Below are 71,316 nucleotides of genomic sequence, written 5' to 3' on the forward strand. Positions count from 1 at the left end.
TCCACGTAAGGAAGGCACCATGACTGCTCTGTGACTCTACCACCTGCTTCCTCCTCCTGAAGTTGCAGATACCCCAGAGAAGGTGCCTGGGACTCCTCACTGGTGCATCCTGATGGACACAAGAGCCGATCGCTCGCTCTGCTCTGCTCGGTACCTGTTTACTCAGCATGTCTGATAAAAACCCAAAGCAGTTAAAAAAAGGTCCAAGAAAATGTTTGCAGAAGGAAATATTTCTGGTTTTTCTATCAAAGACTTACGGTTCATCAGTTTTACTGAAATGTGTTTATTCTATAGCAAGATAAAAGCATTTATTTTAGATAAGCAAAATACAAACAACTTAATTGCTGCTATCATAACTCATAAAAAAGTATAAAACAGCATAAAAACACAATAAGCAATGTAGCAATTAATAAATCATGTTACCAGTGTTTACATTAAAGCCTCATTTATGAAAACTTTACAACACATGATATGAAAACTTACAACTTTTAAAGAAAATATTTACATTGATTATTCGGTTGTGGAGTTTCATTTAAATATTCTACTGGTTTTACAGCGTATTAATAACTCTTGCATTTCTTGTCTTAGCTTTCTGAAATAACAGTTTTATTTAAGTGCATTTCCCTTTTAAAAATACAGTGTATTAAATCTGAAACTCATCACTTCGACACAGAATATAATATTCACATTTGTTCTGTAATTCAATTAACATAAGAGGGTAAATGTCAATATATATTTTCTTACAAACTATGGCAGGTTTATTTGGAGAAATGAAGTGAAAGGTTGGGTCAAACATTTAAGTCCACTTACTTGCATCTGTTGTTCTGAAGACATTTAGAAGAGAAAAAAATTAAGAGCTTTGGCAAAAATCTGTGATTTACTCTATTTTTTCATGACAAAAAATGCCATCAACTAACTCATGTCATACAAGTACGATTGTATGAAATCCAATCATCATTTTACAGGTAGTTACAACTGTGCTTTAAGGGCTTCATGAGTTCATACTGCCTTGAAGTGCATTATTCACTTTTAGAGAAACAAGGGTTATAGCATATAACTCTGAAAGGCCATTTTGCAGTCATAAGGTCCAGGTATTTATTAGGCCAGTTGATTCACATATTGTAGGTAAAGCTTAAATAAATTAAAAAGGCATCACATGAAAAACAGCTTTTCTTTTTTAAACAAAATGATTTATAGTCAGCTAAAAGATGATACACAGCTACATTGTAGTTCTTTATTGCCTATCTAATAGACACTTTAGAGGATCATTTGATCTGTTATGCATCCCTGCATAACTACCATCAACAATTTACAGTTTTCAGCCAAATATGGTTTACCCCTACCCCCTCCATCAACACAAAGCCATGTTGCAAGACCATTTCTCTTCAGAAAATACTGACCTGCGATAATACTTGAGTCTGTGTCTGAGATTGTATTTGTGACTGGTGCTGCTGAGGTGCTGGCTGAGGGCTCCCAATGGCCGGGATGGGAGAAGTGATCTGCGAGGCTCCGGGAGAGTGCTGCTGAGGAGAAGGCTGCGACTGGTGTTGCATATGCTGCATTTGCTGCTGCTGCATTTGCTGAAGCTGTATGTGCTGCAGCTGCTGTTGCATTTGCTGTTGATTAATCTGCTGCTGAAGATGCTGCTGCTGCTGCAAATGTTGCTGCATGTGGTGCTGAAAATGCTGCTGCTGCATTTGCTGTTGTATTTGCTGATGCATTTGATGCTGATGTAGTTGCTGCTGCTGCATGTGCTGCATCTGTTGCTGCTGGAGCTGCTGTAAATGTTGCTGCTGGCTTTGCATCGAGGGACTGACTTGAGATGAGGACGGCGTTGCCACCATGTTTGTTCCCATAGAGCTCATCAGGGGAGCTGCAATGTTTGTTGGCATGTTCGGTGCAACGGTAACAGAAGCTACAATCTGGTTCATTGGCAGTCTCATGGTCAAGGGTTTTGGAGCAATTGCTCTAGGAAGGGGTTGTTGAAGAGTTTGAGGAGACACCGATACCGTCGCGTGTTGAGAAAGAGAAGTATTCAGAATAAGGGAGGAAGACAAATTTGTGGATGCCAGCGTTTGCTGAACAGAACGAATTGTCTGGGCCTCAGCAGATTCTGCAGCAGCCTGTGTTTGGAAAAGAAAATAATTGTCTTTTCAACAGAAAAAAACACTGTTACTGTTTACATGGAAATAAAAGTGACAGCTTCTCTGGGAGACTTCATCATGTTTTGTTTTCTATCAGAACAGATCAATATACAGTCTGAAAATGATCACTGATCCACTGATTCATTACATCACCTCTTTATCTGTCTCCCTATATGGTACCTCCAGTTCTTACTTGGACAAAAAACTAACTTGTGCCCTTTCAACACCAGGAAGTCACAGATGGCCCATACATTTTGTTGCTGAAATTTAGAAACGGCACAACACTTTCTATATTTAGGTGTTTTAAAAAAACCCCTCAAAACCCATTCTTTGGGAGACAGCAGCATACCCCCCACACCAGTTATCATGGTAGTTTACAACTACCAAGAATTTAACTGACATGTTTTAGACATTTACCTTAGAATGTGACAAATTGTGCTGCATCCCTACTCTAAGCAATCATCTCAAATGAAAAAGCTACAGCAAGGATGTTTTAAGTTAGAGATGAGATAAATACTGGACTTTAGGTGTATTTCCACCTGCAGTCTTCCCACAAGTTACTGGGCAGACCAGGTCCCAGGGTTTTGGGGAGCAAATATTTCTGATGGTTTTGAAAAGGGAACTTAGGACTGGGAAAATAAAGTCCCTCAAAGATATTGAGAATTCCTATTGCCATTGAACTTAGCATTGTGATAGCAAATGCTTTTAGAATATTATCTAAGTCCCAGAAGAAAGAGAAAAACACAGCTTCTTAACACAAGCAGAAGAAATCTTTCAGCTTTCAAAAACACGTGTGTATAATTTCTGCTGTTGTATTTTTATTCATTAACTAAAATACACAGCAACTTTCTGTATGATTTACTAATGCTCTGCAGTTGTACATTCAAAGAAATAATCTCAGGAGTTAGACATCATCAGCCTCTGTTGTTTTCTTGTGACTGAATATGTTTTGGTAATTGATCTTCATGAAATATTATTAGAGAAATAACCACCTTGGCAATTTTTACCCGTATTTTAGATGTCTATAAGCATCTTTTCATTTACAATATTCAGATGCAACAGATCTACAACCCAGATAGTGCTGCCAGCTAGAAAGGTAAATTCTCAAATAAGACAGCAGAGCTTTGTTTTCTTCACAAGTTTTATTTTAACTCAGGATCCACTAAAATACTCCATGTGGCTCACTGCCAGTCTGTTTGTAAGTACTCTCCAAATTCAGAGCCACCACGCATTTTTTACCCCTCACCTGCAAGAAATGTTTAAGCTTTGCCACACAACAACTGCTCTCCAGCTCCACGCAAAGCAAGCCTGTCTTTTGAGAAGCAGCACTTGAGGAAAAACAAACCTCTGCAAATAGCTTGCAAACGTTAACGTGAGGAGGTCAGTAGATTTTTCATGACTGAATTTTTGAAGTGCATTACTTTGCCTCCACAGCTCAAGGAGGATGTACATTTAGAAAGGTCTTTTTCGGTAATTGTTAATATGCACGTAGAAAGACGAAATTATTTTTGGAGAGACTAAGCAGGGTTCAAGCAGCAGCACAACATCTTGTAGAGCTGTATGACAGGAATCCTAGGATGCTACTTTCGTTTTGCACAACATTTCCCCCCCTCACCACCAAATTTTTAAATGCCATTGCCAAAAGCTCACTTGCATTACACGGAAGGCATTATTAGGCTTACCTTAGAAACAAGGCTTGCTCTATAGGCAGCAAGTGCCTTTAGGTACTCTTTTTTGGCAGCTTCAGTTTTTCTTTTATATACCTATTAAAAAGAGACCACAATTTCACCAACTTCAACTATTAAGATGTTTTTGCCAGAATCCTCTCAAAATCACTTGCAAAGAAACAAAAAACACAGACCAAAACCCCTGGAAACACTCTACTGTTAGATGTGCTTTTCCTTCCTTGAAAGTTCTAAATATTCTTGCAGGTGGCTACAAGATTTCAGCTCTACTTTCAGGACTTGCACTACAGTTTATGTCAATTATCATGAATAACAAAAAGCTGCTGTCTGATATCAGTCTGAGCAATCAACTGTTTTACAAGACTAGCTATGCACACTTAACCTCCCCAGAAAATGGTATTTCAATGACACTAAGTAACAGGGATATTAGAACACTGAGTATTTCAGATGCCAAAATGTATCAGCAGTAGTACACAATGCCTATGTATTTTTTTTCCCCAAACAAATATCTGACCTACATGTAAAAACATCTGTATATGTTTAGAAAAGGGGATTCAAAGAGTTTGGACTTGCCCCATGCCCAGCATGAGAGAATCATACTGAGTTAAACAAGAACGAATAAATCTTTATTTTCAATCATCAATAAATTTAACGTCCACCTTTAAATGATGTTCCTTATTATCTGCTACATCATACCAAAAGTTTCCAAATGTATTTCAGAAACAAGTACCCTTCATCTCTTGCCAAAAGGTATCCTATATGGGAAGCTACTCTTCCACTGAAGTTTTTATTAACTGTTACTGTTGAATGGAATAGCAACAGGCAAACGAAGGATATCTTTTTTAACCTCCTTCAATCTGTGTGCAGAAGTTACATGTGTATAAGAAGAAAAACCCTCAAGGAAGTACAAAATTCATCACTCTGTACCAAGTTTGAGTTGGAGATAGCATTTCACACACAAACATTGTAATGAGACACAGAGGATTGCCTTCAAAGGTTGGAAATCAACACGCTTTGTAACAAATTCGTAAGGCAGATCAAAGGAAAATGGTAAATATGCTGTACCTTCTTCTTTTCTAACTTATTAATAGCAAACAAGAGCTTTGAAATAGGAATCATCAAAAGATGGTCTTAAGAGGAGTCTAGGACACTATCACCTGAGCTCTTTTACAAACTGCTCTCTAAAATTTAAAGACAAATACAGTCACTTAACACTACCTACTGGGTCTTACAGTGTAGCCCTACAGAGGCAGTAGTCTACATCAGCAAATAGCATGGTCTACTCAGAGTAGAGGTTAAGAGGACTTTTTTACAAGGATTACAATATTCCTTCCTGTGAGACAACCCCAAAACAATTTTTTACCTGTTTTTGTTCTTCTCCTAAACTGTCCCACATAGATGCCACTATTTTTGAAACATCTCCAAATGTAGCATTCGGGTTCTGCCCTTTAATTGCAGCTTGTGTATCCCTGAAGAAAAGGGCATATGCTGACACTGGCTTTTGTGGCTCATTGGGGTCTTTCTTTTTCTTCTTCTTTGGAGTCTTGGGCTTTTTGCCAGAATCTGGGGCAGCTCTTTTTTCTCCAGTAGCCTAAGAAACAGTAAGAACAATAACAGTCAATATATGCATTAAGTCACATTAATTACAAAAAATTATTGACAGTCAGCCTTAATAATATATGGAGAAAGCTACTGTGTATGCAATTTGCAAGAGTCCTGTTGTGCAAGCCATTCTCCTACCAAATAGTTCTTAGTCCCAGCTTAATCTCATTGGATCTACTGGAACTAAACGCATGAATATTTACTATTCATTTTAAGTATGGTTCAGAGAGTCAAATCCTATGAGCTTGACCTGAAAAAGTACACCCCAATGCTAATTTGTATTAAAAAATTACTGCTTAATTCATAGTAAATTTTGAATAGGCCATCTATGTTTTTCCATTAAGATGTAATTTCAGCAGCAGAGACTCCAAAAGACAAGAGCTTGGAGGCATTTCCCAGTTCCAAGACTTAGACTATCAACTTAGACACAGGTCAGGGATTAAAAAACCCACCTTTCAGGCAAAATGCAGCAGCAACTTGGCAGTTTCTATGCACCTGCAGTGAGCACTGGCTGTGTCCCCCCCACACCCTGGTGCTGGAGGCTCCATGCTATGGCCAGGCACTCCACCAACAGCCCCCTCTTCCCTCTGGGACAAGGAGCTCACCAGCAGCACACTCAGGGTTACAGCAACTGCTATAACAACATTTGTACTTCATTTGTTGATAAAATTTTCCTTTTATAACAGATTTATTTAAAGCAAAGTGTAAGTTAATTAAGCTTTCAGTTAGAAGAATGCTTTTTTTATTTCTGTCCAAAAGCATCTATGTTTTACATGACTCCAGAGAACACCAAAATGACAAAACAGTCCAAAGTTGATGAGTGAAGAGATTCACCAGATCTGAAAACCTGAAGTAAATTAGACCAAATATATATATATATGTGTGTGTGTGTATAAGCCTATTCTTATGTTTATTATTATTATGAAGTATGAAAACTTCTTAAGTAAAGAAGCTAACCAGCAAGTTAATCATATTCCACTATACTGTAACATTTGTACTTTATATGAGTGCATTGCAGCTGAGCTGATACCACCACGTCCATGAAAATACAGCACACAGAAGTGTGAAGCTTGCTCACTATGGCACATGGAATAACTTACTCTATTTGATTCATCTGCATCTTCTTCATTGATAGAGCTGGATGGGGAAGGAGTGGCTGATTTACTTGCAGGAGGGGAGGGAGAAGTGTGTGGCAAATTAGTGCCTCCTAAATTTAGCCCCAGCTGTGCACTGAGCTGAGACTGGTTAATAGTGGTGAGCTGAGACGGAGGCATAATTCCGGAATGAGCAGAATCAGTCATATGGACAATAGATCTCATAATCAGAGAGTGATCCTGGCGGTACTGGGAAACTTGTGTGTGACTCTGATCCTAAAAGAGATTAAAATGTTATTTAGTCATTAGCAGTCACCATACAGCAGTATTGAGTAAAGTTATTTTCATGGCCTTATAAACCAACATTGTCAACATACAGTTTGCTTCCTTTATTTTTAATGAATTAAATGCAGCAACAGTTATGACAATTGCCCCAGAATTCCCTTTTCCTCCACTTGTGAGTGTTGGGGTTTTTATGGTTTTTGTTTGTTTGTGGAACAAGAACTTCCCTATTTTTAAAACATTTCTTCTCTTGATGCAGTAAGAAGTACCCACATAGGCAACAGGGAAACAGGCTGACTGACGATTCAGGGAAAACATTGCAACTGAGGAGACACAAACTGCTGTCAAATGCAGAAAGTAAACAAAACCAGCACTGGGTGAGGGGATACACATAGAGAGAAAAGCATCTTTCTTTACTGACATTCAATAATTCTTAGCTCTTACAAGTAACAATAGTAGCAGGTATAAAACAATCCTGTCTGAGTGGGATTTTTAAGCTGTTTTGAACACAGAACCAGTGTGCAGACACTGGAGTGCAGACACTGCAGCACGCTGGAGAACCGGCCCAGGAACCCTAAACACTCCAAAAGATCCTTGTTTACAAGTACCACATGAAACCACACATTTTTACCTTTAATCAAAGAATCAAACATGTGAGGAAGCAGCACGGGACGTACAAACCACCGACTTTATTTTTCTTGTACTCTGTGTGTCAGAAACACAAGTGCTTGTGTGGTTTGGTTTCTACTGTTTCTTGAGGGCACAAACTGCGTGTCCTACATCTGTGCAGCATTTACCACATTTGTAAAGAAAAAGAAGCAAGACCCTGAAGGTAAAGTCAGCTGGAATCTTCCTATGAAAAACTCTTTTTTTTTTAACCACACACAGATCAATACACAATGAAGGAACATTTAAACAGAAAAGAAGACTTTTTTTTTTCAAAGTTAATAAGAGAATAAATAGCTCACAAATTGATTCAGCAACCTGATTAATCCACAGTCATTGTTTGAACAGCCAGAAACATGAGAAATAAATTAGATTTTGAAAACTCTTTCATTATTAATAACCTACACTGCAATTAGTAGCAGGTGCAATGCTCCTTAATGAAATGACACAGAACAAAACAGCAATTGTGGGAGCCCGGAGTACAGCCCACTGGACTTCCACAACAGAGCCTGACCTTCCTGGTGCTCTCTTATTAAGTATGGATAAGCCCAAACCAGTTTTCAAAAATCTGTGTCAGCATGGAGGTAAGTTTAATTCCAGTGACTTTCCTCTTACTTTTTACAATTCTGCCCTCAACAGAGGCAGTGGTTCTGTGCTCCTGGAAGCCTTTCCTTGCCTGGGACATACAAGGAAGCCATACACATGTTAGAGAAGGTGCACACCCCGCCTCATCCATCTTTACATACAACTGCTGCAGCACACTGCTTCCCTAGAGCAATAAATCATATTAATTCTGAATTTGACATTCATGTGTCTTTCTGCTGAAGCCTATACAGAAAAAAAAAAAATCCTTCTTTAGTATAAAAGTACACTTAGTGTTGCACCTGGATCCAGTACAGATAAAGTTAACCTCACAAACTCATGATCCTGATCCTAAGCACTAGGGCTCACCCTCATTTTCCCCATGCTTTCCAAGCCATTGCCAGCTTGGCTCATAATTCATGCCATACCACACCACACTGCTTTTCCTACTTCTTGAATTCTTTTAATATTTTCAGTGAAGGACTGTAGTTCCTTAGAGATGAGTGTGTGTGCCAAAAGTAGAGTACTCGATACGGAAAGATCAAAACATCAGACTTATTGGCTGAAATACACATTTGCTTCAGGGCACCTTTCTGTGAAAATTTACTACCGTTAACTACAGGGTCATTTTGACTGTGACTTGTATTGGCAGTGGCATCTGGAAGTTATTCAAAGTCTTTTGTAAAACGATATCACTCTCTGCCCATTACTCCGATCATTTTATTTTACAGACATGAGTTTATGGCAGTAATTCTGATGGTTTTTTCAGCAAAGCTGAAGATCATCAGAATAACCTTCTCTCATAAAAATTAACTTTCTTCATTATTGTGCAGACAGTACTTCCTTGGAGGTGTTCTACCCTAAAAGGCTGGCTTTTGTTCTCCTTCTATTGCTACACAATACAGGCCTTTCTGGCCTCTACACCGAGGCAACAAAATGTGATGACATGGGTTACAAACCATTTACTCCACGTCTTGTCATTTTGGTTGCATCTATGATTTTATTGAGACTAAATTCTCTTGACTTGCACTGACCCAGAATCTAATTTTATACACAAGCCCATGAATTCTTAACTGTCCCTTTTTCTGATACTATTTGATGCTTCTGTGGTTTTTTACATCCACTTATTTAATTTCAGTTTTTCTTTTCTGTATTTTTTCCTAATTTCTTGAGCAATTTTTTTTAATCTTAAAAACTTCAGAAAAAGCTAGAAGTGGCAACAACAATATTTTTAAACTCTATTTAGCATCAAACTGATAAGACATATTATATAAAAGAAAATGTTTCATAAAATTTCCAATCCCTTATAATTTACATTATATGTGCATATGAAAACAATTAACATTGTATTTCCTGCACTTTAAAAAAAAAAGAAATGAATGGGAATTTCATTTTACTTGGGAATACAGTGTTGTGGGCCTCAACAACCTATGGTACCTATGGAAGAGCTTTCAGACAAGGAAGTATAAACCATTTTTTCTGTTTGTACAGTGGTTTGGCAAGTAGCAAGAAGGCAGCAAGAAGCTAGTGGATATATTTTTATATAGCTCCTGAGCAAACAAAAATTTTCTAAAGAGGGACCTATAATCAAAACCTCAAAATTTCCATCAATTATCTTAACTCTTATTTTTTCCCTGATAGTACCAAACACCAATAACAAACTGAAAGGATCACTGGCATTTCATCATGCTCGAAATGTTTATCAAAGAAACGTTTAACAACAAAAATCATCCTATATCAGAAGCATGCATGGAAATGCAAGTGCACTGAAGCATCCACATGACATCTTAATTATGTTACTATATGGAATTGAAAAACTCATGTCTCCAAAAATAATCCACTGAGAATCCTGGGAGAATTTTAGAGAATATCACAAGCTCTTTTACATAAACTTAACCAGAAGTAAAAGTGATATGCCAGTATTATGAGCATTCAGGATTTTTGGTAACATTAAGCAAAAATGACAGATTAGTTCTGACAAAAATTCATGAACTTCTCAAGCAGACACTATCAAGTTTTGACTAAGCCTGATCTGCTTTACAGTCTTAGATTGAAGTTACACAAAACCTGGTGATCTTAACACAAGTCAGGCAAAGCTCAACCACTGGTTTACTCAGCATGACAATCAAACAAGGATATAATGTGTGAAACCAAAAACCAAAGAGAAATAACTTGTGTAATTCTCTGCAGACTGGAATGACTTTGACTCAGACCTTTCTGTTGTCATCCTATGAGTGCTACAAAAAAATTAAGGTATAGAGACATTTTATTGAGGGGAACTTCAGAAACAGTCACCTCTCTGGCCTCTTCAGCTACAGGGCAAGGGGTTAATGACTCCTAAATGAAAGTGAGTAGGGTTGGATTAGATATTTGGAAGAAATTATTTAATGTGAGGGTGGTGAGGCACTGGAACTGGTTGCCCAGAAGAGCTCAAGACCAGTCTGGATGGAGCTTGGTCTAGAGGAAGGTTTCCTGCTGGAATTAGATGAGCTTTAAGATTCCTTCCAACCCTAATCATTTTACAATTCTATGATTCTAATTATATACATGGATTAGAAAAAAAGCAAAATATGGTCCAAAATGTTTTCCCTTCTCAAAACATGTTTATGGTAATTGTATCTAGGCTCACTCTCTTGCACAGCTCTTACCAGCCTGGCACACATTATAAAGACATTCAGCATTTGGTGCATAGAAGGCCTCATCAAAGGAACCTTAAGGATATCTGTACATCAAACTATCCTACTTTAAACTGTTCTAATCTATTTAGACCATCATGCCAGAGAAGTCATATTTAGTCAAGAGGACACGTTTCATGGCATATGACAAATATATAGCTTGTTTTACTTTGATTTGTAAAAAAATAACTAATTTAAAATTGATAAAATATCCATTCATCAACAGACACTGGAAAGCAAACAACAGAGCAAAGAGACTTAAGAAAAGGAATGTGTAAACTCCCACACTTGATACAGTATTATCAAAGGTGTTTTTCAACATACCCTTGAGTACCAAGGGAAAAAATTACGGTAATAAAAGATACGTTCATTCTTCTGTTAGCAACTCATTAAGCGTCCAGTACTTAGGAAACTTTGTAAACAGTTAGTATTTATTTTGACAGATAAATGTATCCAGCCATTACATTGAGAGATGCCCTAATTTCCACTTAACTACTCTGTATTTTAAGAATCATTTCCATACTATAGTTTTATCCTGAATTTCTACCCTGATATAATTTTAATCTCTGGGAACATTCAACAAGATAATTAAAAATATAACTAGGAAATTACTTTTTAGAACATTTTGAGCAATACTGAAGTCTTAACTAAAATCAATGTCTACAGCCTTCCATCATTTAAATAGGCAACACCTCCAGGAAGATTCTAGCTGTATCAGGACTGAGCCCATGGAAGTGCCTACAGGAGAAAGTAGGGCTGGGATCTGACCCTACACTGCATGAGCTAGTTTAAGGGAAGTGAGAAATCTGCCAACCAAAATAACTAAGCAATAACTAAGCAAAACCCAGCATTTATGGTTATGCTCACTGTGCCCTGGTTTCAGAAGTTGACTTAAGCCATTATATATTCTATTGCCTGAGGAATTCATCACTGTCAATATAACATAAGCTGATGTAATATTTTAAAGGATATATTTAAGTTGAAGTGAATGCACTGCAATGTAAAGAGTGAAATCCTCTGTTGTCCCTGACTGTAAATTACTCTTTTTACTTTTAGGCAAGTCAGCATATCTCTAGAAGAAATCCTCAATACTCTTTTTCTCCACAAGTAAAGTATAGATAAAAGAATCCATTAATCTAAATTTTTACAGGATTGGAATTCACTGCCAATCAAAACAAATCAAACTAACAGGATGCTTTTCTCCGTCAGAGATTAAAGCCTTACTTAATACAAAACAGTTGCACTTGATACTGCCACCACTGAAGAACTGTCCTTCCTCTCCCCTCCACAGATATCGCCATCACTAATAGATCTGTCAAAATGTAGTTATCAAAAGATCCTACAAGCAGCAGCTTCTTTTCCTGGCAATGAGAAAACTCCAATGTTCTACTTCATGTCTCTGCAGAAAAGTAAACCTTACCTTATTTGGTTCCCAAATAAAGTCTACAACAAACAGTACATGTTGATTCCTAAAAAAAAACAAATGTCTCCAGATCTAAGAGATGGGTTGGTGACAGGACGCTCACACACATTCTGCTGCCTGAAGAACATGAAGAATATGCATCTTCTTGGTCTCTGGGCTCCCTCAGTTGTACTACTCTCTTCTGTTCACACATAAGCCTCAGAAGGGATATGAAGAGAAAAAAAGACAAACCAAAAACCAAAACTAACAAACATGAGTGGCCACTGACTGGTTCCTCAAAACTGAGGAACTATCTTTTGTTCTGGCACCCTCAGGTGTCTCTAGATATTAATTTCCTTCTTATGTGATGGAATGCCCTCATACAGCTGCAATCTCCAGGTTAATTTAACATGTTTTGTTGGAATCTTTCTGATTTACTGTCCCTTCCTTTTCTTTGTGGTCTGGTCTGCAACCAGGCTTGAAGGGCCCCCTTGAATGGCCAGTGTTCCTCATCCTCCACTGTGCAGCACAGTCCTCCCTTCCAAGCAGACAGCCTGACACCTGCTCAGATTCCACAGATGTTAAATAAAGTCCTCTGCCCAAATTAAGGTGCAAATAAGACCAGATGCCAACTTTATTTTGCAAAATTAATTGTATAGGGTAAAGAGAGAGAGGAACAAGGAGAGAGATAGTGCAAGTAGAATATAGTTACTGCTGTCCAGTTGGTCCTTCAGTGCCCAGGGCACTTGGTGGTGGGTACCACCCTCTTCACTCTCTGAGTCACTTTGTACAGTCCCTTATTTGCATGGGAAGCAAAGGTGGGAGTGACTTTCACTCCCTCGTTAGCATGGGAGAGGAGAACAGACGTGGTTTTGCCATCGTGTATGCTCAGGTCTTACTTTGATGGTTGTTGGAGGCCTGTTCTGTGGGTTGTACGAGGCAAGTACCCCCAAAATCAAGCATCCTATTTGTGACCCCACTTCTTGCGCTTGCCCAGGTATTCACTTGTTCCATAATGGGCCACAATAGCGTTGCAGTGAAAAGTATCAGTTTTTTCCTGCCTGCCAAGGCTAGAACTGAAATTTTGTCCCTTTGTGCTTTGTGCACAGGCACTGGTGTTTTCTGCAACAATTTTCACCACTGAGGGCTTGTTTAAGGCATATTTCATTAACCCTTTCCTTACACCACTTATGGGGGTAGTAGGTGTGATGTGAGACTATCAAACCACAAGTGAAAACAGCTTCTTCTATGGAAGCACATCCAGGGATTAAGCAGTAGGAGCACACTGCCATCAGGCAGTGCAACACCATCTCAGAGATGTGATTCCAAACTGGAAGGTGCCCCACCACCCTAGCATGGAGTGTTTTCTCTTTGGGAACTGTGTTCCCTTTTACTTTTCTGTGACCCCACAGATTCCTCACTCGATCCCCAAACCAGGCTGAAGAGGTGACACTTTTTGGCTGCCTCAGTTGCTACCGAGTCCTTCTGTTCTTGCAGACAACCACAGTCAGGCTGGTGATAGCCCTCCACCCATCCACAGTGGCTGCTGCCAACCTAATTGATTACTTTATAGTTTAATCTTTGCACCATTTTATAGAAGCATTTAAGAACAGATTCTCCACTCTTTTCTTCCCAAACATCTACCATACTTTAAAGCATATTGAATCACACTCCTTTTGGACAAGGTACCCAACAGCATGATCACAATACATGTGTGACTCAGATCACAGATCTGGGCTCTGATCTGATGAGTCTCTTGGCATGAGGAGCTTCTCTCCAAATTAGCAGTACAAGCTTAGGTCTGCTGTATGCAAACAGTGAAGACACATTGCAAACAAATCCTGGATAGTTGAAATTAAGCCCCAGAATGTCAGATAAATGCTGTTAGCAGTTTTGTTACAACCTCTGCAACTTCAGGTGCTTCAGCTCCCAAATCAAAGGCAGACTTCAAAGGTCCTTATTATGCAGTAACATGGGGAGAGACTGCAAGGGAGCATGACAACTAACAAAGATTATCAAAGGTAACAAGAATTGTGCAAGGAATTGCGGGGGGACAGACTTGGGGGCTACATGGCATTTGTATGTTTAAAAATTGCTGCAAGTGTTGGTAGTTATGTTCAGGGGCACTTTGTGTTTGGGGGGATTTTTCTTTTCTATGCATTTTCTTTGCCTGTTGTTTGTTTCTAAAGCAAATCAGAAAAGTAGGTCTCATTATGTTTTGTATTACCAGACTCAGGTATGTTTTTCTTCCTGCTACTTGACAACAAAGAATAATTTAAAACTCTAAAGAGACTTCACATTTCTTCATCACTTGAGAACTTGAAGTGGAAGCTGAGTATTGGGTAAGCTGTCCAAGGGGAAACATGGGTGGTAACAGCAGAGAATGGCAGGAATTTCAAAGGAAGTTTTCAAATTTCACAAGAGCAGGAGTGGCTGGACCCAACAAAGCCTTTGGCCAGGTACAACATATTCAGACCAGCTGCAGCATCTGCCTCATTTGTCTGGCTTAAGAAAGCAGCACCTGATTTGAGAGTTTAAACTCAGGAGGAATAGCTTAAAGCCACGGCCCTGGCTTAATGCACAGCTGGTGTCCACAGTCATATACATCCAAGGTCCTTCTGAGCTCAGCTCTCAGGAATATCAGAGACTCAGCTTCCGCTCCAATTCAGCTTTTCCCATTTCCTCCATATTCATATGGCACCTCACAATATTTTCTGGAGCTGATGGGTCTTGATTTAGGTACTTCTTAATATAAAATAGTTACAGTCTTTTTCCCCAGACTGTTCTGCCAATGTTACACTGCTTTTCTTCTTTCATGCAGATGTCCCTCATGTATCTATATAGGCAATAACCTACCTGCTCCATTTTTTTATTATTATATTTTTAGTTGCAGCAGTGCCTGCTATTCAGACAGGTGTCTTTGGTAACTGCTGCCACTTTGCTATGGACAGGTCCTTTCTAGCAGTTACTATGAGTTGCCTACTTCTAAGAACAGCAGAATACATTTCCCTTTCCAACCACAGCAGCTCATTAACAGATGGTCGATCACGTCTGTACCAATAAGCAAGGAGGGAAGAGCACATCTTTCAGAAAAGCAAATATATTATCCACACTGAGTATTACAATGCCACTGAGGGTATGAAAATCTTCACACTGTTACTTAGTACATGATCAGGCTAACACCATCTTCATGTCAGGTCAAAGTCAGAACATGGAGCCCCTGTGCCAAAGCCACTGCTGCCTCCAGGGCTCTCAGCCATCGTCCACCTGCCCCCAAGGCCCCTTCAGCTGGGCACACACATGCTCTGAAAGGTAACTACAAAATGCACAACTACATCATCAGGTGTAAAATAAAACAGTTTATTACACACCAAACCAAACCAAACCAAACAAAAAAGCCCCAAACCTACTCTGTAAAGACTCCAAGTTCAAAAGCAAAGCTCCAACCTATGTGACAGCTCAGCTCAGTTGGAGCTCCCGAGTCCTAAAAGTCTCATTTTAGAGTGTCCAGCTTGTTCTGTATATGCCCAAATGTCACTGATCTGAGCCACCAGACCATCCTTTAATTGAGTGTTACTTGAGATGCATTTTTCCTGGTACCACAAGTTATTAAAACTAGCAGTGATAACAGCTGCCATTTGTGCTGGAAAGGCCAATACAAACCAGACTAACACTGTTGATTTAAAGCCTGAACTTAGCAATACACCACAGCAATCAAAGAAAAAATAGAAATAAGAAAACACTAAGAGAATCTCTTTTTTTAGTAAGACTAGTTGCTCCTCCTATAAATTAATGACTATAAACTTCTGAAATTTGTTCTATATTTTTTATCAAAGATGAAAATAAACACGTTCATAACAATAACAAGGGATTGTTTTAATAGACCATTCCAGGCGTTAAACACATTAATGACCCATGAAATAACCGGTTCATCTACAACACATTAAACAATGTTGTTATAACATTTTATTAATGGAAACCTACTCCATTCTCTCTAGATAGGAGACTACTGACTAAGTATTAAAAGAGAGATGTAGAAATAAGTTTCTTTGTAAAGGAAAATAAAACATATAAATGAGAGACACCCAGTCAGGTGAGTAGTCAAATAACTATCTTTTTCCAATTTTAAAGCAACCCTTTTAGCTTTTAGTCTGGTAATTTCCTGTTAATCTATTAAAGTTAATTAGTAAACTGGGAATATAAACTACTAAAAATACTTAGAGCTGTAAGTAAAAGATACCACTTTTCTGAAACAATAATATTTATTTTGTATGCAGCCTTTAATAAGCTCAAATTTACAACTCATCTCTTTGAAGTCACGTTGCTGAGATGTTTATTTAAAAAGTCTCTTCTTTAAATAAAAGCAATAGTTACCATCATGTCTTTGATTTGAGCACAGTGCCACTCCTAAGGAGTAATGTAATTAAAGATGAGCATATTCCACTATGAATTAGCCTTATTTGAGCAAAATCCTGACTGCAACTGGCAGTACTGCAACAATTATAAAATATAAACAGGCTCAAATCTTCATCAAATAGGAAACATATTTTCTCTAGCAGCATAAGTAATGTAGGAAGCAATATATATAAAACTATCAGTCTGGTTTTGTAACATCTGTACGTTTTTGAATAAAAGAAAAAAAATCAGACTGAAAAGAGACAATTATTTTACTGTCTGTTTCTTAGATATCAGAAAGAGAATTTTGAAATTCATCAAAGCTAACCTTCTGTTATGTACAACAGGCTAAGCTGAAAAGAATGTTAACAAGTTCAATTTTCATTCAATCAGCACTACTGCTCTCTGAAATGTTTCATTGCAGGAAAGAAATAAAAATAATCTATATGGTAATTATGAGGATGAATCCCCCAGTAACTTTCAGCTACATGAAAGGTCAGTTCTATTCAAGATATTTTATCAGTCCCCTGCACATACTCCTGTCCTGTCATTTTAAATCTGAACAGCATTTTATTTTCCCATTTACAGCTACCTGCAGAATTAAGTACTTAAGCCAAATAAGAAAAAAAAAAAAAAGAAATGTTGAATGCTGGCAAAGGCTATAATAGCATGGAGATAAATCGTTCAGCTGCTCTCCCTCAAGCCTCTGGGGCTGCAGATTTTTCTTCTCCTGGTGCACTGTGGGTATTCAAAACTTGTTCAACATGATTTCATTTCATTTCAGGCACTGCCTGAGAAAACTAAATTACAGAATCAATCATACAGAAGGTCAGAGTGAGACTTCATTACAAGTATTGCATGCTTGCATGAATATCTTTCATTTATGACTGACCCAATATGTCACAATAGCTGTCTAGTAAAAATAATCCACTTTCTGAAATTGATGTACTACTGATGTCAATGCTACTCAGCAGGCTGGGCAGATTAGAGAGAGGTGTTAAAAAAAGGAACCCTCAGGAGCACAACTTGTAGTTTTATAGAATTGCCACAGTTTCCAGATTAAAATAATTTTTCTATGGGCAGCTCAGCAGAAAAGAGAGCATTAATATAAAATATTGGGGGTTGATTTTTAATGAGGATATAGCTGTTGATTTCTGCTTATTTATATTCAAGTATTTATAGGGATAATATTTGCATCATGTAAATCCATGCATTCTTTGAAGTCAAATGTACACCAACACTCCATTTTTCAGTGACTCCTTTTTGAACATTAGAATTTTATTTGCATATTATTAAAATATTAAAATTAATCAAAATGCCTCCGGTTTATCTCCTCTTTTTGTTGCTGTTGCCTGTTTTTAAACGTTAAAAAATGCTGTAAAGATAATTGTATTGTGTTTGTTGCCAATAATAATGAAGTTAGTCAGCATTGTGACAAATTGTCATTCTTTCCATAATATGTATACCTTAATAGTAGAAACAATGGTTAACTCACCAATAAAATCTTCAGTAATTGCTAGGTCACATTTATGCTGAGAATAAATATTTTTCTTGCCCCATGAATGATATTTTCAATATAATAATACACAAAGAATATGTTAAAAAAAGAATGACTTTTTTTTCTTTTCCTTTTTTTGGTCTTCCTGTGGGAAATATGTGAGATACTTGCAGAGGCATTATGAGGTAGCTAGCCAACTCCATACCCTAAGGGAGACATAGGAAAACCTTGACATAACCTATTTTTAACCATGCCTCTGGCGATTCTGCATTCAAGTTTATAGGTGAACATGTCAGGTAGTACATAGAAAAAAGCCAAAGACACACAGTATTAATCATAATTCTGTCTGAGCCCATTTTATTTTTTCAACGTTTCTGATTTAAAATCTCGTGACATTTCTTCAAGGTGAAATTCTTCTACCAGGCTTCGCAACAGGGTAAGACTACATTTACCTAAATTAAATATTGCTTACAGTAAAGCTCTCTAATGGTTCACAAGATATGCAATAAACTCAACGCAGTTACTATTAAAATAATTTAAGTTTGTATTCAGCTCAAGAAGCTTTAGTGATTAGCAATACACTATTAATACAGCACTTAAATAAGACTATCCTGGTATCGCTGGATAAGAACATTGTTCTGTAAGTGTATACGAACATCATAATTATTTTACAACCCTATCTTTACTTCTTTCAGATATAGTAAATTCAATTGACCATGAAATGAAATTTCATAGTCAAAATGCCTCCTTTACATTTTTTTATTGCTGCTATAAAGTTTTTATAGCTCCAAGGCAAGGTAATTCACGAAATGTCTAATTTAAAGATGAATTCTAATATTATTAATAAATATTTAGCATTTTAATAAACTGCATATTTTTCACATAAAATATGATATCATGTTTTCGTTTTTTATTTTTTAAATACAGATTAATTGCTGGAAAATCTGAGTACTAACGAGAGCTATGTGAGTTCAGGGGAAACCTAGGCAAGGACCCTCTGTTAATATGTTTAAACTTCATGAAGCTACCCAGCATTTATGAGCAGACTACGAAAAGACTACTAACTAGAATACAGTGGCAGGGGCCACTCCATCTCACAGTATGAAACAAATCAAGCAGTCGTGGGGAAGTGTCTGACACATAAACCTCCCTATGTGGCTCCTCCATATCAAATCACACAATTTCTCATCAATTCTCTGCAGCAAAACTGCACACACGTTCCCAATCCACAGCTTTGAACTGGCAATCACCCTAAAATATACCACTGGACTACTGGGGTAAGAAGGCAGAGCTCCTCAACCTATATGGGAACAAATCCTTACCAATGGAGTCAGTGTAAATTATGCCATTAATTTCTACATTGCACAGTTGAGGAAAAAGGCAAAGATGTAAAGCCTCCCATTCGGTGCAAGAAGAGGTGAGCAAGGAGATATCTAACCAGGAGGCCTCCTCTGGTTGGAACTGTTAAGGTGACATCATTTACTCATGGAAGAATCACATTCAGTGAAAGGATGCAAAATCAACAGGGCAAAACTGGGTCAGGTTACAAACCACTTGGTAACACTGAGAGGATACTCGTACACGTAACACAACACCGATCCAGCCCACAATATTTATTATACATTTCTGAGCAACTTTCATTGTCTTCAGGGTACACACACTCCATTACTTTCATTTTCAGGCACAACATTCCTGACCCTCAGGTTTTGTTAATCCGATCACCAGCAGTCACCCTACATGTCCAGTGCAAACAGAATCCCATGGAAAATGGGATCTAAAACAAGTACCATGTCCTTCAAGGCCTGTTTTAGGGAGACCCTGTTTTGGATCCACGGAACGATGGAATTCTGTACCTCCTCAGGAGTGGGCAGTTTGTGCTTTACTCTGCATTAGTGCTAGCTACCCTGCATGACCTCCAAAGAAATATTAAAATTGGCAATGAAGTCATCAGCCTGTAGAATTACAGAGAAATATTTGCTGCGTGTTGGTTTGTAAATCTTTAACTAATTTTCACTTGCCAGAAAAATAAAAAAGAAGATTTACATGAAATCACAACATAACAACACGACCTTTATTACAGTCCAGCTGTAAATAATGTGTTTTCACTACACCAAGTTTAGCAAAAGGTCCTATGTAAAATAGCTAATCAGAAAAAAATATGGTTGATGTAAAATATCTGTTCAAGCTAAACATTCATTCACTCTTCAAGATGCAATACAGAAGCTAATTCTAATTGTAACCACTGAGTCTAAAATGCTGAGTAGGATAAACTGGCTCACAGCTGTGTCTCATCACTGGGAGTGTGAATGCTACTGCACAAAGCCCTCAGAAACCCACGATGGGAGATCCCCCAAAGCTGAAAGGGAAACACAGCAAGAAAGTGGAAACTGCTCCATGTACCCTCTCATGGAGATCATAGCCCTACAGTGTATGTAGGTTCTGGAGGAAACTTCATACATTCCTGGTTTTGATTGCTCTGATTAACACTGGAATAAGCCTAACAATCACTGTCACTCAGCCCTTCACACCCAGATCATCCCTCCCCATTCTGGAGGGTCCAGAAACAGCCCAGGAACAGAATACCACCCTGCCCCAGCCTCTATGGCCAACAAGAGCCCTGGACAGAACAGTCTTTTTATGGCCCTGTATTTCTGAGTATGATCAGGGTAATACATCCCTATCATTTCTGAGTTAAAAAAAAAATAAAAATCAATTTTCATTTATAAAGATTTAGTGGATAGAATATAGGGAAATACATGTTTTTTTCCTGCTGGTTGGATCTGTGTCCCAATCTTGTTCTGAGCTACTCTCAATACCGCACTTTCAAGATTTAATGTTGGTGCTCAGATGTGGGTCCTACACTTCAAATACAGACAAGCAACTCATTCTAAATGCTGCAGTTCACCCTGGCCAACCCAATGGCCTTTCAATCCTTGATGCAAGTGTCAACTGTATAGCACATTTTCGAATTTTAGGAGCACTTAGGATGCACATGGGGTGTCAATGGTGCCCAAAATGAAAATTCTGTGTTTGTAAACCCTGATTGCTTCTTCACAGGAGATCTGTTCACTCACAGTATAGTACTGCACTGCATATTAACAACTACGTTCATCTTGCTGAATCCACCAATATTAAACCCTTAACCATTTGCCAACTGCCTTAGGGAACTGAGTAATAGTATATCATTGTTTGCCGTGTACCACTGACAACACGTGTCATCGTTCATACACAACACGCCTGCACATGATACAGAGCGCTGGCAAAGGCTTGGTCAGGCTCCCCAGAAATCATACACATCTTCTGAGAGGACAGTGAAAACTGAGAGATGACACTAATCTACATTTGACAGACAATATTAGGCAACGGGAACACACAAAGAACCACACCTACCATGTGCAATCCATTGCTGTGGATGACACCGTCTTGCTCCACGAGATTTCGGGATATTGTAATAGAGGGAAGATCCAAGCTCTGGGGGGGGAACTGAGGTGTAAATTCATTTCCTTGTGCAGGCAGCTGGTCACCAAGGCCCTGAAAGGGCAGCAGTATATCTGCCATCCCCAGTGCAGGGTCTGACTCAGGCGGGGGGGTAATGGGTGGGATTTCAAACTCCTCGTCCCCAAGGCTCGGCGTATGGAACGTCTGCTAGAAAAGGACAGGACAAGGCAAACCACGTTAGGGCACACTGAGCTCAGCAATCACCTCCACACCCACAGTCCAAATCTTGGTTTGTTTTCAAATGCAAATTCTATAAGCAACAAAACTTTTAAGTTTAATATGCTGAAGGGGTTTGTGGATCATTCCAATTAAAGATTTAAGTCTCATTATCATATGGTTTTAATGCAGTATCAGTATTAACAGTTTTTTAATGTGTATTTAATTAGCAACATCTGTCTGTTGTTAGTCCAAATATCAGCTACACTGGATTTGGCTGTATAACAAACTGCCACTTTACTGATATGTTAGTAAAATAGCACAAACAGCTTACATTACTCTCATGCTTCATAAAACACCGACAATTTTGTAGCACACACAGAATTCAGCACTGACCATTTCACATCTTTTGTCTCCTTTTACCCACTAACAAACATGAAATATTATCATTCTGGTCTTCATTTCTTTTCCATTCCCAAAATACAATAAACCCTTTTGAACACGGGTTGTAATTTGGAGGAGAAAAGTATAAAAGCGTGAGGGTGATTACAGCAGCTTCCAGTGCTTTCTGAAGCAAGCCAGCTTTGTTTGAACAGTAGGTTTGTTATGAACTAAACACCTGTTAAGATGCCTTGAGCAAAACATTTACTGCCAGTTATCTTCAGGGTTTGTGCATGTTTGTACTTGTGCATGTGTCTGTCAAAGATAATCTTTATTCAAGTAGAGTCTGTATCTGGCTTCAACATTGCTGACTTTTATTTGGGAAACAAATGAGCTACGCTTATTCAAATTTTTTGAGAGTTAAATGAACTTTCATATATTATTTCAGGTCCACTGCTACTTAATAATAGAAATTCAGTGCTTGAAATTAGGCCATTTTAAATGTACTGAAATCAGGACTGTCTTGATGAAATTGGGCAGTTGGCAATCCTAAAATAGGCACTCTTGTCTTGTTCTGGACATGCAAGGCTGCTCTGGGATTTGTTTGTTTGCATTAGTTCACGATTCAAGTTGGGGGGGGAAGAATTGTTTTATGTATTAATTACATTGTCTGAAAGAGTGACTTAATGCCAGTTAATTTAAAAATGATAAGTTCAGTGAAAGATCTCATTAACTGCTGCAAATTGTCATCCTTCAAACTGTTAATGATGATATAAATTAATAACCGCTTGAGAGAAGATGGAAACTGAAACACAAGAAAAACCTTTGCTTGCATATAGAACCTGTCAGCTGTCATTATTGGTCTCACACCAGAAATGATGAGGTCCCAGATTGCTGCAGTCTGCAGCACCATCAGAGTCTGCTGAGACTCTGCCCATTTCACTCCAACTGCAAGGCTGTAACTTAATTCTGGATGTGAAGGCTGGGCCTGGATTAGGGAGACGTTTGACTTCCCCGCTGCTATATTACAAAAGGTGTGAATTTTTCTTCCCATGGACAAACACAAAGGATGGATTGGCCAGGAGAAGTGGTTGGCTAATGAACATAACCCTATGGCTGCATTTGCAGTTATTTTGGCACTAATGTGGTCTAGTAACAGATGCAACTGTAATTTGTGACTCATTTGCTACCCCATTACTGCTTAATGAAATCTAACATATCACATTAACAATACGGATAAACACTCATTCTTGATATGTGGCATTTGGCTGTTTTCATTACCACTGTAATTAACACTTGAAATATTATTTCAATAAATATTTAAGGTGCTTTAAAATGAGTCGTAGTAATCATGACATAGAGACAGAAAACACAAAGCAAATGTGTGGCTTCTAAGCCTGAATGTGCTCTAGGATTACACTCTTAAGGCATTATTTACAGGAATAAAATGGGCTTCCTAGCTCAGCAGTGCTCAGGCCCAAAATAATACTGAGAAAGCTACATTCATGTAATGTAAAACCACTATAATTAAATACATTGTAATGTGGTAATTGCAAAGTTAGGTTGATGCTTTAATGTGAACAGTAACACTTAATCATATTTTTATTCCTTGTTCAAGCAAAAGGGTTCAGTGAAATCAGTATTATTATAGTACATTTGAACCTCTCTTTACTTGACATATCTATGAGATATTAGTAATTATAAGGACTGGATCTTTTTTTTCCCATCTAACAGAATAACTCTAGGACAGCTGTATAAATATAGAACACAGCTAGATAATATTACAATATTTTACTCAGAAAAGTAGCATTCATCTTAGTACTTATAGCTTACTACAAATGGGAGAGTAAATTGATGAATACGTTAACATTTTTAAATGTGAATTTAATTTTAACTCTATAACTTGTCCAAATATGTGTGTATATATATACATATTTTAAACATATAATGGACCTAAGAGTGAGGATAAAATAGATGTAATCTAAGAAGAAAGCAAGCCTCTTAGCAAAACAGTCTTAAATCCAAATCACTGGGCTATTCAGTCTGTAAAAAGAGCCTGAATAGTGTGCAATTTGGGACTGCAGAAAGGTGCTGTTATGACCAGAAGATGGTATAACATTTGTGAGATTTATCTTACCAATCACATTTTTTGAAGTTATTAACTTTTCAAATATTTATATCTTACATATTTTTAAAAAAAACCAAAACTGTTTGCATGGTTAAATGCCATCTGTACTGAAATGTTCAAAACATTTGTTCCTTTTGATAAAAATGCAAATCTGGAGAACTGTTGTATCAACATATAACAGCCAATGTCTGACACGGTGAATTATCACAGCTGGAATTAAATTGTCTCTGAACAGCTGCTGGCAGCAGAGCTTTCATCAATGTTTGATTCAAATGTAGGAAAGAAATTCTACAGAAAGAAACATCATGTTGTCATTACAGATGGGGTTTGTGTTCATTATCACAAATAACACTGGAGCTAGTGCCAAACAATATTCCCTTATCTAAGCAGTCTTGCTGGGTAAAAAGAGATGGTGACCATTGTATAAATGATTCATAAAATCCTACTCTTAATTCTAGCCTTCATATTTATTGTTACACCTTTCTGCTCATTTTCTCTAACTGTTTTAGAAGTGCACAGGAATACCTGCGACTGAATCCTGACTTACAACACGTAAAATCGGGGCTGCCCAGTTTTCTGACCTTTCCTTGTGTTGGGAGGATCATTTATGGCGTGCCCCCTACATCAGTAGTTCTTGTTGCCCATATTGCCATGCACACAGTACACAGTGCATCTTGCACTTTCTGTCCTTCCCTTTGGAGTCAGAGCTGTTGGGTTTTGGCCATGAGCAAAAGCTGTTTTGGTCTGGAGCTGGGGTCAGCACTGGCGTGTTGATGGTCTAGTAACTGACTGCAAGGTGACCATAACAAATACATGGAGCCTGTAGCTGCCATACCTTTCTCCTGCTTCCATTCTCAAAGGCAGTGATCAAATACATCCCCTCCACAACACAACCAGCCACCGCCAGCCCAGCCTCCAGGTTTGTTCTGGATCTTGGTCAGAAGTTTCCTTCACGTAGCACACACACTTCAGGCAACAAAGCTGGCTTTGATTTTCTAACTTGTATGAGTATTAAGAACCCAAATTAAAACATTTGTATCTATAACAAAAATTAGAACATTAGCTAGTAATGACTATTACTAAGCTTGCTTTCCAAGTCTACACCTACTGTGCTTTTTATTTGTTTCCTTCTGTTCATAATTTTTTTCCATACATAAAGCAGATTTGTTTCTATTGACATGCTATGTAAGTAACAGCCTTATGGACAGCTAAATTGACTAGTAATGGAGAGCTGTCAGGTTATTTTCTTTCTCATTAAAGTCTTTATTTTGTGCTCCATAAAACACGCAGAAATTCGGCACTTCACTCTTCATCCATTCAAAGTCTGTTAAATTATCACAGCAAACAGCAGAATATGAGCATAGATAAAAAATAAAAACATCTACCTCATTTGCAGCAAGAAATGCATTATTTGCCTCAGCCATGTTCATGTAGTTGTTATTGTTTCCAAACTGAAAGAAAAATAAATATTTGGATTTAATGTATGCCACGATAAACTTTTCTTTACCCCATTACTGGCGTATAAAGAGTTGGGGGAGAAAAAAACACAACAAAAACAAAACAGCAAACAGATAAGATGTAATTTTGCAGATGTTCTTTGAAGTCAGAACTAGATTGGATTCAGCTTTATTCTTTTTACTATTATTATTACATACTCTACATGCCCCAGTCTGTACATGGAAAATACATATCTCTTCAACTTGTTTTGTCCACGCAGCAAAGCCACCCCACAGACCTAGAGGTGACTTTGGAAATCACAAGTCCATTAGAAAAAGACTGTTCTCCAGAAAAGTCACTTCTACTCAACTACACCTTTCGTGACACACATTACAATATCGCTCTCGATGATCCTGATCTGGAGGACTGCTGCAGTCAGAAGTGGCTGGCATGTTACTATTACAAGTAGACCTGGTTTTAAAGAGCTGAAGGTCAGTAAGGGGAAGAATGAGAATCCACAATGTGGTTCCTAAAATCCCATTATTTCCACGAAATTAAAAAGCCAAACAATCCCCCTTTGTTTATCCTTCATTCCAGTTGAGCTCCCATGCCCCCAGTGAACATTAACACCTGAAGATTTTGGAAACAGAACAACTGAGACCCCGAGATCTGCTCAGGGTGGAGTGGCCCAGTTCCCACTTGCTGTCACTGAGGTGTAAGTCTGCTCACATGCCAGTGATGGGAAGGGATTTTATCGGATGCCATGGAGTCATTTCTTCCAAATTCTCAAGTATGAACATTTGTTCAAGTACTTTTTCTTCTAAGCACAGAAGAAAAGACTTTTTCAGACTAAGCACAGAAAAGAGAGAGATTATCAGCATAATACCGTGCCTTATGCCCTTCAACAGCACTTCCAAAGGCATGTAAGGCTGGTAACTAATTCTGCACGTGTTCCTGGAGCCAGGCAGGTATCCAGAGTCTTTGCTTCAAGGAACAGACACCAGGCCTGCATTGCAGCTACCAGCAAAAGAGACTTTCACACGTGCACATTGTTATTACCAGGCACAGAGCACACTGCAAGGTAAGAGGGCTGAGGGAAAAGCCCCTGTGCTGTCCCTACCACATCACTGCTGCTAAAGCCACGCTAAGCATTCTTCACTTAACTTCCATTTTTGAGCTTTATAAGGCAATTTTTTTCAGGAAGGCTTTGTTTTATCTTGCCAGATCTTGGTGGACCTGCCCTCTCCTCAACCCCACAACAGCAAACACTCCTAACAGCAGAATAAGCTCTGCAACCAGTGTATGAGGATGGGTAACCATGCACTTGCACAGATTGTTCTTTCCAAGCAAGAAACTCTGCTGTGCTTTCAGAGCAGCTGAACCTCTCCTGAAAGAAAAACCACTTTGCTTCAGCTCAATTTGCTACAGCTGCACTTGGTTCTGATCGTTTTTAGTAGAGAAATGTTTCAGACCCTGACTCTCCAATTCCTCACTGGAGGGACCACTCACTGGAGTTTTCCCTAAAAACTCCAACAGCCATTTCTGAAATTAAGACAAAAAGTGAAAGGAGATAAAAAAAAAAAAAAAAAAGATAGACACAAAGAATTGGAGCCTTGTGTACCTGCTGAATTGTCAGATGGACAACAGCTGACACCAACAAAATCAGAAGACAATCGCACGCAGGGGGGAGCAATACAAGATGGGATCCCTCATTCTGAAGTAACAAATTCCATTTGTGTACTTATCATACTGAATCTTTCAACCTATAACACATGTTCAGCAACAGAGGCCTTAACACAATATGTAGGCTGCCTCATAGCTATTAAAACTCTGTTATCCCCAGCTATGCAGATACTCAAGTAATGTCATCCATTTTTAAAAGCCCAGATGTCACCCATGTTCAGAGATTAAAAAATTCAAGTAAAATTGCACATTCAAATGACTGTTTTGGCACATAGGGATGTGTGTGTGGATTTGTTGCACAAAGACAGTACTTCAGCTCAACAGTGCGATCGACAGGAGAGAATTTTTCATGTCAGTTAGTGACAAACTAAGAAAGATTTACATAAAAAACTCAAATGGCTCAAATAGAGCTGTTGTTTCTACAGGAACAAAAAAAGAAAAATAAAAAAATCAAGTTTTCAAAGGACACCCAAGTGCAAAGGTGCACTAGGCAAGTACAACTCTAACATAAATAAGTGTGGAAACCCCCCATCCTGTTTTAATATAGGGGCTCTTGGGGGCTCCAGGGCCTCACAACAGAAATGCAGCTGATTTTTAACCTTGAAAAGTAAAATTCTACATTGTTTTGGTCTATGTGTATTGCTCACACCACAGCTACTGCTGTTCTGATTGCCATGTGGTTTTATTCCTTTCTGTTTTATTAAAGTAAAACAAAGAGAGAGTGACAACTTAATTTTCCATTTTATTAAGACTAGAAGCAAATTATGTAACAAGGAATGTCAAAGCTAAAAGTTACAGGTACAGGTTACAGGTCCTTCAAGTCATTCTGTTCTTGGGTTATAATATTTAAGACCCTATTGTGTATGACTTAGGCACTGATGTCAGAAACTGGAATATTTCAGCTTTTGTTAGTATGGATAACAACTAATATTCTTTACATTTATTTTTTGTCTCTGAATTGGAAATCCATTGAAGGCACACAACAATTATCAGTGAGTATTTCTAAGATTAAACTTCCTTATTATCTAATGGTACCTATAACAACAAAAGAAAATAAAATGGTTATTATCTTAAGGACTTAAACAATTCAAAAAACAAATTAAGCTTAGAGTGAAATAAGAACTGGGTTAGAAATCCTCTTCTGAACAGTTAGTCTGCGAATGTAATTACTGAAGAAACTACAGCTAATCAGCTGTGAATTGTATCCATTAATTAGTATTTGCCCTGGAGAAATGAGAAAAATCAGTAACAATGTTAACACTGCAATGCACTGATGAGTACTGAAACACAGGGCCCTCAGCATTTAGTCAAGCAGGTGGCTCCAATGGTCCAAGTAATTTAAAAAGCTCTCACCTGAAGTGCAGAGCTGGAATTACAAAGCACTTCTTGCATATCTTTGTATCTATATAAGGCTATAATTAATGGCTTTTAATTTAGAAACACTTTGTGATCAGCTGGGAACAGTTATAAATCATTCTAAATAGAACAAGGGGTTCTTGTCTATTTTAGTAAAATAATTTTTTGTGAAATGACTCTTGTTGCAGTCAACATTTTTCTCCATTTATTTTCAAAAGGATCCCCTGCTCAGAACCCTCATAAACATCCCAGAGCATTGGTATAATTGTCAGCAGGGATTCAAATTAAAGCAATTTGGCCTGCCCAGGTAGACTTGTGAAGGCTCCCACCTCTTGGGTTTCCCTGGGATAGAAGAAGAGTAAGATGCAGCATTTAGTCCAGCTATCTTTTTGTTTTGTGCTGGTGTTGGGATGCTTTGTTAATTACTTAGCCAGAGCAGTTAGCAAGGTTTAGTATAAACTTTTTCATCTAAAGATCTCAGAGCACCCTCACTCTATGACTATGAAAGAATAAAATGTTTTCAGCTTGCTTTGGCAATACACACCATTGCATTACAAACTATGATTTGTTTCCTTTGATTTCAGAAGCTCAAACTCCATCTTCAGTGTTGATGAACACATTGAGTCCCCCAACTGGCTGCCACCTCAAACCAATGGAAACCACACACATATGCCCATTTCATGAAACAAAAACAAACAAACAAACAAAACCTCTTCTGAACTGGTTTTGAATCGCAACTTCCATTCTGCATGCAAATCATTGCATTAAAACTTTGACAATTCAGGACTCTACTCCTGCATGTTGTAAGGGCACTCGGATCTGGGCCCTGCTGGAATCTGTATGAACAGACATGGGGACTGTAATGAGAGAGACTGGATGATGCTTTGTAACACCTTGTATAAAGCACTTCCAGAAATCTGATTCTTTCTCAAATAGCTGGTTGAAGCTCTTCTCTCAGCTTTGACTACCAAACCTGAAGCCCAACACCCAGCCTTATTCAGCTTTTCTAGCAAGGGTGTATATTTGCAATGCTAAGGGAAAATTCATGCCCTCTAGTCCTTCCCCAGCATATGCCCTAATGAAGACCCAATCAACTCCTACCCAGCACTGGGGATATAAAAACTGTATCACTGCTACAAACTGCATGTTTTCATTGACCAAACTTCTGGGGCCAGATGTTAGGATATCTGTTTGTAAATCAAGGGATAAGCCACTTGGAATCTGCACAGCACAACACTACTTGGGTTTTCAAGCTCCCCTTTGTACTCACCAGAGCTTAAAAACTGGTTGGTTATGAAAGCTGAGACTAATGAGCAGTTGTTTTAAGGCACAAGTCTGATATGATGAACGTCACAGAAAACCTTGGCAGTTTGGGATAAGAATCAGTGATTAAATGTTCACTGAGCCTGAATTCCTACTAAAAAGATCTTCCAAAAATCTCAAATGTTAAATTGTGGACACTCTCGTGGCTCTTCTTTGGCAACTGTGATTGAGTCATCACAGCAAGAAACAAAAAAAAAATCAAAAGAGAAATTTATGCCAAAAAACTCCACAATAGTAAAAAAAAAAAATCTTCAAAAGTAAGGTAAATAAATAATTTTGAAGGTGTTACGGACACAGAATAACATTTTGAACCTATAAAAGTTAATGGGAATCTTGCTACTGATTTTACTTAAAACATTCAGTCATTAGTAATTTTTATCAACTTTCTGCATTTCTGTTTTTAAATCAACTCAATTGTGGTGCAGCTCTAATCCGAAAAACATTAGAACTCACGCACAACTATTCATTTCCTCAAGAGGCCAAATGCAGAAATACATAAATAACTTAAAACCAGACATAAAGGAGCCCAGACTTCTATCTGAGCATCTCAATGGAGCAAAAATACTAGTATTTTTATGCTCAAAAAGAAAATTTAATTCAGCAGGCAAATTCATTAGATATTCTAAATAATTCATTTTATAATATTGCTGTTTCATAGTGCAACCTCAAGGAAGAATAACCCACTGGAAGGGTTATTATTCCAGAACAGAATACCAGCAAAACCATGGAATGTGAATAAATGTCACAAATGAGAAACTCAAACAAAATATATCCAAAACAGGAATGAAACACATTTTATCATCTTCTCATAACTAATCCATCAACTTAAATTTTGCTTAAAAGGAATTACTGCAATTCTATACTCAAAGCCTCCATGTTATGGAGAATAAATAAAAAAATTATTGGTTATTACAGAATCCACTTCCTCCACTGTTTTTTTAATTAATTTTTTTAATTAATTATCCCAACCCTTATTGAAAAACAGACTTCTGGCTTAATTATCATGACACTAACAGTTCTTTCTTAATTATTAGTTAATATTTAGTCAAAATATGCATTTAAAGTTTCTCAGGATAGTATTTCCAGTCAAAATTCTCATTGCTTGCAGAACAAGCTCTAGTCTGTCACAGCACTACATATCCACTTGTGTATGTATTTTAGACAGTTACACATCCAAATTCTATAATTTCTGATTCTAATTTACTGCTTATGGAAAATGGCACCCTCAACTGATCACACTTCCTGTATTTCTGCAGTAAAATTAGAAGCCATATTTTTTAAAGTATGGCCATTAATAAAATCATTCTTTTATGGTGTGAGCACCCTCACGGTTTTATATAGAGTAATATCCACTTGCACAAACATATATGATGGCAAGGATCTCAGTTTTATCTTCATATTTGGCAAATTAATTCCTCTGAGGTTACACTATCCTTATGAGTAAAAAGGAAGATAACAATCCCAAAAGATGTAATTACAGACCAAAACTAAATTACTTTGCAGGTCTAAGTACTATATCTCAATAATTTCACCGGAGAACATCTTCACAGCATTTGGGCAGATTTGATTTTGCTGCCTGACCAATAATTACAGCTCTGGCAAATACAATGTCTGATAAGGACATCAATTAAGAATGAGCATTGTGTTATTTAAAAAAAAAAAATTCATCATGTTCACAGCCTGTCTGATTGAATGAAATGCCAAATTAAATTAATGGAGATTGCTAAGTCTAGCTGGCTGGTGGGGAACCATGCAGAAAGTGGGACAGCATAGACAATAAACTGTCTGTAATTAAAAGATGAGAAGCTGGACTAATGCTACTTCAGCCTGATTATTCCAAACAAAACAATATACACTAAAATTATTCTGGCAACAGAAGTAGATGAAGTGGGAGGAGGGCTGGGACAGGGGAGTTTTTTTTTAAGTAGTATTAACTATCACCATCTATGCACAGCAGTGTCTTCACTAGATGCATTAAATTAAATACTGGGGTTTTCTCATCAGGAAACACAATTTATTTTCTCAATGAACATTAAAAAAAAAAGTCAAAAAATCTGCAATCATTCCTGTTCTAGATGGATATCCAGCTAATCTGTGTAGAGGCTTTCTCTGTAAGCATGATGTGTTCATAGCAGGAGCAGAGTGTTCTTTTCTGGAAGAGCAAGTCCTTCATAGCAGTTTCAATACTTCAGAAGGAGTAGGCAGTATCTATATTATTTTAAAAAATACAGGTATTCTATTTTCATTCTGCTACTAGAAACCATGAGGCAGATTTTAGTTGCTGGTACACAGATGCAATACCTCTAAAGCTGATAGGAATTTATGTCGTTGTAAGTGAATGAAGCATTTTTTTAAATGTTGTAAATGCACAATTTCATCTCGGAATGAATGTAAAATGGTAGCCTTGATTTTGACACTGCGTCATGACCCGCAGAAATTTCAGTACTCCCCTGGCAGAATGCTAATGTTTTAGAAGAAACAGTATGTGTTGCCCAACACAAGAAGTATTATTGACCACAGACACAGGCAGCTATAGGAGGTTATGGATTGAGCCACTGAGCATAAAGGAAATGGAGAGTCAGACCAGATGCAGGCAAAAGGCTGTCTGTCCATTTGGGTCAGCCTCTGACCACATGGCAGTAAGCTGATAATATATCCCAGTTACATCTAAGAGCAAACTGCTATGTGTGTGTGCACAAGGGTACAGATACATGCACAGAGACAATGCTTTTGTCAGCAAAAGATAACATTTTGGAAGAACTTCATGAAGTACTGAACTGCTAGGTAACTTGTGCCATGTTTATACTTGACCCTTTCTGTTCATATTCTTAGAAAAAATTTATTAGTTATTATTACAGAATAGTACAATAGCAATCAGCTTTCTGAGACAGATTACAGCGTTTTCTTATTTTCAGTAGTTCATATTTTCTGGAAGTGGGTTTATTTCCTGCTAAATTCTGCAAATTTTCTAGGACAGCTCTTCACAGACCTGTAAAAACCTACCCGGAAAGTGTCACCCTTGGCAACTTCGGCCACCAAAACTCACTATGTGACAGTTACTTCTGTTTCTGCCCCATCAACATTCTCTATCACACATCAGGATCCTGCAATAACCTGGAGTAAAAGCAGGCCCTGCTGAAAACAAAAGGAGTTCCTATAGGGGATTTCATGTCAGAAAGCTGAATTTGCTTACAACCACTTTGCTGATGAGCAACAAGCCAAGAGACAAGAGCACAAAACACTAAAATATAAAGTACCCAGCTTTGCAGTCACATCCTCAATGCTGAATTTTAGGCAAATGAATAATCTCATTAGTGGTTCATTAATTACTGAATCTGTACATAAGTATCTGTACAATCATACATGTGACAGTCTTTTGATATTTAAAATCTTAAAGCCTTTAATTCAGGGGACCATTTAGATTCTGATTTTTGAGTCTCAAACATCTGCTGCACTAATTGTTATCTATATCCTTATATAAGTGTGGCTATGTGTGTATATATAAGTACACACACATTCTGCAGCTCTTTGCTGAGAGCCAAAAAAATTCGCAGTGGGATAAAACAGTTGAGCAAGATCCTAAAGAAAAACAGACATATTTTATTCATATAGCCTCAAATATCCATCAGACATACTGCAGATAGTACAGATTTAAAAGTTTTAGGAAAGTAATTAGAATGGAAACATTTGAAGTTACTTTAAAAGCTTTCAGCCAGCAAATAAAAACTTTGACAATAACAATAAAAAGCACTGACTTAATCTCAGTGATTCCAGCCAAACTCTTTAATATGAACTCCTTCAGTGAATTCCACAGCCAAAAGCTGTAACTGAATGGTATTTTGCAAAGTACGATATTGAGCAAGTCTTAGGAACAGTAATGAAAGGAATATTTAATGGTCTCATGTTAGACATTTTCAGATCTCTTAAGAAGGACACATTCTATAAATGTTTTTATATGCAAGAAGTAATTTTGTATGAATATGCACAGTATTATTATTCTGTTGACTGACAGTCAAGGCAATTCAATATATGCCAGATTTTCAGTGCTACTTATTCCATATTTAAATGCATAAATATTAAAAGGTAGTCCAAAGGCCAGTCCTGGTCCTAATATTTATACAAGATTAAGGTGTTATAAAATTAGTCTGAATATTGAAAGTGCTCTCCAAGACAAACATACCAACAATTTTGCTGTCAGATGTTCAGAGAGTTTCAATTTACCATTCTGACTCTGTAGACAAGAATGTCTGTCCACAGTCTGTGGAGCTGGGCCTTCAAAGGTAGTAAAGTGGACACTCGAACACGGATTCTGTGTATAATCTCTGCATCCTCCTACATATACTAAGACTGCTTTTCCTCTGTACAAGGTTAATACAAATATCAAACTTAGCTCAACCCACTGAGATTCACATGAAAAAGACTCGAACAGATCTACAGCTGTTACTTCACAGAGTTCTGAAGTACATTCCCTATCATTACACCCTGTTGTTGCCTGAAGCTTAAAATATGGGAAGAGACCAAATGTTAAGACATTCAGTAACAAAGCCAAGAAGAGGCCACTGTAGTTTAAGTATTTGTTTGAAAATATATAAATATTTAAAGAACATATTTTCTTTCTTTGCTTTCTAACCTAGAGGAGTTTGAGATGAACGACGAAGTTATTTTCACAATCACTCTCATGAGCACATACTTGTCGCTACAATAAACCAGATTAAACATAATTGTCATGGAAGGAAAATACTGCTAAAATGCAAAAAGAACTTACTGATATGGCTAAGTCTCTTGCTTATATGTATTTTTCTACAACTTTGTAGAAATTTGGATTCCACATGAGAAAGGTCTTCTCAAACATTCAGTTTCACTTCACCCAGTTGATGTATGTATTTTATGAGTTACATTTCACTAAACAGCTGAAATTATACATAAGATTTCATTTCCAATGACATCTGAGGACAGATGGTGGTTAAATTATGCTTTTTTCCCCACAACAGCTCTAAAGAACTGAAGCAAGGATAAAGCACAATTGCTCCCTTTGCTAGGCAGGCACTGTGAGAAGGTGGAAATGCCTCTATTCTCCACGATATTTACAAAACAGAAGAAGATCAACAGCCTCTCAGAATGGCCCCAACGTGCACATGTGGTACTGCACAATAATTTTCAAGAAAGACCCAAACCAAATCTATGGGCCTGATTCTGGGCACCACATGCACTCCTGCCCCAATACGGCAGGGTCAGCGCTAACAGCCCTTCTTCAACTCCCTCTCTTCACCTCTGAGTATCCCTTTACCCCCAACAGTTTAACTGCTGCAAGGGATATTTTAATATGGTTGTTTGGGGGGGGAGCAGGGGTTTTGCCCTGTAAACACTTGTACTTCACTTTCCTCTTCGAGGCAATAAATTCATACAATCAAGCTGTTAATCATGTCTACCCCCCCTCATTTATTTTATATAAACCATCTAAGCATTGAATATAAGCATTTCTTAACATAATGACAGCATTTTATAACTTAGAATCCCAAGAAATAGTTTTATATCACTATATTCTAGATTACTGTAACATTTTCGCACACGAATTTAAAGTGATGTGATTATACTGCAATTGGGCTGTAAGTAGCTTTTCTTACAATCTTATATCAAATTTCACTCACTTCAGCGAAAATTGTAAATTCCATTCTGGACTGTGATTCAGCTCTACTACACTAGCAAATTATATCAAGTTTTAAATATAAAATTGATAGAGAAAGGGTGAAGCAGATGTAGACATTTTATAATAATCATAATGGAGGATCAGTCAGGATACTTGCAGGTTAAAATCAGTACATGCATAAAATCTTAAATATCTCAACTCTCAGCCATGTTGATACCATGGGTTCCTGCTATTTTTTATGAAATTAAATACTTTGCACTTCAGAAGCACTAATCATAACCCAACAGATAAACAGCATTTTTTTAAAGTCTCCATTACCTCTACTTCATTTTATGCAATGCAGTGCAAAGGAAGCTATCTATTGCAAAAACAGCCTGTGGGATATAATCACCCTTATTACACATAAACAAGAAAATGAGAAAACCCACCCAGAAATAGCCCAACCCCAGCACTAATCAGTGATGGTGACCCTTGACCAAAGCAATATAATATAGATCACAGATGCATTATGAACAGGCACTTAACACATCACTTCCTCCTCTTTCTTTATCTTACATCAACCTGAAACCTGGAGAATTCCTCCACTATTTTTAGCTGGGGCTGGATTACAAGTCCCACAGCAGGGAGGCCTCTGGAGAGTCATCAGCAACAACTGACTTTATTTAAACATGCAAGATGGAATTGGATGCAATGCACTGCAATAACAGTACAGGAGAATTAAATTTAAGAGTAGAATAATCCCTCATGCTAGCTTGTATTCCTAATTTATGCCACAGAGACTAATCAGGCTTAATTTATCTATCTTTAGCTTCCCACTGTTTTATTTCAACCTAAAGGCAACGTTTTGGGCAGCAGAAACTTTATTTTGTAGGTGAGTAACCTACTTTAATTGCATTTTCATCCGTTACTACAGTCTAGCATTTTCTTCACTTAATTGGGTCACTGTATTTCTTCTTGTAAGTGGGCACAGAAATTACTTCTGATATTGATTGCAGCCCCTGAGGTTCTGCCGAGAGTTGAGGACACACAAAGGGTACACGGCAAATTCCATTTACGACGAATGAAATTAATAAAGTTTCACTCAAACCTTCATATTAGAAAAAATCCTAATGTTAAAATATGGAGATCCCATATTAAGTATCTCACACATGCAGGGTTGGAAATGCCTGGCACCATCATAAAGCCAGACCTCTCAAAAGTCCTCAGCTGACTGTCAGCATTGATGTTTCAAAATACTAATGACTAATTAGTGTTAGAATTAAGTGTATATTAAAAAGCACACCAGTAATTTCTTCCCATAATTTTCAGATGGCACAGAAAAAACAATATGTTTTTTAATATGACAACAAATGGTAATAAAAGCTCACTTGAACACTCAAGTGGTACTCTTCATATCTCGATGTAAGCAAGCACAAGCTTTGCTACATGCAAATTCTTGAGTTTCTTTTCTCAAAGTATGAGAGACAGCAGATCCTAGTGGCATTTCTGCTGCCAAGCTGTTCCACAGCTCACAACTCACACTCTGAATATATTCTCCTACTTTAGTGGACTGACATAATTCAGTCTCTTGCTATTCATACCAAGGACATGCAAGAAGTTGAATACTTAGTTGAATTTATAATAAGCAGATGTAGCTTTAGTTTGAATTCGAAGTGGAGGTATGAACCATAATCATAATCAGTAGATGTATAAAAGCTGTAATCTCTTCATGAACTTTCTTTGTAAGAATATTTAGAAACTGTGCAAGACATTCCCAGGAATACCTGGCAATTACAAGCCAGGTTCATAACTGAAGGTCAAATGGGAGTTTTCCTTATCAGCTGATAGCATGATAATGACCTGAGCTCCACAGAAATATTTCTTTGGGTGTCTCCAAGACAGTACTTTTGATACAGAAATCACTCTGATGGAACCAAATAATACTTTGTACCGTAACCACATGTTTCTAGCAGGCAGATGCCTGTTACAACTAGCTGTAAACTACAGGGAGTTCTCTCATTTTTATATCTTGAACCTTACCATTCCATCCCACTTTTAGAATGGAAAATTTCCCAGAGATCAGAAATCTTTGGGCAGCAGAAGTAAGATGTGCAGTCAGTGCATTCTCACAAAATCCTGTATATTCAGGGGTTTGTTTCCTAAAACTGTTCCATCACTTAATTATATTTCAGATCACATAACAACTTTAGCCAAGTTTTATGACACAAATATATTATGGTTTTGTGATATCAAAGTTGGGTAAAAGTTCAGAACTGCAAATCCTATGTCCACTTCTAGTGAGCAAGCGAAAATTGCTTTGTCTGTTCACAGCCAGAACAAAACCACAGGAAACTCAAAAGGTTGCTTGCTTCCTCATTCTAAATTGTAAATTCTCTTTCTACAGTATTCACTCCTCCTATGTTTTCCTTCATAAACCTAAGTTTGGGGAAAGTCAGGCCCCTTTCCAGTCTCTTCATCCCCTCAGAAGCACAGCCCATGCTACAGGCTCAGTAATCTCTGTTTGCTTCAAAGATAGGGAATGGTGTTCCAGTTTGTGAATATCACAGCACTTCAACCTCATTAATGGTTTTCTTTATTATCAGAATCTTAAAGTGGCAATTCCACACATTCCCCTTACACCAGAAGTTACTAGTTCATCTCAACAGTCATCAACAATTAGAATGATCAACAACAACAAATGAGATTTACAGCATCTCCTGCTTCCAGAAAAAGATTATATGCCATGCAACCCATAAAATGGTTATATCAGCAGCAGTGGGACCAAACTAAAGGCAATTCCAGTGACTCAAAGTCATGATGTCAGCACAGCCACCTGCAGAAATGATGCTAAGTGACCTCAACTTCCAGAGAAGACTTCAGTGTGCATCATGCTTCAAACCTCCACTCACTTATTTAATTAATTGCTCTATAACTCAGTATCCTTTTGCTTATACTGATACAACTCTTTTTGAGGTCCCACTGCAAAAAACGAAACCGAATTTGAGGACGTAAATGCAATTAAAGCTTCTTTTTCACCTGGGGCAGGGATAACAGTAGATGAAGGAACTCCTTAAGCTAGGAATAGTGACAAACCTGGCACACTGTGAAAACACACTTTATTTACCAACAGAAATGGTCAAATTTTCAGTATTCATCTCGCTGCCTACAGGAGACTTTTTCAAAAGAGTCAGCTTTTACACAGAAGCTGAATCACTAGAAACAAGGTCTGAAAAAGACATGCTGGACATGTGCAAAACTTATTTACTAACCGAAGTACATCATAGATTCTGTACACAATTCACCTCTGACTAACAAAAGAAAATGTACATGACCTAATGGAAGCACTGATTATTAAGATTTACCTACCCTCTTGATAAATTATGCTTTGCTCTTGGGTACTACCAAGAAGCTTACAGGACAGAAGCAGAATTAGTTCAGGACAAGAGAAATTATATATGTAAGAGTTAAAGCTAAAGAAAAGAGATCTGGCTTATATCAAGTTGATGTTTCAGATATGAGACTGCATTATAACAGGTTATAGTTGCAAAAATAATTTTGATTGGCATATCATTTATACTAACTACTGCCTGGAACGCACCCAGAATATGCAGCGTACTATAAACTGTTAGGAAATATATCTGTGTATTGTTCAATATTTACAATGTGCTTTATTTTGTAAATATAAGACCTGGCAGAAAAATGTAAAGTATTAAAAATAGTTCTGCTTAAAAAGAATGCCCCTTTTTCCTATAAAAAGAAATATTTCACTAGTAGTAGTTTATAATTTTGTTCGAAAACGTTCACAGTGAAGCTAAATAAACTTTCAATGAAGAAAATTTGATTGCTTTGTTCAGCTGCTCAAACAGATTTCTATCTCTACTTATTTGCATATTTCTGAATATTCTCTTTCAGACCCACACCATTTTTGTTAGTAAAATCAATTTTCTGTTGGACAAAAAGTGAGATTTGCTTTAAAGATTTTAAGCTTTTAAATAAACATGAACTGAATGGTGTAAAGAGCTCTCCTTTTAAGAAAAGATTCTTGCTGTTTGGAAAGAAAAGAATCCTTTGCATTCACAGGTATCAATTGACAGCAACCGATTTTAACACGGAGAGAGAAAAAAATATACAAGGGCAAAACAAAAAGAGTTGCAACCTGATTATGTAGCTACAACACAGACTGATGCTAAGTTTAATTTTTAAGGAACATTGTGTACACATGTCCATATACGAAACACAGAAAGCATTAAACTCTGACATAAAAGATTTATTATTAGTTTTATTATTGATTTTCCAAAGCTCAAAGAATACTCATGATAATGAAATTGTATCCTCTGCACACGAAGAGAAGGACTGTTCTAAAATCCAACAGTTCTGCAGAACCCTCAGCAAACATCAACCAAATGCAATTTTTTCTAAGTGTGTTCAGCTCTGCTAATAGTTATTGTTTGCACAACTGTAACTAAGTACATTACCAACTAGTTGTTCAATCTATATAAATTTAAGAAACACACATTGCCAAGGAGTGACTCATATATCAGTCTATTATATGCTACAGAGCTGACTGTATTAAACAAATCACTTTCCCTACAGCTGAAGAATAGAAGCTATATACAGAGCAGAGGTTATTGTCTAATTTAAATCTTGGCTCCCTTCCCAGAGCTGTACAAGATTCCAATTTGTGGAAATGTTACTCTCTGCTACTGCCAGAAAGGCTACAGAAAATGGTATTGGGTGCCTTCCAGAAATATGTCTGCAAAATGCCAATCAACAAGTCACTAAAGATTAACAGTATGACTGTACCAAATTAATTTAAATTATAGAAACATATGGCTAGGATGTTTGCACTGCACTTAACACAACACCTGCTTCACAAACAGATAAGTTTCCTTCCACAGTATAAAATAATATACGTCAAACGCCTTGAACCTGATTCCTTATAATGGGGAAAAAAATCACTTAATAAACAGTAACCAGGGGGTACCACTACTAGCTACAAGCCACCATTTTGTAATGGTTAAATCCCTTATTTATTTTAAATTTTACACTAACTCAGACTAAGTGGTCTTTGCTCATCATAGAGAAAGTAATTAGTGAGAACAGATATTAAGTAAAAGAAGGTGACAGAAATAAACATTTTTATATTCCATTTCAGAAATCCAATATTTTAAGTCAATTTTGTTAGAACACTTCCAGACTTATAACAGTCCTGCAAATACATCGTTATTGTGTCTCCTCTCTCTCTACACAAAGTTGACATTCTTAAGCAAAAGCCACTCTTGAAAGGCATTATAAGCTCATGAAAAATTAAAAGATTAAAAATTACACACCAAAAGTCAAATATTTTATATTTCCTCCTTGTGCTTTTCAATTATTTTTTATAAAACTCCTTGATACATATGATCATGTAATCAAATAAATAAAGAATTTTAAAAAATCAGTGACAGTCTTAGAAATATTTACACATTAGAGTATGCCATATTTCAGCTGAAGAGGAAGGGAGCTGTTTTATGTTTCTCTCCACTGCTTTTCTATTATTGCCTAGCTAATGGAAATACATCAAACAAATGTTCTACAAGAGCAATAAATATTAAAGTTGACCTATCCATCTGGAAGAAATGAGAACAATACTGCTCACTTTTAGCCCAAATATGACACTGATAAATGAAGCCGTGAGATTCCATCACACTTTCAGCAACCTGGGCTAAGCGCCCACCACGTGATTCTTGTACCAGCAATTTTCTCCATTCATCTTCATTAGGCAGTCACTTGACCTGCCTCCCAACATCCCTGTCAAATTTGAACCTTTCGGGGTCTGCTTGTACTTTCTAACAACGTACTCTAAAAGCTTTATTCCCTTTTTGGAAAAAAACTTGGATGATCACAAAAGAATACAGGAGTTCTGGAGAGAGAACCGTCAGATGCTCATCACGATGAAAACAGGAGCTCGCAGCCCCGGATGTGTGACAGTAGGAACAGTAGAGTCCACAGAGCCCTAACAGCACTAACAGCAGAACTAACAGCACAGACTGGCAGAAAGCACAAGTGGGCAAAGCAATCCCCTTTTTGGCCATCAGAAGACAATTACACATTGAAGCGAGGACGTACGGAACCTCCTGCCACAAACGGAACGCCCTCCATTTCCTCCCCCAGTCGCTGTTTGAGGCTGGAACCAGCAGCCACAGCATTCCTAACCCCACCTAATAGGAGCGCTTCATCACATTAGCAGTGTTACATAACATCCCCATTATTTTCTTTTTCAACAGTATAATAATGACAGCACTGATTTGATTATTCTGTAATGGTGAAAATGAATACCAATTCAATATGAATTTGCCATGTAATAAAAAGCCCCTAACAGGATTCTTAGAGACTTCCTAGAAAGACTCCATAACTTTATGATCACTTAGGGAAATCAGAAGAGGTAAAAGCACCAAAAAGCATTAAGATTTTGACTTTAAAACTGTCTCAGAGATTCATGCAATCGCAATACCTTTGTCAGGCTAGCTCTACAATGTTTATCTGACAAGCATCTGATGTATTGACTCTTTTTCTATTGCACACAAGCCGCTTATCTTTCCTTTTTCAAAGAAGCCTTTAGAATTATAAATATTGTAGACTGTCATGGTAATGTAGCAATTAAAATACACCCACATAGATTTCTTTTAGCCAGGAAGTTCTTCAACCCTTTTTCACGTTGATCAGGTCTTACATGAGTGGTTCCATGCAGCTGCTAAGTACACCAGGGACTTACTCTTCCAGGAAAACATTGTTGAATGGAAGTAAAGACGGCAGAATCAAACAGAAAATAGGTACACACAATACAGAGTTAAGATGGATTTCACTGTGATCACCAAAAATGAACAGAGATGACTTCGCCACAAATCAAATAGAGTCCTTTCATGGTCAAGTACTTCAGTCATGCTAAGCTGGATTTACAGCACTCAAACTTTTCTTTTTAAAAGCATTCAAAGTGTACCTGACTTCAAGCAAAAAACATAGAACACCTTATTCTCTGTTATAATTTTAAAGGGTTCTGCAAGCATCAGAAATTATGCTGAAAATCTGAAAGCATTCCCAAAAGTGTGGACAAGAAAAATTATGAACAGATGTACAATTTAAAAAAACAGACCTCACATAGGTGTAGTTATGGTAGGTACATTTAATTTCTTGACCAGGGAATGCATTACAGGTCATGGTCATGGTTAGGCTTCGGTAGTAACTAAGTAACTGCTGGTAAGGTGGTCTGCTTCCCTGCATAACATAAGGAATGCTTGTCTGTAAGATGGAATGCTGATCTGAGTTTCTTTTTGATCATCATTACATGTTCTTATGTCAGCGTTAGAAAAACTGCACAATAATCCCCGGCCACTTTTCAACCAGGTTTGTACAAGAGACCAGACAATCCACGAGAAAGCCTTTGGTGGCATCAGGTTTCACCTGAGCCATTACAATGTGTTGGTATTATCTGCATTATCATCCGTGGGTGCAAATACCTTTATCAATATACACTGAGTTCCTCTTTGGAAGGAAAAAAATGGGATGGATTCTGTCTTATTTGCTTGTCTGAGATGCTGAAGATTTCAGGCACTCTGCATTGATTCCAAGCTTAAAGTTTGTCACGTTTCCTTAACTGGCCTTGGCCACTTTCTTTGAATGACAGATCATTCTTGAGAAAAAATGAATGTTTCTGTGAGGACAGAGATCTTCACAAGGGGTTTTCACGTGTGGGACAGTTTATGACTGCTGCACAGAGTTGATTCTCAACATAAAACAATTTGGAAATGTGAGCTTGTAGATCCAATGGTTCTCAAAATCATCCATAAGTCTGCCAATTCTCTTTGTCTGAGGTGACTTCTTCCAAAAGATTAATATCAAGTTAATAATGAAACAAACCACTCTAAATGGAGTCTCTGTTTACAGATATTTTACCGTAATCAGTTCCTGAATGAAGCCTAATGCTAAAAAAATCAAAACAATCACTTTGCCAGGGTGGGGAGCTAGAAAAATCAAAACACTAAACAATGAAAAAGAGAGACCTGAAGCAGTTTTCAAAGAACTTTTGATAAAAACAAAAGTGAGAGAGATCTCAACACAGCTCCAAAGGTGATAAATCCCACCTACAGCAAGAGATACAATGTTACATGAAAGTCTAAAAAGGTGTGTCAGAGAAACTATCCTTAGGTCTCTGAAGACCTGATAAAGGGAAAAAAAGCAATCAATTCATCTGCTTCCAAGATGCCATACATATATTTAGGGAGAACCCCGATATGTTAGAGTTGGAAGGGAAAAAAATACCAAGCAAACAACAGATATAAGAAGTGAAGTCGATTTTCACCTCAGCAAGCTGATGTGTGCTGGGGAATGTTTCATCAAAACCGATGACGATGTGTTATGATAATGTCAGCTTTACCAACACCATCATCTGTCATGCCAGAATTATTCCCTGGCTCTTGGTGATGAAGTGGCTCTTCAATTCTTCAAGACTGAGTGACACTGAAGCAACATGTAAAAGTATTTGCTAAACCTCTTCAGAAAAAAGGAAAAGTATTCTACACTGAGTTAGGCTGTGCATACATTAGCGCAATATCCTAGCTGGAATTAGTCTTCCTCTGAGAAGAAACTTCAGGAAGCAGTTGTGCCTTGACCACAGGCAACTCATCTTAAATTTCATTAACTTTTTTCTATGCTACTTTCTTAAGTTTATTCAGAATGCCCTTTCAAATGCAGTTCAGTCATGAACTCTATCATTTCTAGTGCAGCATTGTTTGTGTTGAGTCTTTGCGGCAGGGTTATCACTACAGGTTAATGGATTTGTGTTCTGAGAAGCCATGATTAGAATAGGTGACCTGTGTTCTGCATTATACACTGGAAAACATATCTAGCAGCATGATTGTTATCAAGCATCAGAAGAGATACTGAGAGCTGTGTGTATAGACAGCACTAAACTCAGATGGTTTTATTATTCTTAGGTATTGTGCAGTGGTTAAATTTGACATGTACAAATTGCTGAAGTGAAGATTTGCAGAGTAACAGTATATATCAATGCTAATGGTTTAGTTAAGAAAATGATGTGCCGGATTTCAAGCACAGCATGAATATGCATTTAAAATATTTGTGACACTTTAATGGACATTTTCATTAGCAGAGGTTATAACAACGGCAAAAATCTGAAATTTTATACAAGGAGTGAACTTACAATAGTTCCACAAAATTCAAAGAGAGAAATTCTTACTGTTGAAGAAGACATTAAGATTAAGGCCCTTGAAGTCCCCTCCCAACACAGTTATTCCAGTAGAAAAAAAACAAGTAGAAAAAAAAGGAATAAGTAATAAGTTTTCTCGTCCCTTTTGTAAAATGTTTAAAGCACTGCTGAGTACGAAGAAGAAGAAAACTTAAGCAGTCATGGCTTTTCTCTTCCTCTTTATCATTACAATACATAAGCTGACATCAAGGAGAAAAAACACAGAAAATTCATTTATACCTGAAGTGGACTATAGAGCTGCTTGCTATGCTAGCAGGACATCAGAAATACTCATTAGGAAAGCATTTAATAGTAACTATAACATTAAAAAGAATAAGGTAGAAGGCCAACTAATCACCTAGTGAATACTAATTTCTGCTGTCAGAACAAACTGCTCATATGATGTAGTCTTGGACTTTCAAACCATTATGTATGCACAGGTACAGCCTTCCCTTCTTTAAAATAGGCCTTTTACACATTGATTCTTTTAACAAATACAGTGATACTGCATTGTGATACTGAACTAATTCAGTTATGAAATGTGCATCAATAAAAAAATCTTGCAAGGAAAGACTTCAATGGACACATTCAGAATTTAAGCACTTCATAGCATCATGCCTAGAAAGTCATTGACTTTCATGAGAGCTATACCTAGCATGTTTCCAGTTCCTGCTAAGGAAAGAATTCTATCCAAGTTATGTTTGGTATGCTTGGAACAACCTGGCCTATGAGGAAGAGCGAGTTCAGATGGTCTGCATCAGTCTCATTCACAGGTATGGCTTAGAGAAACCCAGATTTTGACAATTGTTTGTCCACTATTTCAACTACTTGCAGGTAGGCATTGTTGCACTCCTTGAGAATAACAGTGATGATATATCCCTCCTGTGGTCTACACAGCTGAGTTCTAACTATGATACTTAAAAATTCAAGTTTCTTTTTTTTTTCCTCCCCAATAATCAGCCCTGAATCACCAAACCAGTTAGTTACACCAACTGTTTATTACACTTAAACAAAATTAAAAAAACCCACACTGCTTCTCTTTAGAGGCAGTAATAGATTTGCATCTGACACATGTTGTCCTCAGGATACAATTTCATTGAGCATCTCTTCCTCATTTATTGTAGTAGCTTAATCTGCCTTAGCTCTTGTTACAGCTTGTTTAAACTGCTCTCAGATAGATTTTTTCCTACCAAACACCTTCTACACTGGCTGTAACACTTCTGACATGACATGCTGTGCTACAAGTTGTTGATGATCATTTCCAGGACAGTGCCACTGACACACTGTTTGCAGTAATACTCATAACAGCACTTTCCTTTAGAGGGAGCTGATCAAAAGCTGCTAGAAAAGGTCCTTTGTCCCTTGAATATTCTGTTAACATGGAATTTGACTGGTATCTTCATGCAACACACTCGCCAGTTTTGAACCAAAACATCTGTTTATGACTTGCCAAGACAGTAACTCCTTGAAAAATCATATTCCAAATCTTCTGATGTGAACCTCTGCTACAACGAAATAATGATCTCTGGAATAATGACTCCAAAACAATAACCTCTGTGAAATACTGAAAGACTGAGCTTTTAGATAACTGCCCTAAATTCTGCTGTTACCATAGTCAAGTAAACTGCCCTAAAGGCTCTATTTTCAAAGCCTGAAATTTCTTACACCATCGTGCAATGTGTTAACCATCACTTGCTCAATGGGACAGGACAATTCAGCCCATTCCACTCAAATAAGCTCTTTCAGTATTCTATTTCAAATATCATCAAATTCATTTCTGTAGAGAAGACAGTAAGGACTGTCTACAGAAGAGCATCTTCCTTACATGGAACCACACTGTTAAAAAAAAAAAATCAACCATGAATAATGGAGAATTCTGGCATTTGGTGATCCGAAGAACCAACCATATCAAGCTTTTGTTACCCAGATATCCCCAGGCTGAAAAGGCTCGAGATGTCATTGACTATGAAACATGGATTCTTTATTTTAAAAAATTCAGATGCTACAAATAAGCTGCTTTGAAAAAAAGCAGTATTTTGAATGCCAAGAGAATAATTTAATGCAATGTGAAGCAGAACATAGTTCAGTATTTTTTCAGGAAAACATTCATAAACATTACCTTTTTTTACAGGGCTTAGTGAATTTTGAAGTCTACATAAGAAAAAAACGTAAGCAGAAATTTGATTTGCATAGGATAATATGTCTTTTACTGCTTCAGCAAATAGTTGGTTGTTCAGCTATCTTTATTTTGGAGGAAATTAATTTGCACCTTATTGGATGCTAAGGTCTGTTCTAGAAAGCAGAAGAGAAAAAGAAAAGAGCACTTAAATAACGTCCACTCCAATTAAATGCACTTCACTAAAAGTACAAATACCCTATGAAAAACCTCACGTAACTTCACTAATTTGAATCTGTATGTCTGTGTATGCTCACTTTGAGCTTTTTCTTAAAAATAGGTATGTGCCATTTAAGTTAAAATCATATATGACAGCTTCTCCATCCCTAAGCAATAACCAACAGGAACATATTCCTGTGCATTTTTAATTTTTCTGGCACAAGAAGTATTCTCACATCTGTTAGGACTGATTTGGAATCACTACTCTTGGAAGACAAATTCTTTTATTTATTTCTTGAACATGATTCCCTGAAGAGTTAGAGAGGCCTCAGCGACACAAATGGGGTAACCCAGCAAAACCCAACCTGTGCCAAGGGCAGGGGAAATAGTTTTAATTCTACAGTGCGGTCTCCCAAGCCCAGGGAACTGTAACCAGCTGGGGACTTTTACTGATTACAATCCAAGGCAGCTTTTTAATTTCTTCCCTGGAAGCCACTGATACATGTTTTACTGTCTCAGTGGAGTTACCTATAGGTTTCTACATCTGGCTAAAAAACACTTACTAGGAAAGGAAGGGTGGAATTACAGCTAAGGAAATATATTTACAATTCCTAATTCTGCCACCTGAGTCTGCATGACCTTGATCAACTTACTGAACTTCTCTGTAACTCTTGGCCCGGAGCGTCTAACGAAAACAGTAAAATTTCTAACATCACAGGGTATAGATTTGAGGTAACACTAAAATCTAAGTAGGAAAAAAACTTGAAGGACTGTTGTTCCAAAGGTCAAGTAAATAAGCCAAAAGCACTTAAATCTATAAGGATAAGGGTAAATTGGGCTCCAAAATTTAACTACCAGGTTGTATGTTACCCAGTTGGTAAAGGCGGAAAAAAAGAAGTGGTAATATTTCTACAGCCTCTATTTACAGCAAATTGCTGGTTATAAAATAATACTTGATATTTGCTTTGACTTCTGTTCTGTAAGGTTTGTTAGACATCCAAAAACAACAACAGAAAGACACATGCTTACAGGCTGAGTTCAGATATGCCTGTCTTTGGAGATACACTGGCATTTGTTTCCTCCTTAAGTGTACCAGTGTCACATTTAAAACATGAAGTCCCCTTCTGCTGGCTTAGGGCTAGATCTGCAAAACACTGTCCTTTGATTCTTGCCTTTGATCTGGGTCTTATCAGCTGTGGTCTTCCCTTTACCAGGCCTTCTGCAAAATGGTGGCATTGCTGGCTAACTGTAGAAACACAAGAATTTTTTCTAGATATAAAGACTTTTGAGAAAGATCACAGGTTCTTATGGACTTTGGGGAAAAGAACACTGAAGCAGAGAATTTTAAAGCCCATACTTTTGGATTTAGATGCTTTCTCTCTAGACCTCAGTCTGACATAGTAGGATATAAACTTCTCAACAATTCAGGTTTCTAAATGGCAGAAAAATTATTTGGTGAATTGGTTCTTGGCACTACAGAATCAGCACTCATAAGAAGTTACTGATGTATTTTATTCTGGTAACTGATCTGGCTGACTCAAATAAGACTTCTTTTTTTTCCTTAGTACAAGCATGACTGTACAATGCACAATATTAGGGATATGAAGCTATTTTAGCTGTACATGCAGTATTTGTGTGCGACTCAAATATATCTGCACAGAGCAGCAACTGATGCTGCTGCCTACAGTAGCACTGGAGAAAGCCAAGACTGAAGATTTATGTTCTTTAAATATTTGCTTAATTCTCTTGCACAGAGACTTTTTTCCATTATTCACCTTGATGATTTAAAATATAAGAGATACTACTCTGCACTTTCAGTTAGTGAATTAGTGGTTTATAGAGCCTAAGAACGGCTGCTCCCTTCGAGCCAACAAAGAACGATCGCTAACACTGGTGTGAGATCACAGTCAATGTCCAGAGCCATTACTTCATGCAGGTAAGAATTCAGAACCCACTTCACTACCACTTAATCTAGTTTTATTCTGGTGTGAATTTGCTGGTTTGGTTTTAATCCAGGAAGAACATAAAGGTCTATCTCCTCTGCATAGCCCTGCATGGAGAACAATACAAAGTCATGCATGTTCAGTGTGAGATAACCTTTGTATCTTAAACCACGACACTTGCATTACATACAATAGCTATTTGCACTACTCATGGCACAAGTGGCAGACCAATCTCATGGTGCCTGGAGCCGGTGCTGACATGCAGCCTTCCTGCAGATGAAAGCAAATGCTCTCCAGAGCCAGAAGCTTTTGCTTCACTCCTGTGAGCTGGATAAGGTGACACTGAAACTTCCAAAAGGTTGCTGAGGACAGAGGAAGGAACAGTAGGAACTGCTGTGCTGGAAAATTGCACTGCAACAGAATAAATCATAGGACAGCCACAGGAGTTGTATTTTTCTCCTTCCGTTTTTTTGCTAAGACAACGAGACAGAGGTTGGCCCAGGGACAGACTCCAGATCACCACGTAAACTGTAGGCACTGATATTTAACACTTTTATCAATTACCTTGCATACACTGTGCATCATTCCTCCACCTAAATATAAAGCATCAAACAGGTACAAACAACTCCCTTTTTAAGATGTGAGAGCTTTGTGTTTTGTTTCTCTTCAAAACCAACTTTATTTATTTGGAGACAATCTTCGCAACTGCATTTGGAACTAATACTCAACACAGAACTATTTATACTGCTCTAAATCCTTGGCTTACAATGCCTGTTTCCTTTTTGAACTACCTTCACTGCAAAAGGAACATTGCACAAATAATTCTTCCCCAGGAAAAGCAAATCAGAAAGCACAAACGCTACCTTTGCAGAAAACACAGTTCTCAAAATACTAGATTATAATTAGGTTTCTATTCCAAGTATTTCAATGTACAGTTAACCTTAGACAACTGCGCATGAACCTTCTAATTAGCATGTTATCTTTGGAGCAATTAGTATCTCGTACCTCATATGTTATCTTCAAATTGAAACTTTCCCTATCTCAGCATTATTAATTAATCATTGTGAATCTGAGATGAAATAGACATCACTCAAGAGAAAGTCAGTGTTTTTAGAATGTCACAGCCACTGACATTTCGGAACAATTATTTAGCTGTCTTCAAACAGTACAAGGCTATTGCCTTTAGCTTACACTGTCTTCATAGAATGTGCACAAAACACTCAATGTAATTATTACATAAATTGTTTTACATCTGCAAACAAACCTTATTGTTGCATTATACAAAACATCCAACTACCGCAGTCAAGAGAAATTTTAGTTAAAAATACAAAAAAGTTCATTTTTCAAAATCCTTAATAATCCCCTCAATACCATTAAGAATCCTCCTTTCTCTCAGGGCCTGTAGTAAAGCTATAGCCAGTAGCAACAATTCAAAGTAAGATGCAATATGATTGTTTGACCCTGAAGATACTAATACAGATGATGATCTTTTATATGTCACTCTGCCAACCTGATTTACTGTGATGAATTAATAAATTCATAGCCTAATATCTCATCGCAATATGTTTGATCTGAGACACTAAAAGAGGAAATCATTACAAAAGATGATTGCCCTTCTAAAATACTTTAAAAACCTGGAATATTTAATTTTTTTATAATATATCAGATTAAATAAAAGTAAATACAAACAAGTGTAATATGGCTACTCTCCATCAATAAATAAAGTTACCTTTTATATCAATAAATTTCCTGTGCTTAAGCTAGAAACTGTCTTACGTCTGTTTGTAAGCAAAGGGCTCCTTCATCTATACTGCACCAAAGGAAATTAGTATATTTCAAAGAAAACACAACAGGAATAAGTTGCAAAACATTGTGTTTTCTCTAATTGGCTTAGAAAATGAAAAGCTTGACCTATAAATATTTAACAGACAAGATGAACGTTTTTTTACAGCTGCAGCACATTTGATTCCCAGTTCTGTCCCACAATTACTTGACTCCATACAGACTTAAATGTGAAATTTTAGGACAATTGGGTAGTTCTCTACCATACAGAATCGCTATCTGCATAATATTCTAAGCAGGCTGCTATTCTAGTCTTTACTTTACAATTCCCCTTTTCAGCATAATCAGTTTTATTAACCCCATATAAATTAAAATCCATGTGTACATTGTTACAGCATACCTACTTTTAAAAAAAATAATCCTGACACCCACAGAAATAAAAATTCTGAGTCAAAACACCTGTGGATTTAAGATACAGAATTCGCTCCTACTTTTTACCCCTTTATTCTACCATAATCACAAGTGGAAACAAAAATTTCAGTACTGTCAAAAGATGGCTCATTGTGAAGTATAATTCTACGGGATGGTAGTCAAACCTGCTGATATACATTATATATACACATGTATGTCATATATAACAACATAGGCTAGACACAGTCATAATATGCATGAAAGTGCAGAAACGCCTGCAGTAGTGCCTGGGCAGGTCTCTGGTGCCCAACACAACAACCATGATTTGAGTTCCAGAGCACTACCAGGAGGTCCCTACTTATTATCATCTCTACTTTCATGGAACAAGTCAGTGAGGGACAGGCACAACAAACGGCTTGCCCAAGGTCACACAGCCCTGTAATAACTGAAATGCGATTGGAACTCAAATGCCCTGACTTTTATTTTAACAAATACATGATGTTTCTTCTCTTATAATAAAGGATAGAAAGAGAACATATGTTATTTTATGAGAATACACTTGCTTGCTTGAAGTAATCAGGTTTCATCAGTTTTTTTAGGAAAATCTTGAGCTATGTTTGGAACCATAGGAGGAAAGAAGAACAGGACAAAGGACTAATAAAAGAACCACCATGAGTTTGATAAGGAGTGAACTAGATTTCTATCACATGCACATCAGTGTGAATCAGCGATTTCTTTTTAAAAAGGATGCAACTGTTCAAGCATAAAGACTTACAAAACTTTTACCAAAATTAATATCTTTTAAATTTCTTACGAAGAAACTAGACAGCTTTCACTAGATGTTCATAATAAAATGCAGAGGAATTCTGATGGTAGTAGTTTTAAATCAAATATAATCTCTATCTAAATGCATTTTCTTTAGAAAAGTCACTGTCTTAACACAATAGGCCCAGAGAAATACATTTCCTGCTGAAATTACTCCATTCCTTTCATGCCACAGGGAGAAATGGAAGTAGAATAGTCTAAATGAAGTTCTATTTGATTAAACCATCTCTAGCAAAGCCCAGAGTCAGAAGGTTGCTTTAGTGCTGCATCACACCCATACACATACAGAATTATTTGGATACTGCTAATTTCAAACACCCTTGAACTGTAAAAATCATGATAATGGCTTATTCCAAATTACTCCAGCACAAAAACTACAGATTTTCAACTACTGCTTCAAACCCAAATCTATTTTAGATTGAATTCATCAGTAGAGAAGTCTGATGGAAAATAAGGTAGCAAACTCTGTATGTAACTGAAGGAACCTGGGTGGTATCTGAAGAAACCTCTTTTGTGGCCTTCCCAAGAAAATTTGCTTAGAAGATCCAAAGCACAGAAGACTCTGAACCCCCTGGCTCTGCTGTGTTTCCGAAAGCACTGGGCAACCTCCCCATGACTCACAAACTTGAATGCATTCTACCAGATTCTCCTGTCTTAACCTGTAACCAGGAATCTTTCTGCTAGGAGCACTGAAGGCATGGATATATATTGTTCCCTTCACACCCACCCACCGATGGTTGGTTTGTCTTTTTTCCATATTTAGTGAAAAAAAAAAAAAATCACCATTTTTACAAGTCTCGAGCTTTGAAATTCCAAAGGATTGTATCACAAAATAACAGGAGCTTCATCAAAACCAAGACTATGCCAGAAGTTACTGCTTTTCCTGAACCAGCTATCAATTTTTCAGTTCTTAGGCTAGTGAAATTATCACATACAATAATTTAAATCTAAGCTGAAACAGATCAGTGCTGAACTTTGGATGAATGATAGACATTATATATTTTTAACATTAATATTTATTTTTTTTTGTTAAATCAACAACCATTATTCTGGACTTTTGTTTCCAAGGATACAATGATTCTGATTAAGAAAATAAATTCACAGAAATTTGTAACAAACAGTTTTCAATTACATTTAATAAATCTTGGTATAAATGTGAATAGCTGCTTATGCAGATGAAGAGCACTAAATAATGAATTTAATGCTACTGAGCAAATGTCATTAACATTTTTTGAAGACTGGATGAACATTAGCTTTGTTGGTAAATGACATTTTAAATATTTAGGGTTTTATAAGGGTGGCTCATTTCTTTATACAGCAACAAATCTTCAGACAGTACTTCTGTCTGGTTCTAGAAAACTACAATTGATATCTTTTCCATATATACTTAACCTCCTACAGATTTATTTGATTCTCAATAATTACTATTCTCTGGTAAGAGGCATATGTTATTACAGCACACTGCACTCCCACAAGCTGTCCACTCAGTGTATTTTAATAAATCTCTGCCAAAGCTGTATAAATTTGATCCTGTTTAAATTTAATAAGGATCAGAATATATCAAAGCACAGATTCCCATGAGAGAAATAGATATTTTGCATAGTTATTGAGTGCCCTATTCATAAATACAATGTGTAAGACCTAGACCATCAACCTTGAATTAAAAAGAAAAAGAGATTAATGTGTGCAAAGCCAGCTACTTCTTAAATAACTAGTGAAATTAGTGTTTAATAAAACATTTTCCCCATACTACTGTTAAAGACAGCAGCACTGCCACAGTTTTACTATTATGATTCTAATACGTAACTACTGAATATCTGCAGTATAGAAACACCTTCTCTCAAGTACCTTTCACAATTCTTCCATTAAAGATTTACCAGCATAGGGACACAGATTCCTAAACATGTCACCATGTGTTCCTTGTTGGGTTGTGACTCTTCCATTCCTTGGGACTGCTGCCTTAAGCAGGAAGCAGATCAGGCACCAAGAGCCACGGGTATGGCAGAACCTGAACTAGTTTAGGACAATGAAGAGCATAAACATATTTGACATCTATTTCCTTCTCTTTTCTGGAATGATGTCTAGAAGAGGAAGAAATTCTCAATGCTCTATTAATTCTAGGTAAAATTCAGTGATTTTATATAATACCCTACAACATTTTATATTCTATTCGGTAGTTCGTGTTTCAGTGCTTGCTGCGGCAAAATACCAGGAGAAATAACTATACAATTAGATGCTGATCTGGCATCTTACGACCAATTTTGAAAATCACTATCATAAACAAAAATGTCGCATGTATTCCAAATATAAATATGTTTATATAATTAGTTCTTCAGATTTCAATGTTTTCTTTGTTGTTGTTTTGGAGATGTTTGCACATAAATGGAAAAAACCCAAACACCTAAATGAGGTTTCCAACAACACATGTAGAGACCACACCTGACAGCTGCTAGTCACAGAAAGAATTTGCTAGTCTTCCACAGGAAAGCTGCCTTCCTTAGCAGTTTCAAGTAGCAATTGTGTATATAACTATAAATGCAACCTGCCACTTTCAAAATAGCTCCACTTTTTTTCACCATCTTTGATGCTTACGGGACCATAGGTATAGGGGAAAAATCAGACTGTATTTATCCTGAATTAAAATTCATATTTTCAAAGTAAGAGCATGAAAGTCAAAAGACAAATCATTTTACATGGAGCAGAGATCTTTCCCAAGGGGAAAAAAAAAATGTACTAAATCAATTTGCCATTGTTTTATAAGTCAGCTACCGAGAATGAAATTACAGACGGCTGAAATTAATGTGAGTTTTGCCATTGACTTCAATGAGCCAAAGATGTCATCCTCAGTGTTTTACTATACACAGAAGCCTGATGTCAGAATTGGTACAGCTTTATGAAGTACAGTACAACATAATTCAATCCATCAAAGTGAAGACAATCGTATCACCACTCAATCATTGGTCCCACTTGCATCTGTGGTAACATTCATTCTTGTTTTCTTTTCCCTTTACCATCATGGAGGTGTTGGAGCCGGGAACAACCATGGCCACGTTTGTCAGCAATATTCCTGTATCCACTGTCAATATTATGGCATTGTGGTGAAAGTACAGGTATAAAAATTAAATTGAAAATTCAAACTATGCCGACGGAAATGCATGGAAACCACAACACAGGCAACAGAGCTTTGCCAGAATATTGCCATCAAAATCATAGCACTTAAAACACAAGTACTTTGAATTAAGATCAAACAATATCACAGTATAACTATTCATCCTGGGTAAACACATGTCTAGGCCTTTTATGTACCACCTGTAGCACAGGGTTACAATCTGTCTTTGTTTTCAAGAATTTTAGAAAATACTGCACTTCAATGGTAAAAATCTTGGATCCATCTATTTAAAGATTCAGTGCTTAAGCACAAAGACACTGAGTTGAGAGTACAGTGACTTGATTTTCTTGCTTTTACAGGTTTGTGTCTTTCAATCTTAATGTTATTTCAACAAAGTACCTTCCGTTTATTATGGAGATATTCTGTTGTATTTCCCTTCTCTCAGTTCATGAAATTTTCAATATAACAAGAAAAAACACAGCTTAAATTCTTATTTTGAAAACCATATTGCCAATTTTATTCAGCCTGTATTTTAATATAGCATCAATATTTAACTACTTCATTAAATGAAGTGTGACTTTTATAGTGAAAATGTCAGTCTTTGCAGTTCATTAAATTCATTTAAAGTATAGCTGCTTGATTTTTTTCCTGAAGGAATAAAGGACTATTAACTGAAAGCATAAACTTAGCATTAACATGTACTTTTTTCTTTAAATTAACATTCAAGATCTGCAACAGTCTTTACAAATTTAAGGGATTGTTTGTATCCTTTTGCATTATCTTTGTTTATATAATAGATGTCACTTTTATAGCATATACAACTGTTTATCACAGTTGGATATGACCAGTAGGATGTTACAGAGGACATTAACACGTCACGTGCTATTATGAATCTGTAGAATCCTACAAGTAGTATTAAAAATACATTATTTTGAACTTGGCATCTGGAAAAATAAACTGTATATGATGTAAAATGTAATAACTCTTGGAATCCAACAGGGTTTATGAGTTCTGTTTTTCTGTTTCATAAAACATTCTTTGATGAGTATCCTTTTCCTTTCAAGGAGAGTTTCTATTAACTAATACAAAAGAACACAGGGAATGCTCCATTTCCATTTCCATAAAGGCAGCACCATGTTTTTCCCATATGTAAGAACTCCTGGTCCATATTCTCTAGGATATGTGACTTCTGTGACTAATGACTCTAAAGCTGGAAAAGCTAATTACTTCTGATTAATAAATTACTGTGATTATAAAATACTTTAATAAAAAAGCTTCTTTGAAAGGTACTAAGATATAAAGGTGGTGATACTTTACTTTCAATCCTACTGCTCCTTTCAATGTTTGGAGCAGATCTCAATGACAGTGAAATCCTGGTTTTGGAAGATTATCATGAGTCCTTTTCAATTTCAGTGTTTAGGTCCTGTCCTCTCCTGCCCAACAAAGCAATTTGATTAGGCTGCTCTCTTGTAGTAATGATTTGAATCACTATCATGATGATTCTCACACTTTCCTATTCTCAGATTGCACTAAACAGTCAATGCTTAATTTATTCCAGTACAGATGGTGACTGAGGGAGGGGTTTGGGCATGGGCATGAGACGTTTTAAAGCAGTTCATTTTCATAACTATAATATCCATCCCTTGAAAAATCAGAAACTTTTCTAGTATCTTAAATGTAGAACCCAAAACATCCTACCACACAAACATTTTGGGTACCACTACATACCACAAAGATTTAGGCTGGAACTAGGATTTTGAAAAATATCAAAATATTCACTCTGTGATTTGAAAGTTCACCACATTCCCCATTCTCTCACACATGGGCACTTTAGCCTCCATGCAACCAGCAACTGGCATCAAACTAGAGAGGAAGAAGAAATGTAGAATGCAGCAATTAGTGTCTACTAAAGTTAAAAGCATCCCTCAAAAACCTTCTTCCATGAATGCTGTGCAAAATAAAGTTTTATTTTCTGGGAAAACTACTTCACATCTCCAAATTTATGCTACACTACTGGGATCTGTTTTTCTATGTACCAAAAGTAACAGGGTTTCTAGGAAACTATGATGTGTGAACTACCTTCTTCTGGATTAACTTCTCTAAAAAGCAGCATAGAGAATAAAATACTGAACTATCATGCGACTGTAATTCTGAGGAAGGAAAGAAGAAACTTTAAAACTTAATTATAAAAGCAACAGCCCAGTCACTTATTTGCAAAGCTAACAGGTACCAGTGACACATATTCCAAATTGGAGTCTGAAAGAAACAGTCTTTACACACTTACCTTCTACACTGTTACAACTGCCAAACCAAACTGATGGGCTCTATCTGGCAGTCCCTTAAAATAAGATTACATGGAACTAAACAAAAATTGCTTCTTTCAGGATAAGTTCATATGCAACTACAAAGTAAGAGGGACCCAGCTGACTGCATTAAAATGATATGGTCTTGCCAGGCCACAGTGACCAGCTCACTCACACTGGAAAGCAAACTCTTCCTCAGCAGAGTCAAGATGGGTATCCTGAATGTGAAACAAGGGCTTGACTCTCCCACTGCAGGGACTTGTCAGGCAAAGGCTGAAGTAATGCCATTCTTCTAGAACTATGTTTTTCTAAAACAGTGCAGGAAGGATCAAATTAATCTTTTCTACCTATTCACATTGTGCAGCCATAGCATCATTCAGGTTGGAAGGGACACCAGCAGATCTCTAATCCAAACTCTGCTCAAAGCACAGGCCACACCAAACTGAGGAACAAGTTGCCTGGGGCTTTTCTTCAGTCAGGCCTTACAAGCCATCAAGGGTAGAGACAACCCTTTGGGGCAACCTGTACCAACACTCCATTATCCTCAAAGTCATTTTCTTTTCCTCTTTACTTCCAGTTTGAAACTCTCATTCCAGCTTGTGCCTGTTACCTTCGATCCCACCACAACCCCTGGTGAAGAGCCTGGCTCCATCTCCTCGCAGGTACTGGGGTTGCTCTCAAGTGCCCTGAAGTTTTCCCTTCTCCAGGTTGGCCAAGTCCTGCTCCCTGAGCCCCTGATCACAGGGCAAGTGTGCCAGGTACTGACCATCTTGCTGGCCCTTTTTATGTTTCAATCCATCAGGACCCGCTGGTCCTTTCCAACAGATGTGCTTCCCTGCCAGTTAGACCCCAGCCCGTATCTCTCAAACCAGGATGTCATAAGAAGTATTTGATACATTAGGCCAAGGATAAATGCATTGTCATCGAGCTTCAGGGGTCTGTGATGCTAAAAAAGCCTCACACATTTCTCACTCCCTTTTCTAAAGTCCACTTAACATGAAAAATAGTACTTTTTTCACTTTCTTTTCTTTCATCCAGATAAAATACTTCATTGCCCATTTTGATGCACAAACATAAACAAATAAAATCCCACCGTTAGTATTCAGCAGCTGAAGTAGGACCAATCATTACTTTGGAAAATTGAGGCTTTGAAGAAAACTTTCACATCAGCTACAGTCACCTGCTTCAAAGTTTAACTTTCAACTTCAAAAAAAGACCAAGCTAGAATTTTCTTGAAAAAATTGCATACTGGTTTTTAATCACATTTTAATGGCACAAAATTAGCATATCTGTCCCAAGACATATTAAGAAATAGCAGCAATGAAATCTGACAATAAGATTTTTGCACTTAAACTGCCTTATAACCAAGCAGCAAATCTTCACAGTACGTTTCAGAGCTCAGTAATTCTCAGAAAATCGTGTAGCAAAGGTAAATAATCAGATTAAAAATTAGGCTACCAGTGTTCAGAAACAACCATCCAATTCTTAAAACCTCAGAACTAGTTGATATTTGCCACTTTTTAATTATTTTTTTCTGGACCTTCTGAGATTAATCTAAAGATTTCTTGAGTCTGAAACTCAAAACCAGTTCAACTGAATGACTGCTGGAATATTTACAACAGTATTGGCAGATGGAACTTCTTACCCACACAAGACTACATACTCTGTCTTCACGGATTAAAGGCAAAATAGTTATCCACTATCATAATTTCCAATTTTTTATGACCTTTAGAGAAGAGAAACAGACTTGCATTGCTGAAGAACACATACAGGTGCTAAGATGGGCTATAAACATTTGCAAGCATTTCGTGTATCTCTCTGAAGGCCTGCTTAGCTCCACGCTCCAAGCACTTTTTGAAAATGAAGCTTTTATTGAGATCAGCAAGAACAGGATATTTTTAGAAACTTGGGAGTTGAGGTAGATACCAGTTAGCACAGCACGGAGGTGATGAAGCAGATGATTACCTGATGTGCACTCACAAAACACCCACATCAAGACAAACCATCCAACAATTCTCTCTTCTAGAGACTGTTAAAGTTCCAGATGTGGATTGTTTCATCACCTCTTTCAAACACTTAAAGGCTTTTCCCTCCCTCTCCACCTCCACCAAGGAAACGCACACCACTTGTGAAGGAAAAACTAAGTAATCGCTTCACATTCACTACAAGATTCTAGATAACTATCCACCATCTATAAATCTCATTTCTAATAGTTTTCCAACACAAAATTAGACTTCACACATAAATTTTCTTTGCTAGCTGTTATGCAAAACTCCAAAATTGTTATTGAGCCTGTAAGTAACTATCATATCTGTGGTTGCTTTGTCCAGAGTCTCACAAAGACTCACTCTGTAAGACTCCCAGAATACATAACACAACTTCAATATCACATGTTTAGGAATGTAATGAAGCCTAAAAGAACAACATTAAACAAGATTAAAAGTATAAGCAACCCCATGACCCCTGTTTCATTCCACCCACAGTATATGACATTTGGTATCAACTGTGAGCCTTAAAAGTGACGACTGCTCCTTTGTCCCCACCACTATGGGAAAGCTGCCTCAGCACCTCAGTCCCCTGGAAAAGAAAGCCTTTCCTCTCATTCCCATTCTAAGCTCATAGCCAGTGTTTGTACAGCCACATTTGGAACAACACTGTTTTCTTTCTCCACCTGCTGTTTCCAGTATTGCCATTAGAGCCTAAATATTTTAAGTCTCTTATGTCTTCTTTTCTTAAGAAAAATAAATTCTCCAACTCCAAGGTACTTATAAAAAAAAAAATAAAAAAAAAAAACCACAACCAAAAAAGCAATCCTTTGCTGACAGACCTGCAATTTTATGTGTCAGTTCTTTCACACTTCAGAGATGAAGATTATCTACACCTTCTCAGCTGAATGTAGTATTTTCCTTCATTTTTGTTTGGTATCTAAGCCGGAGAAAACATAATAATCATTCATTTATTTAGTAGAAGTGCAGACAAAACCAATTGTAGACTGTGTTTATGATTTCCAGTGAGGCAAATGTGTTGCTTCTGGTAATGATAAGAGGCCCGACAGATCTGGTGCTTTCCAGCAGACAGCGTTAACACTTACCAACGTTACAGCCTGGTCCCAGGTAAGAGCATCATCAGTAGCACCTATTCCTTTTTGTTTTGTCAGCAGGTGGCTTTATCCTTTTAGGAAATGAATGGTTCAGTACCCAAGAAACTACTATTTCAAAATAAATCCTCTGAGCTGAATTTTCTCAGCAAGTTTATGAAGCTCAATTCAAAAGCAGACACAACTCTCTTCTTCAAAGAGTGCATACACCTCCATGCAAGAGCAGGATTGCACCCTTTCCTTTTGAATCCACAGAAGATTTTCAAAAAGTAAGGATGAGAAAGAAAAAGCTGGAGTATGTTTTAAATCAGTTCTTACATGGAGTTCAGTTTGTTTCTCTCATTGACTCGGGTTTTTTAAGATAAACATAAATCAGCTTCACAGGGAAAACTTCAGTAGTTGGGATCAATAAGCAACTGGCCTTGCTCTAGCATACATAGGGAGATTCATCATCTAAAACCCTGTTACTTCTTATTCAAAGATCCTTGACAACTAGAGTTTCAGAAAACAAAAGGGCTGTAGGTTGGAGCTCCTTTGCTTGGTGCCATAACTGAACAGAATGAGGAAGACAAATCTCTCTCTTTCTTTGATCAAATGAGAATCAAAGATCAGTTCTTCAAAATGTAAAGGAAATTTTTAAATGTGAGTAACACGTATTTTCACTGTCTTCTCCCCCTGCTGACCCACCCACCCCTCAGCCAAAAAAACCCCGAAACACAAAACAAGGCAAACACCACCCAGAACTACAAGAAGTTTAGCAACTCAGACAGACTGAAAATCCTTGATCCTCAAACTGTAAATGTTTAGCAGTGTTCCCTAGCCACCATTCCCTCTTTCTCCTCAAGGTGAGGAGAGCCCTTTCTCTATTCTTCTTTTAAATCAACAAATGGCCATTTCCTTTGGCAGCAGACAGCACAATGACTGCTTCCTACCACAGAAATGTGGACCATGAAGTAAGACTCTTAAGACTCAATAAAATAAGAAGAAATGGAAAAAACCTGTAAAAAAAAGGGAAAGTAAACAAATAAAAAGGAAGTAGGAGATTAACAATTTTTCACTGTCAACATTCTGTGCCAGATTTGCAGTGCATTGCTTGTACTCACTGTAGCTGCAAAGTTTCAATCTGAGTTCATTAATACAATTTTTCTTCCAAAGAAATTGTTCCTTTTTTAATTTTCACACTTATTTTAAAAGAAAAAATGTTACATCTGGGGGGCAGAAAGCAAGATGTATGCTTGATATCAGGTCTCACCCATGCAGAGAATAAATGGAATTCAGAAGATCTAAATGTTTTATTTAGTCTAAAATAACATGGATGGATATTTATAGTCTTATGATTTCTAGACTTTATCCTTTCATATGCATTTAAAATACTCTATTGATGTCATGGTATTTTAATGGAGTCCTTTTTGAGTCACAGAAACACTGAGAATGAGGCATAACAACAATGTTCACCTGCAGTTAGTCATAATATGAATCAAGCTCTTTATCATCACTGTCTCTCACTTATGCCTTGTGATGGAATAACCTTAAAAACTTTTATTTAGAAATAACTCTGCATAAACACACAAATAACATGGAATATGATGCAGGTGTGCTATAATGGAACTCAGTTAATCAGCAATCCAAAAGTTACAAGCAATGGTAAGGAGCCCCATGATCTCCAAACAAGATGTATGTATCCTAATGTTTGTATTCTGTACAGGAGCAAAGTGCCTCTCCCCACGTTTTCCAAGCAGTGGAAGCTTGTTAGAACTGGTGCAGACCAATACACATTGTTTGTGCTTTAAAAATGTGTGACTGTCCAAGAGTCACGTTTTCGATTTCACATTTATTAGTTACACATATTACAAGTGATAGATGCCAATTTTCTTTACAAAAACCAACACAAAGCTCAAAAAAACCTCCTTTAATATGCTATCAACTGAAGAATCAGGATTCTTTTCTGGTATGTAAACTCTCCACCAGACTATTAACAGAAGGGCAAGTTCTGAGACCTTCCTTGAAAAATTGCTATTTGCTAGAGACAACAATACAGGGAGATAGGCAGCACACTCGTATGATATGTTATCGCCAGCAATATATTTGTGCTGATAGAAGTCAAAGCCAATCTTCACCATCCCTACTCAAACACATTCTAGCACAGAAGACAGAAAAAGGCTGCTATCCTATCACAAGTTGTTTGCCAACTAAATTTAGAAAAAACAGTTTGCTACTTAAGCCTATAGTTGCAGATTGAGGCAAAACAAACACAGAAGCTTATACTACCATTCTATAGCTGTTTTTTAGAGAAGAATTACAGGTAGAAGAGCAAGATTGATCTCTAAACTGTACACTGGACACACCACACATCTGTGCATGCACAACACTGAAGTGCTGTTTGTTTGCCTACTTGAGTAGGTGTTTAATGAACAGAACTATGTTTTCCTTTCATGTGATCTTTGATTAATCACTCTGAGTCATATTTAGCCCTAGATTACACTGCCTGTCTTTCACCCCATTCACTCAGAACTGCACAGACCATGAAATTCTGTTCCAGTTGTGGGTGGCTCCAAGAATGTCAGGTTTTTGGTATGTGCTATCAGCCAGCGAGGCCAAGCCAGAGCAGGCAGCAGAGCCGAGGGGAGAGGAGAAAACCACCCAAGGAACGTGCTGACACAGAGCACGGTCCGAGGGTCCTCTCATAGCAAAGGCACTCACAAAGCTCATTCCACAAAGGGAAAATCTCAGAAGCAAGTCATCACCTCCCTAAGGCATAATGGTTGGGAGAGCATGGGGCACTGAACCTCTGCACTGAAGCCACTGATGTACAGTGATGGTTGATTCAAAGAGCACTTGAAAAAGACCACGGTAAGACAACCATCAGAACTGAGAATGCACACACGGATGGCTTGTCAAATCCTTGAAACAACAGTTGCAAGAAGTCGTACAACATCCAGTGCACCTTACAAGCATCATCCAAGACCCCAGCACAGCACTATTGTGTTAAAAAAGGCTTAGATGAAGGTATGAGAACGAAACAAAGGCGGCTTTCCTTACCAGCATTTCTGCTATGTCATTACAACAGGTAGATCTCTATCATGGAAGCAGTGATGCAAGCCACTATTTAGGAAGCCAGGCTGCCTTGTGTGACATAATATCTGATTTACTACTCCACATGCACTCCTTGGGTCTCAGCTGCACCACCAGAGGAGCATAGAGATAGCTTTAAGTAGGTTTTAAAAATGTCAGAAGGACAGAACAGCAGAAGCATCTGTTAAATTCTTTCATTTAATAATATCTTGAACTTGCTAATTATTTGGCAGAGCAAAATAAATTGATACAAATTACTTCATTTTATCATTAGAAATACAGTTACTGGACACCCTCATAAAACACCAACAGAAAGTCATATAGGCATAAACATATTATTTACTCTAGTGATTGCTTTGTAGTGCAAATCTATTCTAAGCTCTTTTGTTTGCACCTGACAATGTGTTTACACCTCTGGTATGTCCAGTGTACAGTCCTGAAATCAGTCTTGTTTTTACTTACAATTCTGCTGTGTAAAAAGAGCAAAGAATGCATTGTAAAATTCTGTTTACTTTGCCACATGTATAGAGTAGGCTTTTTTAAAATCTAAGGTTAATGTATTTCAAACTGTATCAAGCAAAACAACAGGAGAATCATGTTGGGCTGTGGTAGGAAATCATAACTACCAAGTTTTTTTCTAAACAGATAAATAGCATGGTATCCCCATATTTACATGACTGCCTAGTATCATCATCATTTCATCCACACGCTTACCAAGAACCCACAAAAGTAACAGCATTAACCTACTAGAGCAAACAAGATGATTATTTTTCCAGGCCTAATAAAATTCTTCTTTATTTAAAGAAAGCAAATAGAGGACTGCTAATCCCCTATCAGGTAAACAGTATACTGATAAAAGTACAGTTTAACAAAAGCACTTTTATTAATAAGAAAGTAATACTGAACTACAGTATCCTAAACCATTCAAAAGTCAACTATTGGTATAAGCCATACAACTATAAAGAGAGTAGCATAAAAAGAACAGCAAATGAATATGATCTGCTCTGGAAATAAGCTACTTCAACGTTCAGCAATTGATTCCTGTGTGGTTTTAACACCATTTTTCATATCAAAATTAGACAGTTAATCAATATTGAGGTGCTTGAATATGTCCTGAACCTACAAACCTTTATATAATTCAGTGACTTTGAATACAGAAGTTGTCCCATTGGGAATAGAAAGGATGATTCATAAAGCTCAGGTTGTTTCTATGCATGGATTCCTTGCAAAAAAAAACACAAACAACAAAACAAAACCCAACCAATAAACAACAACAAAACCACACCACAAAACAAACCAAAAAAACCCACTTTATTACTTTGGATGTATTAAGCTATTTAGATTTTAGGTCTCTATCTCGATAATTTTTCTCATATTAACTGCTTACAGAATTACAGGATAAACTATATCCACTTGAAGTGCCAAACGCAGCAGAGTTCCTCTTGAAAAAATTTCATAAGGAAAGCAAAAAGAGAGATGAAGACACCTTGCCTCAAGTGACCAAAACCATATGCATATAGACTACATTTTCCACAAAACCTACTATACTAGCAATGTTATGCCTTTTCAGCCTTTTGTTAGGTTGCCCAGCTGATCACAACTCTTCAGAATATTCAATGTAAAGAAAGAAAATCCAAACGTAAATGTGTCTGTCCAAGAAATATTCTGTGTTAACATAACAATTTTACAGAACCATCAATACGTACTTGGTAAAGCAGATGAGGAAAGCCAGGAGATACCCATGCTGTGCCTCTGCAGCTCTCACCTCAGCCAGCAGCTAAGACCTCTGGTCCCTTATTTCAGAGGTTGGCAGCCCAAATCCTGGCATTTCATCCCAACACACACTTTATTTTTAACCTCACTATGTCACAATCCACTGTCTTTCATATTAGTTTTAGCCCTCACAAGTCTTTGGCCAGGAATGATAATACATGGCTGCAGTGACCCAGACAGTAAGAAGGGCTATGACAGCAAAAATAAAACATGGCATTGATAACAATTTCTGCCATGAAATGCCAAGGGCAGGCCTGATCTAATCCCCATGTAAGTAAATGAAAGATGCCCACACTGAATGAGTCTCCTATGAGCATAAATGAGGCTGAAATACAAGGGTCAAGGGAAAAAAATAAAAAAGAAAAAATAGTAGATGTCTATTGATGATTTCTTTTCTAAAAAAAGCTTAAAGGGACACTAAAGGATACTTTCAACTTGTAATTTTTGAGAATGGACTGGTTTTCTTTTCCCTCTTGCTTTTCAACAAAACATGAGCTGCTGGGCAAACCGGTCATGCAGGAGTAAACAGCAAACACTGACACCAAGAGCTGGCAAATGAACTATACAAACTGAAAACTAGATGAACTCTTTAAAACTTTTCTCATTTTCAATTATAAATTGTCCAGTTTTAGTAGCACACCTTTCTCCAACAGAGTTCAGTCAGTAGCACTGGTCAATCATACTTCCAGCACTCCGATCATAAGACTCAGTTATTTTTAATGTGATGAAAACAGTATTTTCAGCTAATCTGCCCATTACTATGAAGTGTCTGAAGAAGTTCATGAAAACATCTGTTCAGCTATTCAAGGTACCTGAGCAGAAACAGCTGTGTAATAGTCTCCCTTTTTGGTTTTGGTAGTTAAGCAGCCCTGTAATGCCTGCGTTTTTCAATATATTGTTTCAGGTATAAACAGAATTTGGACTGTTTTGACATGTGCTAACATGCAGTTGAAAAAATATGAAATAGAAATCTTGTTACAAAAATAAATAATGAATACGTGGCAGCAAGCATGATCTCATGAAAGTCTTCATCTGAACAGAGCACAGAGGCAAAGACCAGAAGGCTCTTGTGTGACATTGTTATCTAAAGTCCTGATTAGATTTTCACCTCAGAGTTCTCAATTTTGGTAGCAATCATCGCAAAGATACTATGGTGACTGGCACTCTATAAATACATCACAGACAGGTACCAGTACAGAAGATGACGATCAGATAAGAGTTTGAAGCATTTGAAAATTCAACCCTGCCATTAGGTCTGTATAACAGTACTCAATTTTACGGCGGTGGAAATGTGATTACAGATAAAAAGGTAGGATTAGTGCTGTACAAATTCTGCTCCTCTTAAATTAGATTATCATCATTCAGCAGCATTACTTAGGTTTTTTAGGGAGTGTCAGAATTCAACAAATATACAGGCATGTATTAACTGTAAATTTAATAAAAGCTGCAGCGCAAACCACAGGTCACAGATTGACTGGCCTTGCTTTGTCAGACACTGCACAAAACTGCAACAAATGAGTCACACAACTGACAGCCGATGCAAGCCACCCTCATCTCGAGTATCTGCCAAAGAACAGAAGCTGTTATTTCCCATGTTTCTATTTTAGATTTTATTAGAAAATCCTGATAATTCCTTATCAGGTTTGGCTGGATTCGATACCTCTGTGTGAAACACAACATTTGATGCAGGTGATATTACAGGAATGAGGCTCTGGACAACCCAGTGGATTTAGTCAATATTTCCTCACTCCAGAGCTAGACAGTGAGTGGGTATCCATGGCCATGGTATGCACACATCAGAGTTGTAATTGCTAAAAAATATCATTATTTTAAAAAACACACATACTAGTCATTTCCACACATACCCTAAGTACTCCAAATATCTCTAAGCATTAAACTCTTCGTATATTACTGTACATTATCACAATCATCTTACTAAAGCCTATTGTAAAGAAAATATCTAAAAAATATTTTAAACATCCACTTCTACTAAGTATATTCCATATACAAGCAACTCCCTATGTCTTGATAACAAATTCTGTAGAGGAGCTGCACAAAATTTTACACTGCACAATCCAATCAGTATCATCACAGGTGCTCATTCGGAGCAGCAGAGGTTCTTGTACAGTTGCTGCCTTTGGCATACAGGGGTTTCCTTTCACAGCCTGCTCTTCAGCTACATCATAAAACCTCTGGGTTGACTGCTCCTGAGAAACAGTCTAATGCAAGGTGGGGTGATGATACAAACCATAATTTGCATTCTGGTGGACATACTCATATGATCATTGCACTTCCTCTTCCAAGGACTAGGAATCATATATCCAACACTTTTAGTTCTGGATTAGACAGCCAAATATTTTGGGATCTATTTTGCTCCCTAGCAGTAGTTGCCTGCATAGTCCTGAGGTTTTGAGATACTTGAGGCAGGGGGTAGCTGCTCTGGAAAAGAAGCAGTTCAGTACACTACTGTGCTGAAGATCAGTAGAAAATACTGAAGATAAAATGCCATTTACTGAGTTGATACTGCAACAGGAATTTCCAAATCCCTCACCTAAACTGTCTCCAGCAAGACCTATACTTGTGTCTCTGCTATGCATCTCTACTTTAGGGGAGCTCCTTGGTGCTTTCTACACTCTCCCATCACCTGAGGCCACCTTTGTCAGGGTCAGGCTGTAGGTACATGTATGACCACAGCACACAACAGCCCCCAGTCACCAGAGACCACCCCATCTGCACCAGAGCAGAGCCCAGATGTAAATGAGCATATTTGCAGGGCAGATGATGAGTGAGCATGGAGCTTTCTATCTTAACAGCATACATGAACCCATTGTCTCTCACCATCTGCTATAGGAGAGGAAAACCCATGCATATATAGGCACACTAAATTTTCAAGAGTGATTTTCAATAGTTTGCATAACTGTAATCCATTTTTTCCTAACAACGCACTCTAATAGGAATGACTTAGAGCCCCAACTTAGCATACCACTAAACTACTGCTGTCTTTGCTTTACCTCTGGAAGAACAAGATAAACTTCCCAAGCTTCCTTTGTAAAATGAAAAATATTTCAGCCAAAAACATCAAGCTCTGACATTCTCATACGTATGCAAGTGCCTAAATTAAGGTATGTATGTTTGAAATTTGTATCCTTCAAGGACAATCTGTGCAGGAGAGATAAACATTATAAAATGTAGACAGTTAAATAATGAAGTAAGGATTCTGGAATTTAATATAATGATAACTCAAGCACTGAGTTGTATGTGTTTAGGTTTTGGAGTTTTCCCTTTTTTTGAACTGCATTATAAGAATTACAGTTCCTTTAACAAAAAAAAATGTATGTGCTAGGATGAATAGTATTTCCCTAAATATTTTTAGTACAAGACATGTAATTTACTCAATAAGTGAAAAAGTTTGTTTAGAAAAAGCTACTCAACTGTAGTGAATGTCCAAAATCATTCTCCATCTGCAGAACCATAAAAGGGCTCAAAACAGAAGCAGAATGTTTTACAACAGCTGGTCTCTTTCAACTTTCTGAAATTTTTATAGCTGCTTTTTGGTGATTTTTTTTTAGCATACCGCAGCAGGATTCTTCTAGAAACAAGCAGCCCATGATTTCACTTGTGCAATTCCACGAAGCAGAGGTGGATCACTGTTATCCCGAACCACCACCGGCCAGACACATGCAGGGTCAAGTTGTGTACTCTCACACCAGGACTGAAAACTTATCAAATATGGCCCTGATCCAGCAAAGCACTTAAGCACATGCTTTACTTTAAACATGTAAGTAATCCTATTAGAGTAAATGAGATTCAGCATAAACCACTGGACTGAATCTCAGAATACCTTGGTTGTGGCCCTGATTATGTCAGTGATCGACTGTGTAACCTTGGACAAATCACTGCACTTCTGTGTCTTTATTTCCTCTTTTGCCCTCTATACACGTACACCATATTGCAAACCATCTCAACAAAAATAATGCCAATGAACCTTCTAGAAACTGCTGTAGTACAAACGATAGCAGGGATACTTATGTACATCACCCTGTTTTCAGTTGCTTGTCATATACTCAAAAGTAATGCTCCTCCCAAAAAAAACCACAAAGTGAGATCCCTTACCCTTAGGTCTCCTTATCCAGTACTGACAACTGATTTCAAAAGCACAACACTGCTCTTAAGCAACAGTGGGGATGGAATACAACCGAAGGGCACCTGCAGGTCGGGGCCAGGACAGCTCCTGGGCCTGTTCCAAGCCCAGGACTCAGGCTGCAGTTCCTCTCCCACCACTGACCCTTGCTTACTGGGCACCCTGAGATCCCAAGTCCTGCCTGGGGATTCACAGGTCAGTCTGCCACATTCGTGCTGGTGCTGTACCTACTGAAGGAAAAAAACCCATACAGTCCTGGTAAATTCTGTTTAAAGCATGCAGGTGGAAGGCAGCATTGTCTCACAATCCATTTGCACTAAAAGGCTTTATGTTTGATATTTTTAGACACCGTGATACAAGATAAAATCTTCCACACGTAAGCCATATGCCATCAACTCCATGTCTTAATGATCCTGAGAATATTTTCACATAAATAATTCTGCTTTTGCACCTATACACAAGCACACAGTGTTTACTCTTGCCATCACACTGCTTCCCGGCAGTTGTCACTGGCAATGTCACTGTCACAAGAAGAATATGGATTCAGCTCCTAACAATGAAGCAGGCACGGATGAGTGGGCAGGATACTCAAATGAGTTTCAGAAAGACTTGAGGTGAAATACTGTCCCTAGTGAAATCAATAACAGTTCTCCCATTTACTTCAGCAGAGTAAATATTTCAGCTCTTTTTTTTCTGTGCCTTCTGGTCATCTCAGTGCCTAACACAGCAATCATTTATTTTCCTTAGGAACACAGGGAAAAGGACAGAATACAAGAAAAGCAAGATAGGGAGGCAAGATTTCAAAATAAATATACTCTTTTTATCACAGTAATTAAAAAACCCCAAAACTTACAATGATTCCTTTGGTTACAGATTATAAACAAGGCAGAAAATCAGATTGGATTAACAGAGTTAAGACCATCCTTTCTAGGAACTCATTCATGAACTCCTTCCCTGTCCTTGGAACACCTGTGTACCATGTTGCTGTTTTCCCAGCTGAGCCAATGAAGAGCTCACAGCAACAGCAACACAATTTCGTGTGTTGTCAGTCTGCTCAGGATTAGGCCTTTTGCATACAAAGATATCTATTATAAGACACAAGCATCATGAGCTGCCCTCTGTTAATTAAAATATTTTCTGCTGCAGACTGGAAGCCTGGCCTGCAAGATACTTGCCAAAATTATGTTCAGGAGTACAGCAACTGAGATGTGTTTCTGTGCAGGTCAAAAGTTAGTTACTCTTGACTTTTCCTGAATGCATGCTCTGTCCTCATCGTACGATGAAGGGAAATACAGTCACAAGGTTATATGTAACTGTGCACTTGCAGCAAGTTAAAGGCCACAATAAACTACTGGTTTTCAGAAGATATTAAAAATTTTGGACGTAAAAAATACATAAAAAAGAAGGCATACAGTAACCTGTACCTGAAAAAAATGCAAAACAAGAAAGTCACTGAACAAGTGAAATTTACAGTAAACACGCTGCTTGCCGGCAAGTGCTGCAAGTTCCCCAAATTAGCCGGCGTATCAGACAACAGCGGGCATTTACAATGCATCTGAGATCTCTCGGAGTCCTTAGCAGCGCCCAGAGTTGGGGCTGACAGTTCATCTTTAATTCACGCTCCCGTGTCTCCCCCGATCCCGGACTAACAAAGCCGCGCTCCCGGAG

The 71,316-nt window shown here is 37.5% G+C and overlaps 1 protein-coding gene across 2 annotated transcripts; it reads right to left on the reverse strand.

Moving 5' to 3' along the window:
- Positions 1 to 277: 277 nt before the first annotated feature.
- Positions 278 to 60,489, reverse strand: TOX3 (TOX high mobility group box family member 3). 2 transcript variants are annotated; one of them, XM_018086891.1, is made up of 7 exons: positions 60,393 to 60,489; positions 25,574 to 25,639; positions 21,416 to 21,667; positions 6,532 to 6,801; positions 5,193 to 5,420; positions 3,827 to 3,907; positions 278 to 2,123 (listed from the first exon to the last, which is right to left on the reverse strand). In XM_018086891.1, exons 2-7 carry the CDS (start codon positions 25,616 to 25,618, stop codon positions 1,386 to 1,388), a joined length of 1,614 nt encoding a protein of 537 aa, XP_017942380.1. In that variant the 5' UTR covers positions 25,619 to 25,639; positions 60,393 to 60,489; the 3' UTR covers positions 278 to 1,385. The 2 variants fall into 2 exon arrangements, with proteins under 2 accessions (XP_017942380.1, XP_017942375.1); XM_018086886.1 differs by having other exon boundaries at positions 21,416 to 21,670.
- Between the last annotated feature and the right edge of the window lie 10,827 nt (positions 60,490 to 71,316).

This window comes from Manacus vitellinus, unplaced genomic scaffold (assembly GCF_001715985.3).
Source record: "Manacus vitellinus isolate BGI_N305 unplaced genomic scaffold, ASM171598v3 scaffold_10_pilon, whole genome shotgun sequence".
Classification (NCBI taxonomy): Eukaryota; Metazoa; Chordata; class Aves; order Passeriformes; family Pipridae; genus Manacus; species Manacus vitellinus.

What these genes read in the sequence shown, in the direction of transcription:
- TOX3 (XM_018086886.1), bottom strand. Translation starts at nt 25,618, where the DNA reads ATGAACATGGCTGAGGCAAATAATGCATTTCTTGCTGCAAATGAG. An exon ending in ACAGCAATGGATTGCACATG is followed by an intron (nt 6,802 to 21,415) that starts GTAGGTGTGGTT and finishes AATCTCTTTTAG; the next exon opens with GATCAGAGTCACACACAAGT. An exon ending in TAGGAGAAGAACAAAAACAG is followed by an intron (nt 3,908 to 5,192) that starts GTAAAAAATTGT and finishes TCTTTTTAATAG; the next exon opens with GTATATAAAAGAAAAACTGA.